The following is a 72,089-nucleotide window of genomic DNA, read 5'->3' on the forward strand; positions in this document are numbered from 1 at the left end:
AACATCTTTATATATAAAATATATGAAATCTTGCGTTCAGCATTAACTTATTCCAACACTACACTATAAGAACTAACGGCACAATTATATGCTAAACCTCATTATAGCACACAAGACATTAGAAAAACACTAACAATAATACTTTCCAATCCTCTCAAATTCCAAATTGCGGTTTATGTAATATTGTTACAGAATTAACTTTTATTAATAAGATCTTTTTGTAATCAAGATAGCAGTACATGATTGAAGAATACTTTATACCTATAGCGGAAAACTATAGTTATTTTTGCCTAATATGAATCATTCGGTATTTTAGTAAAATCCTACACTCGACCAACTTGGGTGAATAGTTCTAAAATTTAACTTCTAAACACATTTGACGAATTTCATAAATTCTTTATTTGGGTACAACAAAGCAATGTAACTAGGTATCGATTTTAGGAAAATCGTATAATCATCTTTGGGAACGCGAGAAACAAAGAAAAGAAAGAACAAAAAACTGTCCTGAAAGGTGTAATCAAATTTGACAAAAGTCCATTTTCGATTCGTAGGTTGAGTTGAGTTGATTTTAGTTTAGCGTCCCTTTCAGCAGCGAGGCTATATGAGACGTGGACCTACTGATTAACGTGGAATCCGAACCACATGAGCTCCCGCCGGGAATCGAACCCGGGACTCCCACGCCAAAGGCGCGTACGCTAACCGCTTAGCCACGAGGGAGCTCTCGATTCGTAGGAAATAACGGTTTAGCTAGATCACGATTTCATTTAGGACCGTCTATACAAAATATCTTTTCGGATACACCAAATTGTCAGGCGCATAATTTGCTGAAAACCCGTTTTTTAGTACACGAAAACAATTTAGCTATGTCTCAATTTCGGAATAGCTCATTTTGAGGTTTCAGTGATAAACAACATAATTCCGGGTACACCTCGATGTACTTTCAAAATCAGGAGTTAAAATTTTCTGTGGCTGGAAACTGTTACCAGACAAGCGTAAACTATCTTAAGATAAACTTTGGTACACCACTAATATATCCTAGAAGTATCCTAAATATATCTAATAAACAAAGCCTGTCATTAAAAAATATCTCATTCTACCTTTAAAAAAAAAAAAAATCTTTTCACTTACAGAAGAAGGACTACTGTAAACCTCAACTGTACTTCCCCTAATTATCCAACTGAAACTTTATCTAGTGCATTGTGTAGGGCAAAGACGAGGCTTTAAGATACTAGTACGTTTGTCTTGATGTAGCCAACAAGAGGGACGAAAGGGATTTTTCCCTAAAATAGGAAATTAAAATTTTCTATGGTTCGAAACATTGCTACCAGACAGAATCACACTACCTTAAAATAAATTTTGGTATACCACTAATACATCACAGAAGTATCATGTCGACGTCTAAGAAGTGAAACTTGTAATTAAAAAAATAGTTTATGGTACAAGAAAAGTGAAAAAAAATCAAGGTTTAGAACTTAAATTCGAATTTTCCGTACGCCCCCTAATTACCTACTTGTAACGATTTGTACTTGCTTTTGTTCAGTAAGGACTGATGTTTAACTGGTGTAAGTTGACTTGAGTTCGTACGTATAGGTACGAATTTATAAGCATAAATTTCGAAAATTTAGATTTTTTTTACCGAAAAATAGGAAGTTTTTAATTTCCTTAGTTGGCAACACTGATTTTGAATTCAAATTGATCTAAAAAAAAAAAAATAGGTATCCATATGGGGCATATACTTGACAAGTCCTACGTAGATCTCTAAAACGAAGAAAGATATACTGAGAAAACTAAAAAAAGAAAATTGGAAATTCGAAAATTCTCGAAGTTTTGACTTTTGCCTCAAATTTGAGAGGATAATTGGACATTCAGGAAGAAAATTACCATAAGGAGAAACTATGGTCCAACCATACTTGGCGTAGAAAAAGTCATCCCGTTATTTTAACACTCGCCCAGCGAAGATATTAGAAATAACGTATCCGACGAACATTGGATCATTTTTGACCCATCAATATATTAATTGTTCTTTAATTAGTGTTCACATAGGAAAGGATTAGGTAAGTGTCACCACCGTTGGTGACATTTTGGCCACTCGGTCTCGAAAGGGTTAATGAAATGTGATGGTAACCAGGTTTTGCATTCGAGAAGAAAGTTTTATTAGGTATCAATTAGAGGAAACCTAAAAGTACTTACTGAGGCGCCTAAATGTAGTCTTGAAAATGGCCTTTACGATTTTCATGACATTGGATGAAAGAATTATTCAAGCGATTTTTGAAAGTATATTAGGAAAATTTGTGAAAAAAAGTTTTCGAGGGTGCATAAACTACCATCTGCAACGATTTTGATGAAATCCAGTAAAAACCTGTTTTCGGATAGAAGACACGATTTAGTAACGCTTTGATTTTGGGTAAACTTATTTAGAGACATCTATGGAAAATTCGGGGCGCACACCGAGTTTACTTAAATATAAATTAACGTTGTTGGTTCTAGCCATGTGTTGAAAGTCAAAGTTTATTTATCTGAGTGACGCATCGTGACGTTTGAAGAAAAGCTGAGATTTATTTCGCTGACTATTCCTGTCAATATTGACGAACATGTTACTCTGGTATTATTTCTTGAATAAGCAACAATTCAACACCGAAGACTAGGATTTTCGGTGCCATGTAACCACTCACGCATACACGATCCGTTGTCTTTGCAAGTCAATACATAATACTTTCACACTAACCAGCTCTGGTTGCTCTCTGCTGTGAACCCGTATTGCTCCCTGGTGTTCGAAATCGTTACCGTGAATGTGAAATGACTTTCTGTAGTAGAAGGAATACAGTTGAAATACAAGGTATTCTTGTCTTTCCAACTGAAGATGTTAGTAATATAATTAAGGGAGTAGGCAGAGCATTGGGCACAAGTGCTAATTATATGCTACATGTATGCCACAAGCTCAAGAAATCTAGTCAACCAGAACAATATATTATAGTCAAATTTATTAGATCAGATAAGGATTAATTTATTGCAAAAAGAAAAGTTTGAAGAAATCCAGGACTCCTAGCTGTCCTGTTTTCCTATTTTTCCTATATTTTGGAAATTTGTGTATATTAGTCCTATATATGTTCTATATTTTAATCTTGTCCTTTATTTCCTATATTTTTCAGTGATTGAATTATCAAAAATACAAGCTAAGGGCGTTCCAGTGATGTAAACTGCTACATATTAGCAATGTGCTAAATGTGTCTTAGCATTTTTTCTGAGGGATTAGTCATTAATCTTCACTATTATTTATTTATTTATTTTGCTTTTTTCCTATCTTCCTATATCCACTCTTTTTTTTTCCTTTTATTCTTTCTTTGTTTCCTATGTGCTTATTCTCCAATGAAGCTTAAGCTGAGGAACCTTGCCATGCTCCAGTTTCTTATAACACAAGCTGTGTTAGCATTTTCTTTCAGCATTGTGTGCAGCAGTATTGGCTAAGCATTGAGGTGTGTTGTATTCACCAGCCTTACAATATTGCTGTACGTAATATGCAGGGTTATCACGCGTCCTGGAAACAGAAAAATGATGAAAATTGCTCTAGAATTGTCTCTCTGTGACAGGATATTTCTTTAATTTCCTTCCCGAGCAAAATCAAATTTCATTACAGTCAGAACACTACAAGAGAATCCGCCAGAACTTGAGATTTCCTGTTACACTTGCATACCTACATTTTCTTATTAGTGTAGGCACTTTATTTGATAAATTCCTTGTAATTATGCAAAAACAGGAACCACTTACCTACATTTTGCATGACGAATTAGTTGAGCTACTTGAAAGGATAATGGCAGAGTTTTAGTATTTGATCTGTACAATGAAAAAACTAGATCAGATCTTCTGAATATAAAAGTGAAAGATGAAATAATCTACTGCCAGGTAACAAAATTGATGTCGGTGAAGGCGCACCGTTCGCATCGAAAGAAGTCGGTAAAGTGCAACAACGGTTATTTACATTAAATGCAAAGGAATTCTTCATAATAGTAACAACTTTCAACAAAGGTTGCCGCTAAACAACCTGATTAAATCATAGCCAGATTTTGCATCCTGCTGTTAGACATGCAAAGGAAGAGCAAGATAAGATATTGTCATCTTAGAAACGATTAGCGTCTTGTGTACCTTAGGTGTTGACCAGTCAGGAAATTTGTCAAAGCCGTAGATGAGTAGCGAATTTATATGATTGATCAGAGCATACACGATGACTTTTTTTGTTGATTGTAGTGTTGACTGTATTGGAACAAAGTAATACTGCTGGAAAATAATACAAGGAAGCCAAAGTATCTAACAATTACTAAACTTGTGAAAGTATGAATGATTAAAGACGCAATGGGTAAAAATGTAAATGAAGTTAATATCACTAAAGAAATGTTAATGTACTACAAAGAAGCACATAAAAACTATCGTGAATATACGGACACAGGAAAAGAAAACTTAGAACAGCAAGAAAGTGAGCATAAGATCACAGCAAAAAAGACAAAATTGAGTGCCAAAAAAGAAGTGGAGGAAAAGATGTGTCTTGAAGTTCATGAAGCTGGAAAATTAATTTCAGAGGGAAACATTCGCCTTCAAAAAGCAATAAAGCATCAGCTCATGGATGGCGTGTCAGCTGCACAAGCCCTGATTGAGGCTCGAACCAAAAGACTTAAAAATGCCACAACAAAGAACAAAGATGTCACAAAAGTAACACGTGTACTAGTTCATTATTGTACCTTTAAAATGTAAAACTGTATAATAGTGGTGGATCGAGGGAAAGGCATGGGCAACTCGGACCACAAGATTATTTTCTTTTAATCAGTAAATCAAGTCATTTATTTCAATCAGTTTAAAAAAAAAAAAAAAAAAAAACAATATAGCAGGTCTACTAAGTTTAAAAAGTAAAAAAAAAAAAAAAAAAAAAAAAGGTTATATGAGCCGTCCAATTCCAAAACGTCTCTCGTCGATTTTTCTGGATTTTTTTTCGTGATATTTGCTTTGCTAATACCTAATTTCAGCTGATTTACGTCATTTAATGGTTCAGGTATTTATTTTAGAGTTTACAAAACGTATTTTACTCGTTCTCAGATGTACTCATTAAGATGATGATAAAGAAAAACAAGATTTCCCGAAAGGTATGTAAAATGGACAAGAGAGGTTTTGGAAACAAGCAACACTCTTATTCTGCATTAATCTAAATATTGTTTTCAGTTGCCTGTTGGGGTGAAGGGTGGCCTTTTCTTAATACATTTATATTTTTTCTGTACTTCAGAGCATAATATTCCATTGTATAAACCAATCTGTCCTATATTTTTCCAATGTCCTGCTGGGAGACCTGGAAATCTCAGTTGTAAGGATCTGGATTTATCAGTGGGTGGAACTATTTAGGTTAATCAGAGTATAACATTACACCGTAGTAAGTCTTTAGCGAGGCCAGGAAAATTGAGAGAAAAAATTTTTGCCTTCCTCTGGAATGTTATGCAGATAATCTCGAATTGAGAAAAAAAAAAAAAAAAAAAAAAAAAAAAAAAAAACATGATTTGGATATTATAGTTATCTAAGCATGTTTTCGAAGTAAAACCTTTAGAAAAAAAATTACCACTCCTTGTAAGTTCTGACGTTTGTGATACTATAACATCCTTAGTTTGCAACACTAAGTAAGAAATGTATGTTAAGTTTTCGTTTGACATGTTAATTTGAAATATGTAATAAGCTGACGTACTGCCATGTGAAAAAAAAAAAAAAACTTTATATTGGGTTGCTAAGACTTTGTTGGGTGTTTCTGTTTAATACGTGCGAAGATGTCCCCCCTCCTTATAGTTGCTTCGTGTGCTTCGTGCAAAGTTTCGCTTTTCTCCGTCATCAGAGTTGGACATTATAAATAATGCACCTTATATACTCCAATACGGGAAATTCTTACTTGCGTGTAAACTTTATAAAACTATCTAATCATTTTTATGAAACTTTTTTAAAGCCATATACAGAAATGAAAAAGCGATTTCAGTGGCGAATTAAGAAATAACTCAGGACAGCAACACTTACAAGAGAACTTTTTCTGGTGTCACACGAAATGTGGAACGAGACTATGGTCAATCGATTTGTGTTAGTGAATAAAAAAATCCATAAGCGGGAAAAACCCTCGATCGCAACCGTTCCGTACTTATGAAGGGGGAGTAGGGACACTGGCAACACAACACGTTGTGGATAATGAGATGAAATATGGAGCGAGTTCGATGAAAATATGCGTAGAAGCACAACATATACTACAATGTGACATTATATTCGACATTACTTTTACAAGTGAGGGCAGAGGCGTAGCACATAACGACAGAGGGGGCGGGTAAGCGCAAGTAAAAATGGTAATATAATTGAGGAAAACGGAGAAGCAAGACGTCAGGGAATGGTACAGTAATAATACATGGTCAAGTAATCAATCACCAACTATAGGCAGCCTGTGGACGACACCGTAAAGCAGAAATGGAAGAAAGAGAGGTGTGGAGGGGATTGTCCGTAGGGTCCGGACCCCTCTTCTCGTAACGTCCGATGTGTATAGACTGTTGTATACATGTAGACATTCATTTTCATATGTTTATGATAATGATGATGACATAAAAGTAAGACAAAAATATACGCCCCTGTGTGAATGCACTGCAAAGTCCAATACACCACTATACATTGAAAGATCAGTTCAGGGAGGTGGGGGCCGTTGCCTTCTTGCCTTTCTACTCTCCACCCATGTACTTGACCATGTCCATGATATATTACTATGCTATTCCCCTCAAGTCCGGCTCGTGCATGTCCATACCTTCTATGGAACTTTTCCCCTACGCTATACTCCACGCTACCCACCCTCCTCTATCGTTACATGCTACGCCTCTGCCCTCACCTATCAGAGTATTGTCGAATGTAATGTCACATTGTAGTATATGTTTAACTGCGCTTCTATGCATATTTTCATCGAACTCGCGCCATATTTGTTGGCAGTACCCTACTCTTCCCCCCATAAGTACGGAACGGTTGCGATTGAGGTTTTTTCCCGCCTAGGATTTTCTTGTTGACTAACACAAATCGATTGATCATAGTCTCGTTCCACATTTCGTGTGACACCAAAAAAAAGTTCCCTTGTTAGATCGAAAAAATTTCTAGAAAGAAAAAGTTATCCCTGCCAGGGATGAAAATTTTCTTTTCCAGGAGGAAATCCCTGGCTTCCCCCCCCCTCCCCCAAGTCAATTCGCACACTGCATTCAATGAATCAATCTATTCCTTGTGTAATAACACAAACACAATTGAAGGGTAAGGGAAAAAAAGGGAATGTCACAAAACTGCATTTTCGAGAAAACCGTGTTTTAATATTGAAAGGCTGTACAAAATGAATAGGGTTAGTCAAATATGTTGCCCCGTTTTACACGGACATTTCTACATCTACGCATGTATGCATATGCAGTCAAATAGTACCAAGAGTCACCAACAGATAGGACAAGGCACCCGATAAAGCACACATATGGACATTCCTTGCTTTTCCCCTTGCCCTTCAATTGTAATATGTAATAAAAAAGCAAAGTAAAGTCAGGTATATAAATAAAATTCAAAATACATATTAGTTTAGATTCTTTATTTACCCTTTACATAATACGAAAGTTACAAATTTTATCACGTAGTTATAGAAAAAAAAAATAACATGATCACAAAATCTTTCCTTAGTACATTATAAAAGTTGGTCCCACGTTTTATCTTATCTTACAAATTAATTCCAGTCACTTAATGCAGCTATTCTAAGCTAACCGAGTCTTTTAATTTTTCCTTAATTTGCATATAAAAGATTTTTCTTTCTTCAAGAGATGGATGGTATTGTATTACATAAAATTTTACTGCTGCATATGTGAAAAAACAAGCGGATCAACTTGTATTACTAATGTTTACAGTGTTCACAAATGGACTGTGTTGCTTATGCAAATATGCAGCTAGCTGTTACATTGTATATTGTATTTTTAAGAGGAATACAAAAAATGAACACAAAATTGGTGCGCAAAAGATGAGACAGCAACTAATATTTCTCGGATATAAAGGCACGATGATTTGTCAATAGAATTAATGATCCTTCAACACCACTGTTCGATATATGAGTATTTCTAGTTTAATGTATGGGTCAAGTATGACGTACTTCTTCCAATACTTCCGGTATTATTTGTTTTCAGCAGTTCCTAACGAAACATACAACATACAGAAGATTACAATGGTTATGTTATAACCATTATAGTGAAAGAGGAAACTGTAATGTTTGTTTAAATTTCCACAAGAAACTAAAGAATAAATGGATCAAAGATAATCAGAATAATAAATGTATCTACACGAGAAGAAATGTGGGAATATATGCAAGACGTTACTTTCTTTACCTAGCAGCCATGTCGTTTGAGCTGTATCGGAAGTCCCTCGTCCATACGACGAATGTACCATTCATATTTATTGTCCTGCCTTTTATCATCGTTTTGCAGTCACCTCTTTAAGAAATTGTCTCACAAGAACATTGGTCAATTCAGGAGCATCCTGTTGTATGAAATGGTTTGCACCTTTCACTATATCTGTTGACAAATTATCTACATATTTTCTTGACAGATAAAGTAAGGCATGGTGAAGAAAATCGTCCTTCTCTCCGAAGAGTAATAGCACTGGCACTTGGTTGCGAGTTCGAGGTTGTTTGTTGCTGCGTTTTGGTGGGGGACTTGTCAATGGCAGCGCTCTTAGGTAGTTTAGCGGTGGAGTAAAAGCACCTAAAGAAAAAAAAATGCAATCAGCCTCCCTGTGTATATCTATCTATCTATCTATCTATCTATCTATCTATCTATCTATCTATCTATCTATCTATCTATCTATCTATCTATCTATATATATATATATATATATATATATATATATATATATATATATATATAGAGAGAGAGAGAGAGAGAGAGAGAGAGAGAGAAAAGAGACAACGTAAATCCGGAATCCGGTGCCATAGGCCAACTTCGTTATGAGTAAAGATAAGAAAAAATGGTAACAGAGCAAAGTTGTTGGAAATGGGTGATTTTCAATTTAAAATGGTGGAATTTTTGAAATCGCTCCACATTGGTAAGCACCTCATATTAAATGAATAATAATATTAATAAAAACTGACAGTTCAGCAGGCTGCTCCTTTGGGCTTTCAATATACTAACAATACACCACTATTGAAAAAAGCATTCGAGGTGTTCCGGGTTGATTCACACAATAATGCACACGTTCCTCGTGTCACTTTTCCGAGCCCTAACATCCCGTTCGAACAGCTTGCTAAACTTACCTTACCAGTATGTGAAAAACGGCTGGTGCGACTGGAAAAAGATTGAAAATCATCTATTTCCAACGCTTTTCCTCTTTCCAGTTTTCCGTATCTGTACGCACAATGGAGTTGACTTACAACCCCCAGTTTTTGATACACCCGGTATATGTATATACAGGATGGATTATTTATCTTCATACACCTTGTAAGTTCATAGGACTAATACGCACAAAAAAAAAAAAAAAAAAAAAAAAAGCATGCAAATATCATTGTACTTTTCCCAATACAACTCAATCTGACATAAAGTTTTTTTTATTTTTATGACACATCATCACATTTGTTATTCGGTGTTGCAAACTAAGGATGCTACTGTACGACAAACATCTAACTTTCTACAACAATAATAACCCAGGTGAGACAGACGAGTCAATGCCCATATAAAGTACTTCAGTGTCTACAGAATTCTGTAATACTCTACTCTAATCATGATACGATGGATTTCGAATGAATAGGAACAAAGTTACAAGGAATTAAAAATTTGACTTTTCTCAAGAGCCTTTATTTAAAAAAAAAAAAAAAAAAAAAAAAAAAAAAAAAAAAAAAAAAAAAAAAAGATAAGTACGTCATCTAATCAAAGAAATAATGTTCCATATAAATAAAGATTATAATGCCGTTTATAGCAATTTGATATTTGAAACTGTTCTGAAGTTATAGTAAACACTTAAGGTTTGCAACACTGCTTCGAATTATGTAATTCCGATAGCTTGTTGCAATTACACCTGTCAAAAACTAATGTTGAGTTGTGTTATAGAAGCAAAGGAAAGCAACAACCTTTTTAAAAAGATTTCCCAAATACGCAATTTTAAGCAATACCAGTTTTACCAGTTTTTTCGTATCTTTGAAACGGTTTGAAGTACCAATTTGCCGTAAACAGCATTATGATCTTATGTCTACTCAAAATCACCTACGTAAATTGGATGCAATACTTTTTTCTTTCTTTCTTTCTTTCTTTTTTTTTTTTTAAAAAAAAGAAAGTTAAATTTTCAATTCCTTGTAACTTTGTTTCTACTTGTTCGAAATACGTTATATGATGGCTGTAATATTCAACCCTAAGGTCGTCTCACATACATTATTACTGTTTTAGAAGCCTCCAAAATTTGATTAGTTTTCGATGTTTGAGACACAGTACTGTCCTTAGTTTGTAACACTGCATAACAAGTGTAGTACTGTAAGTTTCGTTTAACATGAACATTTGAAAAACGTAATAACCTGATGTAGTTTGTCAACACTGTTAATCTGGTTGTATTGTAGTGTATGTCAATGTTCCGCTGCTGATATTTGCGTGATACGACATTTCAGTGTTTTGTATCTATAGCTAAATATTTTGGACCAAAAAAGAAATTTGATATAAAAAATAAATTATGTTGAAATACGAAATTTGTGAAAGGGCATATCTGGTTGAAATGATGTTAACAGTCTTTGCGGGAGATGGCTGAAATTCAGTTCAAATGTAGAAGAATCTATGTAGATTCTATGCTCCAAAAGCAAATTGTCCCTAAAATGGATGGAACATAGACGGCAATAACTTTTTGCTAAAAAAAACGTACTCTTTTAGATAATTTTGGGGTAACTTTTTAATAGCTAATAGTTTCGTTTTAGTTCAGTTCACTACAGTATTTCTTGATTCATTCTATTTATTTAAACTTATCAAGCGAGCGTATTTGATTCGGATCCTTCGTTAAACTGTAGATCCGTATTTCCTATAGCCGAGATGATGAAGAGAGACGCAAAATTCTAAACGAACACACAAATTTTCGAGGCCTCTCTTGGTCAAGTTGCACTTTTCCTCTAATCCTAGTTTACACTCTCTACAGTAACATACTATTTTCTTTCTTCTTTATCTTACAACCCTATTTCCATATGAATTTTGCACCTCGTTTTCCAGTCAATCATTCAGTAGGCGAAGAAAATTGAATGACAGTTTGGAATGCTCTATCTTTATTTCTAATTCTGGAAGATTTGAGAACGGCCTAGTTGAAAGAACAAATTACGTATTTAATACTTTGTTTACATGAACTCGAGTTAACCATACCATTAACTTATGTTTTATTTTTCACGTGACCGTTCAACTGCCAAAACCATCTTAAGACTGAAAGAAACATTAAATAAGGAAAATGAAGCATGTAATTACATAAAGGAGTATGAAAATATTCACGACTGTTATTCTGCTATATTAATAACTTCCAGATCTGATTCTTTCGTATTCTTAAATGTTACGTTTAAATCAAACACATAATAGTTATTAATTTGGGAAACATCAGAACATATAGTTCGTTGAATTTCTCACCTCACTGATCCCAAATCAACTAGTCGAACTTTCATTTTGTCATGAAAAAAAAAAAAAAAAAAAAAAAAAAACTCACGCTACAAACTGGAAATATCACTTTCAATTTTTTTTTTTTTACTTTTACGAGTAAGTCTCAGTATTATATATCCAATATACATGGTGAAAAAAATGTGAATTTTAATCATAGATGGATTAAAATTGGTGTAAGGCCATGGGAACAATCAATGTGTAACATAGCTTCCGCGACAAGAATAAAAAGTAATCAAATGATAAAAGATAATTTCATTATCCACTTGAACTAAGAGAGAAAAGTAGTTTGAACTCTACTTATGTTCATCATTTTTTATTCAAGCATTCATAACGACACCAGGAAAACAACAGAACATTCTGTATAAAAAAAAAAAAAAAAAAAAAAAAAAAAACCCGCAGCTTTTTACGTACCTTTTTGCCCAAACGTATATTTATACGCTTCAATATCTTCATCTGTCACTCTACTAGATGTTTTGTGCCGCCGTAGTACGATGTCAAAGATCTGATAATCATTGCACTTCAAAACCAGTTCAGGAAGATATGGCAGTCGTAGGAAAAACACGTACCTATCGGGAAAAGAATCTATAAGACTTGACCATTTGACAACAGTAAATTAACAAGACCCTTAGCATGAATAAATTAATGATTCCTATGATTATAAACTTAAGTTGAATACAGAAAATATTACTTGTCGTAAACAGTATATTAAAATTGGATTATGCGTTAACGTATTTCACAGCATTAATTATGCAAGCAAACATAACAGTTTTTACACAGTCCGTATATGTATGTATATACATCCGGACCATTTCATTTTCTGAACAGTAGAAAACCAATTTCAGCATTTACGAGTATCTCATATACAGTATACGTATCTGGTAAATGATATGTATTGCATACACTCGAAGAATTTTCAAATTGTATTAAATATAGGTTAACCAGATTTACTAATAATGTATCAACTAAAAATTACTCATATCCACCTTATAGTACTGGAAAATGTATGTAATTCATGCACGTTCAATTATAATTACAAGGATTCTTATCAGAAAGTTACTTGAAATACACTCTTTCTGTGGTTTAACTAACAATTCTGGACTTCCATGATGTAAGAAAATTTAGGTGAAATGATTCAAAGTCAGTAATATATTTCTATACGCTTACTTGCCAGGTTATGGTAGCAGAATCCCTCACACACATCTTGGAAGGTTTGAAGCATACATTTTTCAATCGAGCAAGTATGAGTTCGAGTGTCATGTTCTAAACCGCACTCTACGTTGCGTTGTTTTTGAATTACAGCCCTCTGAAGCTCATTTTTCCCACGCTTTCAGCACCTTATATCGCCGAAACTATCCCTCACTGACCAAAGTTCCAGAAGACTTGTTTTGTTTGTTTCGGTATCAGGAATTAGCTTCCGAAGTTTGTTCAAATAGTTTCTTACCACCCTGTTATATATATATATATATATATATATATATATATATATATATATATATATATATATATATATATATATATATATATATATATATATATATATATATATATATATATTCAATAGTAAATCGTTTTCCATAATAGTGAAAATATGTTGAACGTAATAATAATCACATATATATTGAAAATAAGTGTAAAAAATAATATAATTAACATTTTATGTTTTTCGTATCACATCCACTGAAAGAGTGCAACAACTCTGAAATCTTCTAAAATCTGTTCACTTATTCAGAACACTGTAACTAGTATTTAAAGCCATCTTCATCGGTATTTTTCTTAGTCGGCTGGTACCCTGAGTTGGAAAATTTTGAAAAATTTAAACGGATTAAAATTAAGAATTATAGATACGTAAAATAAATTTTAAAAAAATAATTTTTGAGTTCATACGCGAGGGGGGGGGGGGGTTGTACAGAGAATTAACCGTCATTACAAGGGGTTCGAGACATCGAAAAGATTGGAAAATACTGATTTATAAGATATTCAATCTATAATCTTACTCAAAATTCGTACTATGACGAATCTGATTAATAGCTAGCTAGTGAGAAAACTTATAGCTAAACTCTTTATATTCGATTCTGCTACTTTTACATTTCCATATTCACGTTCGTCTTCATTCAAGAAGCTTGCGAATTATTACTATTTAAAAAAAAGTACTCAGACTACAAAGAAATTAATAATAATAAAGGAAAATATTCTAACGGTGTTGAATACCTGTAGCATTTTTAGCCTATTTTTTTTTTTTTTTATTTGTGAAATTCTTTTTCTGTTTTCTTTGAAATGAACTGACATTTACTTTTTTGATTTCTCTTGATTTTTCTTCAAATCTATTTAAATGTCTCGCACTTTGTGAAAATTAGATTTTGTTACGAGTAATATTTAATAATCGAATTTAATTTAAGTAATATTAAATTTACATACGAGTTCTGTAAATAAAGTACTGGTAACATGATTAGTACAGACACGTTATGAATGAGTCAAGCATAACCTTTTCCCTCTAGCATTTCCAGCACCATTTGTTTCCGGTGAGTTCAAAAGACATCAGTCACATATGGGATTTGCAATGGTTATGTTTCGTGATGATCCAAATATTATAATGTAAGAGAGAATTACATTTTTTTGTGTAAATTTAAAGAGCAAATGGACCAAAACTAAGGAAGGTAAGGAAATGTGGAACACACACTGAGCTATGATTTCTTCACCTAGCACACCAATTGTTTGGAACCGAAAATGATACTTTTGGGATCTTGCACTTAGGTTTATTTGGAAGTGATGAAACTACTTGACTTGTCCAATGACTATACAATGACAATGACCTGCTTTCGATACAATTTTTTTCATTGTTCTACACTATTTTTTAAATCTGTGGTAGTTATCTTTGCCACTGGCAAAGGTGGATTTTATTGATCTCAATGATGGACTACCCTACAGTGTGTTACTGAGGATGGAATATCTAAAAACTTGTCTTGGAGATTTTTTTTTTTTTTTTTTTTTCAACTGTGGATATAGATCAAAATCGTATGTGTTCACATCTGGCAGGTTGGATATTCCAGTATCACTTGGTTAACAACAGGATTTCTGAAAAAAAAAAAAAAAAAAAAAAAAGGAATATTTGAATTTTACGTCTCACGTTTATGCCGGCTAGGTTAAAGGAGAGGGTAATGATGAGAAATGAATGAAACGGTGGAATGAAGAAAGTGGGAGAAAACAGGAAAACCCCGAAGAAACCCACGAACACGGTGGGTTTTTGTAGTCCAAGTGAAAACGAGCGTTGCCCTTTCTCCTTCAGGATATGCCACAAACTTTGAGACTAAATCTAGTTTCTGCGGATACCTCCCTGACAGTGCAATGACGCTTAATTTCAAGATGATCTCACATTAACTTCACCTGTTTCTCAGTAATGGACGGACGACCACTACGGATCCAATTTGCTGAATCCTCCCAGTCTTAACGAAACCAATTGACTCATTACACAGCCTTCTCATACGGAGGAGCATGGCCGCCACATGCTTCGGAACGCTTGCGTGCATCTTTGCTACAGATTACTTGTATTTTCCATCAAGTAAGCTCTTCAAATTTTATAATGCACTTTAGGGCACTTCACACAACATAGCCACTTGAACTACGACAGCACCACAGTCACTCGCTTTAACGATGCTATCTCTACAATGCTATCTCTACATCTCTACAATGGTACGAATAACCTATTTACAGGTACTTCGACCTTTCTTTTTGGTTTGGTTTAATTCGAATCTAACGTCCTCATCAGCATAAGACGTGGTCGTACAGCTTAATGTGGGACAATCCTAACCACATGAGCTTTCCCCGGAAATCGAACCCGGATCTTCTGCATCCAAGGCGCGTGCGCTGATTATACAGCCACAAGCGAGCTCTACTGGTCCTTCGTGCCTACAATCTTGTGATTGCTTGCCTTGCGACAATGTTGCCAGTACTTTATTTACAATCTTCATATAATGCAAATTTAGTCTGAAAAACTAAGGAACATTTAATTTGACTTAAACAAGAAACCAGTAAAATCGAGTGACTAAAATATTAGTTCATTTCAAAGAAAACGAAAATAATATCTCATTTAAATCAATCGGCTAAGAAAATAAAGATCGCTTAGGTAGATAACACCGTTAAACAATCATCCCAAGGCAAGAATTTAAGTCATCTTACCATGCTTTTAGAAACTGAATAAATGATGATGAAACCAGTTTCATATAAGCTTTAGGATATGGTGCTGCCATTACAACACACGATTCCACTAATTCTGGATATTTGCTTAATACTCGCCAACAAATTACTCCTCCCCAATCGTGGCCTAATAGAATACATCGATCACGACCTGAAAGAAACCAGAATGTCTACATATAGGATGATACAATGCAAGTAACAATATTGAACTGAAAATATTGCAATATTGGACGAAGAATGTCAACCTTTTAGCTTTTAACTCTTCGTACACCAAGGGAAAGTTAAGAAAAAGTCCACACTCCTTAGTATTGTGTCAGAACTCAGGTTTTGTGTCAAGAATATAGTAAATTTTATTTTCTGCCGTTCAATATTTTATTTCTTTAAAAATAACTTTTTTTTTACAAGGTTTTCGCAGTGGACATAAAGTGTCCCTTCCATGGTGTAACTTTTTTAAAAAATAACCTTTTTTTCTACTAGGTTTTCGCAGTATACATAACGTGTAAGTTTTTTAAAAGTAACTTTTTTTTTTTACAAGGTTTTTCGCAGTAGACTTAAAGTGTTTCTCGCATGGTATAACTTTTCATCATGATGTGCATAAAATTATTTCCATTTTAGTTGTGTATAGATGGTGGTGTTTGTCAATACAATACACTCGCCATTTTTAGTGGAAATAATGAGTGAATTAGATTGATTTGATTTTTGGCTTACTATTTCTTTCAGAAGCGAGGCTTACCGTGGGATCCGAACCACATAAGCTCCCGCCAGAAACCGAACCTGGGTCTCCCACACCAAAGGCACGTAAGTATAGGTGGTAAAACTAGTCGCGCATATTTAATGAGCCAGTTAGTCCTTTAATATAAAGAAAGCAATTAATAATAAAGAATGGAAAACACGGAACTATTTTTAGACGGTACCATCTGTTTATTATAAAACCGTTATCGAAAATGCGGTCAAACGGAACAGTGTAACATATTCACAAGGCATAACAGTAAGTATCGCCAGACAGAGAACAAAAGGATCAGGGGAAATGTAGGTTACGAGAATTGAATTAGATTCAGCTCTGTGGAATGGGGTATCACGTGATTGAATAAGCATATTTAAAAAGCCGATGTTTTAGTATAAGATGTATTAATGAGAAGATTGTATAGATTGATGATTGGATAGATTGAATGATTGTATAGATCGAGTTTAACACGGATTCAGCGAAACCTTTGAATGTTAGTACGAAAGGTGAAACTGATCTCACAGCGTCTTCATCTTTGCCGGGGACAGAGTTCTCACCATTGCCAGAGGTGAGCCCGCAATCTCCGCCAGATACTCCTGCCTATTGCATCAAATTTGACGACAGTTGAATCGAGGTCTGAGAGGTACTGCAGATGATATGTCAAATCATAATTAATAAAATTGAAACCAAAAAAGACAATTTGATATAGATATTGCATAGTATAAACAAAAGTGTGGAAAGTGAGGCAAGATATTAGTTTTGTTTGGTAAGTGTAGACATAGATAGATGGTCAATGTAGTAACAAAAAATTGAAAGAGAAAGTAGCTATCAAAATTTTGCAGTTCTTTATAGCTTGTTGATATGCTAACGTTTAAAACGCCAAAAATATCATACTTTTAAAAGTGCTTACGATGGTGTTGTATGCTTCATTGTTGCTCGTTGAAATAGTAACGACTAGCATTACATATAAGCTTCCTTTGTGATGTTATGGAACTTTACTGAACGTTTTCGAGATCTTGTGTGGGACTTTGAATATACACCGACGTTAGTAAAATATTACTGGAGAAAGACTATGGGAAATACGTGGACATGTGATGAATGAGTATTTTTTCATTTCAATTGACTGATTTCCGTTTATTATTATTAATCAAGTAGTAAGCATGTATTGTGATGAGAATTGTGGACAAAACATTAGTGAAGTTGTGTGTTAGATACAATAACTTTATATTTACGATCAAATGGAATAAGTGGTATGGAGCATAATCCTTGAACTTTCCTTGAAAAACACTTGTTGAGTGATAAGACTTTAATAGAACTCTTTGAAATCTTTCATGAACGGCATGATGAAATTTCAAATCACAAACTTTATATTAAAAACTGGTGAATGTTTAAAAAAATATTGAATTTATTGGACAACTTATTCAGTTGTCATGGAGCGTTAGTATGAAACTTCAGTTTGCCATAAAATGCACGAGGGCGAGTCAAAAATTATCTACACTTTTGTCGTAACTTTTCTTACATTGCCCACTCTGTCTTCTGTCCTCGCATATTTTATTGTTATACTGTTGTGGTAATGCTGTGAAAGTGTGATCTTAATTCCTACATTTTTCTTCCTTCTGTTGCAGATATATCATGGCTACTCTATTAGAAGTTTGCACCAAAGAGGAACAACGAGCAGTGATCCGATTCCTCTGGTCGGAGGGTGTCAAAGGGTCAGACATTCATCGCAGACTATCATCACAATATGGGAGAAATGCACTATCACGTAAAACTGTGTTTTTGTGGCTCGAGAAGTTTAAAAGTGGTCGAACAAGTATAACGCATGAACAGGGAGCAGGACGGCCATCAACCTCCACTACAGATGACAACATTCAGAAAGCTCGAGAGATTTGTTCTGGCGAATAGGCGAATCACTATCGATGAGGTAGCAGCTTCTTTGAACATCAGTCATGGCTCTGCCCATCAAATCATCCACGACGAGCTCGGTTTTCATAAAGTCTGTGCACGGTGGGTACCAAGAAAGCTTACTGCATAACAGAAGCTCACTCGTGTTAGAGTCTGTCAACGCTTACTCACTTGCTTCAACAACGAAGGTGGTGCATTTTTAAGCAGAATAGTCACCGGCGATGAAACATGGGTTCATCACTATGAGCCAGAATGAAACCAGAGTATGCAGTGGAAACACCCTGGATCTCCGACGAAGAAAAAAATCAAGACTGAGCCATCTGTAGGAAAGATTATGTTAACTGTGTTTTGGGACTCACAGGGGCTCATAATTGCAGAACTCATGGAAAACGGAAAGACGATCAACAGTGCGAGTTATAGTGAAATGTTAGAAAAGAACCTGAAGCCGGCAATTCGCAACAAACTTCGAGGTTTGTTGTTGAAGAAAGTTTTGTTGTTGCATGACAATGCACGGCCACACACGGCTCATCACACTATTGAAACCATCAACAACCTGAAATTTGACTTATTGGAACATCATTCCTACAGCCCAGATCTAGCTCCATCTGATTTTCACTTGTTTGGCCCACTCAAGGATTCTTTGCGTGGTCGCCGATTTGCCTCCGATTTAGACGTGCAAAATGTGGTGCAAAAGTGGCTTCACGACCAACCGAAAACCTTTTATTTGGAAGGAATACGTAAGCTCGTTGACCGTTGGGCCTAGTGCATTGATAAGGAGGGATATTACGTAGAAAAATGATGTGCATAGTATAACCCTAGCTTTATGTAAATAAACTGTAGAATGAAAAATGTAGATAATTTCTGATTTGCCCACGCATATTGTAGATTCAGGAATTTAAGATTTCCCCGAAAAAAAAAAACTTGTGATACGTGAATTTTATCTTACAGCGTGTGATGATACATAAGATTTCCATTGTTTAGTATAAGTACCACGTGAATTTAACGATTTACAAATAGGGTCAAAAACAAACTGGCTTACAAATCATTTGCATGGTTTATGGTCTAGTAAAACTGACTATCTCGTATCACATATTCGGAATATCATGTATGATTTCTGTGCAGCAGATGCAACCTTTTTCCGTAAAAGTGCGGAAGTATTCATTTGGATAAAGAAAACTTTGCACTAACAAATGTTGTGGATCTGGAAACAAAGGGTTGTCCACCATTAGCAGAATTACAAGGTACAGTTTGTAATGAAATCTGTTCATTTCATAAGCAAGTAGAATCAAAATCGGTATGTACCAAATTTCACAAAATTAAATCCCCACGTTAAGCGGGTTTGCATATCCACGCTCCTAACTATGAAAACATTTACGCTCACTCCAACCTCAATCATTTCACGAATTCAACCTGTTTTACGTATGTTATTAGGACATAATATCGATTGTGATTTCTTCTAAAAACACTTTTATACATTGCAAGAGCTGTAACGTCCAAATATTTACTGAAAACTCATAGTCGTATCGGAATAAACAAAAGCGAGTATGGAACAGTAAACTGCTTTCACAAAAGGCAAAAGAACATCTGCAAAGGCATACAAAACGGTCGAGTGGTTTGGGTCGATACACTATCAATCATATGTTTGTGTGTTCAAACCCGGTAGCAAGTTGTTTCTTTTTTAAGTGTCTTCCTATTTTCATCCGGAGGCTGAAAATATTTCTTTGAGTAACTCATTGAAAAATTCTTTTGTTTCAAATTCGATTAGAACGGAACATTATATGAATTGCAAATCATAAATCCATAGCTTAAAAAAAAAAAAAAAAAAAAAACGAAGTATACTCACTACTCCATTATCCTCTGATTTGTAACGAAAAACTATTTATAAACAATGGTGACTTCAGAAAACTATCCTCGGGGGGAATTTCAATATGCGGGTGGAGGGCAAACATTGGTAGTCCACATTGAGCACGATCGAATATATGGTCCTGAAGGCGGAAATTTCTTAGCTCGAGAGGGGTCTCAAATTCTCCCTCAGATCAAGTCCTGAAAGTATCATTGCTTAAAAGCTTTTCGTAGCAAATATAATATTACACTTGTTTCTCGTTCTACATTTAGAATTGGTAAAATCATAACTTACAGAGGATTATAATAAAAGCATAAAAATTACAATACCGATCATGTATAAATTATCCTATAAGTTACCAACTTTGGGTCAGATTAAAACTCAAATATTTGTTTTCGGATTGCACTTAGAAGTAAGTCCTCTCTATATAATCCTGATTGGAAAGCCATGTATAACTCTAATTAATTAATCAATATTTATACAAATATTTTTTTATTTTACTATTTTTACTATTCAATATTATATACACTTCATTTCCAAAATCAAAATCTCGAAAATGTATATTGTACGAGTGCAGATTCGGAAATAAATGATTATTTATCATATATATATATTGGTCTCTATTCGAAATTCTATTTAATCGAATCCGACAAGAACACAGACAGAAACATTGAGAACAGGTGAAAAAAGAGAGAAAAAGGTGCTGTACCCGGCGGAGACTCGAACTTAGTTCGAATGGTACTTTATAAGCCGAACGCCTTAGACCACTCGGCTATGGTAACAACTAGTGATTGTAGCAAAGGCTTCGAGTAGTAGTTCCTATTACAGAATAACGTTTTCTATTGCCTAAAATTTGAACCTAATTTACTTTGATATAATATATCTATTAATTTGTTTCATGAACACGTTTTCGTTACTTTGATGAATGATGTATGTTGTTGATATAGATTCTATTACACGTTCTCTCGTAAATATTATAGAAAGTATCAGTGTTATTTATGATATTTCATGGAAATTGACTGGCGCATGCGCAGTACACAGACAGTTCAATTGGAAGGCGAGGAAGGAAACGCTAACACACTGTTAGAATGTTTCATCGCTGTGAAGTATAAAGAACAGCTAAAATGAATTTTGCGCTTGTCATTGCGTAAAGAATCACTAGGTTAATGTTTGTCCAAGTTCTCACTGATCAACTGGACTCATGAAAAATAATTAATATTGTCATTACTGCACAATATGAAGAATAAAGAACGTAAATTACACCACATTGTTCTCGTATTCGAACCTAGCTAAGGAAGGGACAATAAACAAAATTTGATTTATTCATTCGAATTGAGATAATTCAATGAAACTAGAAATTACACAATCAAAAGGAAAAACATCGTTAAAAAGACAATAATACTTTTATCCGAGGTGTGAAATAAAGTTATTAATTAACTGAAATGAAAGTAATATTGGGCATGATATAGAGTAAGAAAAAAAAGTAAATGTATTCTTAGAAACGTTCAAAGTAAATTCACAAATACTTTTTGAAGATATACTACTCTTCCTTTACCTTTTAACGAACTAATAAGTAAACAAGCAAAGGAAAAGAATGAAGAACGAAAGTATTGCTCTTGAAAAAATATAATAAATAAATGAAACTTAAATAAATGTTTACACAAAAAATAACACACTAGTACTTCGTGTAATCACCTTCAGAGTCAATAACTTCTTGAAGTCTGGAGGGGATACTAGATACAAGTCTCGAGCAATACGACGGTGTGTCACGAAAATGTTGCCACAGTTCCATAACATGATTTTGAAGAAACGTTTGGTCTCTGTCTTCACGTCTCTCTTCCCATTCTTGCACCATGTAGGCCCAGAGATGTTCAATTGGGTTCAAATCTGGGGATAGAGGGGGCCACTCAATACAAATTAACTCTGGATGTTCACTTAGCCACTCTCTTGTTTGCCGGGAAGTGTGAACAGCACTGTTATCATGCAAAAATATATATTCTTCCTGTTCGGGGAAGTTTCTTTCTAAGGACGGTAACAAAGTATTTTCGAGGATATTAATGTAAACACTGCTGTTCATTCTCTCAGGCACCGCAACCAAATCTCCAGGACCAGCAGCCGTCATGTATCCCCAAAAGTGTGCTGATATTCGTCCTGAACAAGAAGTTTTGATAATATTTTGTTCAGCATACCTGGTTTCGCGCGGTCTATACAATATAAATCTGCCTTGTTGGTTAGACTTGAAAACCTTCTCGTCGGTCCAGATGACTAAGTCCCAATATGACTGAGGTTGGGTTATGTTATTCTGTGCCCATTCCATTCGTCTGGCCTTGTGAGTTTCAGTCAGGAGAGTCTTCCTAGCGGGTCTTGAACAGTGTAGACCAGCCCCCGATAATCTTCTTCTTATTGTTTCGTGAGAACAATTATATTCTCTGGCTTTGTCCAAGAGGATTGACGTGTGGCGTAGAGGTCTGTTGATTACTTCTGTAACTAAAGCTTGATCTTGAGCTGCAGTTGTCACTTTTGGCCTTCCACTTCTTGACCGAGACCTGAACAATTCACCACCTTCTTCATGTCGCTGAACCCATTTCTTGACCGTTTTCTTGTCACATCCCAGATCTCTAGCAATCTGAGGCACAGTTTGTCCCATTTTTGCTCGGCCTATGATTTCTCCTCTCAGAGCAACAGACAGTTCTCCACAACCTTTAGAGCGAGGCATTTTCAGAACCTGTTAGAAATTTGCGTTCTGGCGTGTATGACAAATGTCGGTAAAGTGTATCTTTCTGTTTCTACTGCGCATGCACCAGTCAGTTTTCATGAAAGATCATAAATAATCCTGACAATTGCTGTAATATTTATGAACGAATACGTAATAGAACCTATATTAACAACATCATTCGTCAAAGTAAAGAATACCGTAAACATAAAACAATTTCAACAGACTATTGCATCAGGCCAAAATAGGCTTAAACTTCAGAGAACACAAAATAAATTTCATACTGTAACAAAAGATTGAACACGAAACACGCTTACCATATTTTCAACTTGTGACATTAGCCGAGTGGACTAAGGCATTCGGCTAGAGATTCTGAGGCACCATTCAAGAGTAGTTCGAATCCCACCACAGTACAATTTGGTTTTACCTCTTCTTGACGTTTCTGTTTGTGATCCTGCCGGATTCTATTAATTATAATTTCGTAATACGCTAAAATATACGTAATATTTGAAATTCTTAACCTCCCATTTTTACATTTTTCAAGCTCAGTTGAGAAGAAAGAGGGAAAATGAAAGTACAAACATTTACAATAATTACATAGCATTTACTGTCATTGTAATTGTGGATATTTTATTTATGAAAATGTATAATGAACTAAAAATATATTTAGTAGGTCACATGTCTCCATTTTTCGATTCTAACTTGAAAGTTACAGTTTAGGCGGTGACATATCAAAGACCCCGGGGGGTTGTAACCCCTCCCATGGAAACTTTTATATTCTATTCAAATAAAAAGTGTTCCAGTTTATAATCTTGGAAAAGCAACAATCACTGTGTGTGGAGGACGATTTATTTATATTACGATTTATTACTTCCAAATGTGTAGAAGATGTGACTGTATATTGTGCATAATCATTCAAGAAATATAACACAACGAAGGGACTTCGTAAACCCTTCACGCCACCCCAGGAGGATGAAGCGCGTCCCGTCGTCCCTCGGTTGGGAACTACTGCTTGTGAGGGAAACATTCTAACAGTGTGTTTGCGTTTCCATCCTCGCCTTCCAATTGAACTCTCTGTGTACTGCGCATGTGCCAGTCAATTTCCATGAAAGATCATAAATAACACTGATACTTTCTATAATATTTACGAAAGAACGTGTAATAGAATCTATATCAACAACATACATCATTCATCAAAGTAACGAAAACGTGTTCATGAAACAAATTAATAGATATATTATATCAAAGTAAATTAGGTTTAAATTTTAGGCAATAGAAAACGTTATTCTGTAATAGGAACTACTACTCGAAGCCTTTGCTACAATCACTAGTTGTTACCATAGCCGAGTGGTCTAAGGCGTTCGGCTTATAAAGCACTATTCGAACTAAGTTCGAGTCTCCGCCGGGTACAGCACCTTTTTCTCTCTTTTTTTCACCTGTTCTCAATGTTTCTGTCTGCGTTCTGGTCGGATTCGATTAAATAGAATTTCGAATAGAGACCAATATATATATGATAAATAATCATTTATTTCCGAATCTGCACTCGTACAATATACATTTTCGAGATTTTGATTTTGGAAATGAAGTGTATATAATATTGAATAGTAAAAATAGTAAAATAAAAAAAATATTTGTATAAATATTGATTAATTAATTAGAGTTATACATGGCTTTCCAATCAGGATTATATAGAGAGGACTTACTTCTAAGTGCAATCCGAAAACAAATATTTGAGTTTTAATCTGACCCAAAGTTGGTAACTTATAGGATAATTTATACATGATTGGTATTGTAATTTTTATGTTTTTATTATAATCCTCTATAAGTTATGATTTTGCCAATTCTAAATGTAGAACGAGAAACAAGTGTAATATTATATTTGCTACGAAAAGCTTTTAAGCAATGATACTTTCAGGACGTGATTTGACGGAGAATTTGAGACCCCTCTCGAGCTAAGAAATTTCCGCCTTCAGGACCATATATTCGATCGTGCTCAATGTGGATTACCAATGTTTTTTCCCTCCACCCGCATATTGAAATTCCCCCCGAGGATAATTTTCTGAAGTCACCACTGTTTATAGATAGTTTTTCGTTACAAATCAGAGGATAATGGAGTAGTGAGTATACTTCATGTGTTTTTTTTTTTTTTTTTTTTTTTAAGCTATGGTTTTAAGATTCGCAATTCATATAATGTTCCGTTCTAATCGGATTTGAAACAAAAGAATTTTTCAATGAGTTACTCAAAGAAATATTTTCAGCCTCCGGATGAAAATAGGAAGACACTTAAAAAAGAAACAACTTGCTACCGGGCTTGAACACACAAACATATGATTGATAGTGTATCGACCCAAACCACTCGACCGTTTTGTATGCCTTTGCAGATGTTCTTTTGCCTTTTGTGAAAGCAGTTTACTGTTCCATACTCGCTTTTGTTTATTCCGATACGACTATGAGTTTTCAGTAAATATTTGGACGTTACAGCTCTTGCAATGTATAAAAGTGTTTTTAGAAGAAATCACAATCGATATTATGTCTAAATAACATACGTAAAACAGGTTGAATTCGTGAAATGATTGAGGTTGGAGTGAGCGTAAATGTTTTCATAGTTAGGAGCCTGGATATGCAAACCCGCTTAACGTGGGGATTTAATTTTGTGAAATTTGGTACACCCATGTCCAAAATTATTGTCGCATGTCTATAAATATGTTTTTGTAAAAATATAATTTAATAACGAATTCGCCCGGTATTTCTTACAATGTTAGTATGTGTATAATCAGCAAAGCCATGTATGTGGCAAATTTTATGTCAAAAGAGCAGTAAATAAGAACAATAAAAAGAAAATAAAATTTTCTTGTCCATTTAGCAACATTTTATTTTACTCATTATAAATTTCGTATTTATAATTATTTTCCTATGAAATTTATCACAAATATACATTTCCTGATTATACACATAGTATCAGTATTAAAAGTACCCTGCAAAATCATTATCAAATTATATTCTTACAAGAAGACAGTTATAGATATGCGACAATCATTTTGGACATGAGTGTACATATCGGAATGCACAGCAATTGAAATATGGGTGGAAAAATGAGCGATCCACAACCCTTACTAACGGCATAGCAAGTTTAATGTTTTCACTGTAACATTACAATTATTGAAGTTTTTTTTAATAGATATTTTATGGAGATAAAACATAAAATTTTAAAGTTATTTATTTTTAAAAAGTATTTTCTAAAAAAGTACAAACATCTACTTTTTTCTTTTTCATTTTGTTCTGTACATGTTTTTTTTGGCAAGCTAATCATTATCTTTTAATTTTTTTATGATTAAACATTGCAATACCAATTTTCAAATGAAACCACGTATCATATAGTACAGAAAATATAATACAAATACAAAATATCTACACATTACAAAATGATTATCTTGAACTTGTAACTTGTATTTACAAAATATTACAATTTCTTTCTGGAACTGTTGAAGTAGTTTAAGCACTGTTTAAGCACACTCTGTGCCAAAGAATCAAAATAGTATCCATGTTTATTTTTATCGATATAGATGGCGAGCCAATGGCTACAAGGTAAATCAGACTTAATAATAAATCCTACTGAGTGTTGAACAAGTATAGGTAAACGATCAATAGGATAAATTCCACTCACATTTGCACCAGTAATAGAGTCCTTTAGTAACATTTGTAATATTTGGTGATTACACATGTTAATTAGTCTGTTTCGTCCTTACTTTCTTCTTCTTATTATTATTATTTTTGATGAAACATATGCTGCACTACTGAAATTTAAGTATTCGGTATATAATAACGCTTCACGCACACAACACTTAAACTCTCCAAATTTGTGTTTTAGATAAGCATAAGAGTATATATGAAATCCCAGGGAAAGATTTGGGATCTGTTAAAATTTTCAAAAAATCCTTTGCCGTATCAACAAGTGTACACTGAGATATGTCTGTTCTTTGGCCCCACTTTCCGTACAGCGAATTTAGGAACAGGTTCGCTGTACTATGCAGGCCTGGATTGTCTTTATGTTGTCATAATTTGACTCTATCCCTCTGTGCCTAAAATATTTTTCGATGTACTTTTCCTGCACATTTTTTGTCATACCTTCAGCAGGAAAGCCTGAAGCAGCTTCATTGGTATAAAAAAGAACCAAACAATCCTTCGGAAACTTCTTTTTCCGGGACTAATAAATCAAATTCCAATATTCGTGAATTTCGATCTGCTCATACTCATTGTCTAATGGTTTGCGCAATTCGGAGGTACAAAACGTACCGGCAATGATATGTTCAATATCTATATGTGTACATTCGTCATCATTTTGTTCGTCCATGCACGATTTACATAATCCAAAAATCAACCTGCGTACGCTAGGATTGGATGATATAAATCGAAGGCAGAAAGAACACTACATTTTACAAGGCCATGAATGTTTCGTACATCGGAAAAGTTGGGGCCAGTGTGTACTTTTGGGACATTCACAGATATACCTCATTTACACATGACGCTCGGGTATAACGACGTAACACCGAGATACGAGACATATTCGTCTTGAGCACAATCTACGTATAATTTAAAATTTTCCATTTTATCTTCTTGATATGCATATTTTGGAACGTGCGAGGATATCTTGCATATGTTTGTTCCGCTTTACCATCGCATCCCATTCACATTCCCAGATTTCCACCAATTTATGCCCTAGTTTCTTCAAATAGTTGCAGCAGTGCACTGTTTGTTCGTATCTTTTCTCAAAAGTGTTGTACGCACCATTTTCTCTGCATAAAATGCTATTTCTAATATGTTCATAGCAAATTTTACAGGCATGCCAGTAACAGCCTATGAGCTGATAGATGGTATTTGTTTTTGCATCAAAACCATCGAATTTATGTCTACCAAACCGTTCCTCCAATGCGTTATTCGAACTGACACTGGACGTCTGTTACGGATTCCATATACTTCAACCATTTTAACATTTTAATACTCTGTTGACTAAGTTGGAACCCGTTCGGAGGAACAACCAGAATTATTTTCGATCAAATGATAACACCGGTATGTCAACCAACAATGCTTGACTGGCAATCGTTGTACCGGAAATAAAGCACTGTATTCCATTCGTTTTCTGTTCAATCATGGAGGTGAATTTAATTACTGCTTCTGTCAAACTACGTTTCGGCAGTACTCCAACAATTCTTTCTGAAAATTGAAAACATCACCACACTGTACTCGTTCTGCATGCCACTGCATAAGTCCTACCCAGTCTGCCGTACCACGCAAGTCGGGGTCATAGTAATGCAAAGCAGGCCATTCTCCAACATAACTTTGAAGTTCATCTACTTTAAACAGGCATGGGAAATCTCCCTTTCTCAATTTCACATTCAATCCTAACGTTTTCGGTAATTTGATAATATTACACTGAGATAAAGAAAAATGTTGCGAAAAAAAAAAAAAAAACGATTATTAATACAATTTGAAATATCTTCTGGTCATGTATGAGAACTTGTGTTATTTTTTCCTTCTCAATAAGTATCCGAACACAAAATAGACCGTCATATCTTGAATTATTGTGTGCTAGTGGCACAATCATCTGGTACTCAGGCCTTTCCATGAGTACATGTTCAACGAACGCCTTCCTTACTTGTAAAAGAAAAAGTATGGATTCCAGTTCTTTTATCTCTGCACCTATAACATGGAGTATCTACCCCAGTCTTTATACAGTGGAAACACACATTCAAACAATAACTCAAATTTACGGCATGCTCCCGTTTACCGTTATCATTTGGTGCTAAAAGCATTGTTTCCACATCAAATATACAAAAACTGTTCTGTTCGTTTCAGATTACACTATTGAACAAAACATCGATATCCAACAGTCACGTGGATTTTACAAGGACTACAAAAGTAGTTGTCACATAAATGAGCCGTTTTTCTTTTTCGCATATCGTAAATAACACCACATGAGTTACATAATTTCACGTAGTCACATGTGGATTTCTTTACCTTATTCAGTGTTATATGATTATTAAAGCAAGTCCCTTCAGCAATGTTCTTATTGCATTGTGTACGTTATATTCTCTAGCATGAAAATGTTCGCAGTAAGAACATCTCATCTGATGAGCACTCCTACTTGCTCTTAATCCTTCCAGGCACAACAAGCAAAAACTATTCTTATTCATAAATGAAATGATATTCTTAATGGACTGGAAATGCCCGACGGTATCATCCCTTTCGTACAATATCTTTTTCTCCGTCTTTATTCCTGGGTGTTCTTGAATCATCCAGTAGTTCATATACTACAATTTGATAATTCTGTTTCAATAGGTAATTTAGAAAAGCAACTATATCATCTAAGTCAAACCCGTTTCCATTCAATGTATATTTTCGCCTCCTTACATAATTTCTCCGCTTTATTCCGTCCCGTTTTTATCCTACGCAATGTCATATTATATAGTGCATGCTTACTTTCTTCGTGTTTTGTAATCCAATACATATGGATTTCGATAAACAGACAAAATCGTTAACATTTGTGCGCATCACATGATTGTTCACAAAACTAGTCATATCTGTATATTTTCTTACTGCTGTGGATTTTGATATCCCCTAACCGTGTAATCCCAGCACTATGTCGAAACGAAATTCTATTTGATTACCCAAAAGAAATGACTCATTGCTATTCAACATAAGGACCACGTAGATATTTAGGTCTCAGCGTTTCCGCCAAGAGACAAAGACTTCTTTATTCAAAAGATTCATATTGGAATTAATCCTTAACCCGACAAAATCGTATGGTCGTGTACCATGCAGAACGGTAGAGGGCGCGTAATCCATTATGGAAGTGATATAATCCGTGGGATTCGTTATGCAATGTTGCCCCGTTGATATCACATCCCCTTCATATTAAAACGCGGATACTCTCACATTTTTGCCTGCAATTTGAAACATATTAGAGTCTGTTTCATTCCCACCATGGCCTCGCAATGGTAGTTCATAAGAAGTTGTGGGTCGCATATTTTCTGAATAATGAGCATTATTCAGAAGATCTATACGCGCACTTTCTTCATCAATTTCCTGCAAATTCTGCCATAACATCTGTAAAATCCGTTTCGCTTGCTTCGGAATTTTAATTTCTAATGGTGATTCGTCTAAATTAATTTGATCTAATAGTACCCAATCAATATTTAATGTATCATACATTCTCTCATCACGGAAGAACCCGTCATTAAATAAATCGATGGTGTTCGCTGCTGAGCAGACACTATTTAGTACATGTTGATTGCTTTCAAACTCTAGGTAAAATAGCTTTAGTAGGTCACTGACAATTTCCGGAGATCCAGTGTACACTGCCACCTGGAGTTTAGGCACCTGCTTCCATGTATTTAGGACGCGGTCTGGGGTATTGAGTCCTACTATTGATCTCTGAAAAATTTCCTCGTTAAACCCCATTTCTGTAAAATACAAGAAGCGTAATCAATATATGTATATACCAATAACAAAGGTGTAAATATACAATGAAAAAAAAACTCACAATGAAACAGAAATTTTGAAGTAATAATAATAATAATAATAATAATAATAATAATAATAATAATAATAATAATAATAATAATAATAATAATAATAATAATAATAATAATAATGTTGAAATAGTTTATTGGCTTGACAGCCATAAATGCGCCAAGAATAATACAAAAACGAATGAATACATCATAGTTACAAAATAAAAAGTTCATAACAAAATCACAGTAATAAAAGAAACATGATACATACATCATTATAACAATAAAAAAAAGTATGTTGCATCTGTAAACTTTAAAAAAAAAACATGCATAAAGACTAGATGTGAAAAACTTACATGCATACATAGTAAAACTACACGCATAAACATAAAAAAAATCAAGGATATATAAGATAAGCATTAACAAAAATAAAATAAATATTTACGCATATTAAAGGCACCTATCCGAACAAACTTTTGAATAGCTTAAAGATTTCATGACGAACAGTTAGAAATTTAGACTAGAATAGATCTAAATTGGTATGGAATTTATTGACTATACAACTATACAGCTATAAATAATTTGGAAAATAGCGTAGTGCAAACAAAAGGAGTAAATTTCCTGGTTCTACAATAAGGAACTCTTAACGAAATGAAACCATCTAAATAAAACCTCCATGTAGCAGATTGTATGTAAGAATTTTAGATAAAAAAAGACTACGTCTATCACTAAGGGTTAATAAGACCAAATCCTCGTGTATAACACTTATGCTCATAGTATTATATTGCTTAAATTTCCGTTTTAACCACGCAAGAAAATTATTCTGATCAGATTCAATAGCGCTTGCAAAATATTTAGATTCACAACTCCAAATAACAGATAAAGAACCTTGCATCTATTGATTAAAATTTCTACACAACCACTTAATGAGTGCTAAGTTTCTCTGCGCTTAGGATGTTACAACCTGAAGATGTTTATGAAACAAAAGTTTGATGTCGAAAGTAATTCCTAAATCACTAACATAATTTACAAACTAAATGTGATTACCAATATTGTATCTATATATAGAGAATGTTTTCCTAGAGTAACATATCCTTTAAGTTTTAGACAAGTTCAAAGGTAGAGAATTTATTTCTGACCAATGTAGAAGAGTATTAATATTGTTTTGTACAACAAATAATTGCAAGTAATATTCTCAGACATATCATTAATAAATAAAAAAGTAAGGGCCCCAAATTTGATCCCTGAGGCACTCCAGAATTAATATTATAAATCGAAGAAGCATTTCCTTTATATCTTACCAAAAAAATCCTGTTTGATAAGTATGAAACAAGCCACTTAAATATACAACATGGTAGATCAAAGTTCATTAATTTACTTAATTATATGATGAGACTGTTTGACAAATGCCTTTGCAAAATCCAAATAAATCATATCCACTTGATCACCATTATGAATCACAGGAAGCAATTATGCATAAGACTTGATAAGTTAGTAACTATAGATTTACTATTCAGAAAACCGTGTTGGTTAATATCAATCTTGGAATGTAATCTATATATTTTCAAGAATTTTAGGTATAACATTCATTACGGAAATAGATCTGAAATCACTAATCCTATCTCCTGTTTTTGGAATTGATGTTACAGCAACAATCTTCCAACTATCAGGATATATATTAACAGTAAGGCTCCAATAAAGAAGCTAAAAAAGAGCAATGACCTCAGCTAATCCTTTGATTCTAAAAGCAGTAATACCATCAATGCCACAGACAGATTTAACTTTTAAAGATTTACTAGCGTCTAACACATGTTCAATAGTAATTACAGTGGTTTCCTGGCTGAAAAATGATTAGAAGACATTAGTACTTCTACATCTTTATCAGGAAATTTTTGAAAAACTGAAGCAAAATATTCAGCAACAGAATCAGCCAAAAATTTACAATCACTATTAAAACATTTAATAACACCAGATGTTACATTGATATTAACTCCATTTATATGTTTCCAGAATTTGTTAGGTAGATTTCCTAAATAATTTTCAATTTTCTGATAAATTCGCTTGTCTTCATTTAATTTGGCCTTAAAGGCTCTTCGACAGTTAGAAAATGTAACATAATCACGTTCTAAAGAAGTAATTTTATATTTCTTGTGATGAATTCTTTGCTCGTAACAAAGAGGGCTACTAAATTTATATCAGCTCCTGACAACACATTAGGCCAATCTGCTTCAGCAATTTGACGATAAAGAGCTAAGTAATCTTCTTTTACAAATTGATATCGTTCATGAATTTTATATAATTTCAAAGCATTTTGAAGGAAAACTTCAATTCCAAGAGAATTATAAGTCAGGTTTTCACCGTATTTTCGCAATGTTTGTTGGATACAGTACTGACATTAGATGTAACCAGGTCTAAATCTGAAATTAAAGAATCAACACCTAAATTCATGTTATCTGGAAAAGTTGAAAGAATTTGAAATTTAATTTTGGAGTAATGTACACCAGGAAATATTTCATTATTAATCCAATTAACTTTTGAAATATTGAAATCACCAATAATTAAAATATTGTAATTGTGAAGATTTATTTTACTCGAGATATAATTAAGGTAATCTTCAAACTCATGAGAAGGAAAACCAGGATGGAAATACACACATGCAATCAAAAAATCTTAGTTGATTTACATCTTAATTCAATCCAAACACATTCAATTATTCTTTCTAAGTCAGTTCTACAATGAACAGGAAAATGTTTTCAAATAGCTAATAAAGAGTCTCCACCATGTACATGTATAGTAGGGTGGAGCGAAAAAATCAGCTTTTCAAATATAGAATTCTAATAGGACTCAGCAGTTGCGTATTCGCGTGCTAATCAATGAGAAAATAACGAATAAGATTACACATTGAATCTTCAGTTCGCGCAAACGGACTAAAGTTTGAAAAAAAAATATAAAAAACACCAAAATTTACCTTTACGCAAGAAATATACAGATTCCTTTTTTTTTTTTTTTTTTTTACTTCTTTAGCGTCTAAATACTTTATTATAGTTGTGTAAGGTCACGTTTGTTAATAATTCGTTAATGTGAGTGATTTTATACATTTTCATAATGATTTTGCAGCTCTTCGCCCATTTCTCAACGTTCTTTTTCATGAAACGCCCCATAACTCACCACGAGAAGGTGACTGCAATTCAAGTCCCACCGACCCACCCACCTACATCCTGCCAATTAGGATGTGCTAAATTATGATGATTTAGTCAAGGATTTGGCCTTAAATTCAGATTTTTTAAATCAAATTTTAGCATTGTGAGTCTTAAGAGCAAAGTTGCTCTACTGTAGCCATCTCTGTTTTCTATCCACACACTTTTCCTGCAGACTCTGTGACAAGTTTGACACATCTTTTAACTATCTGAGAATGGCATGAAAAATTTAAGTCAAGATTGCAGATTTGTCATGCACAAGTGATAAGGTAGTTTATGTTGTCAAGCTTTCGAGTACTGGAGGAGATGAGAGCTTACATTTTCTCCAATTTATCAGCTCATTGCAGTCCGTGGCATCAAAATTTATTGAAGGTGCTATAAAAGTACAAATAGATGTCCTCTTCGGATCTTGATTTCTTCCCTCTAGCACTCTCCTGTAACCGAAGTCTCGTACGTGTTATCTCTCATCCACTGTCATAGCCAACAATATGTTCTCTGGATGACAGAAGAACTAGCTTCTATCAATCACAGGATCGATGATTCTTTTTATGTTGTTTGGCAAATGCCTCGTTGTTTGAACTACCTTCAAAATATGTTTACGTTCATATTTCACTGACTGATATCTCTTTATGTCAAACCAGACAGGAGTATGTGTCTTTATAATGTAGTTTACAAGCACCTTGAGTTCGTTAGTAGGATCTGTTTGAGAAACGTACAGCCGTAAGACCCGGTTTGCACATGTCAGCCATCGGGAGTATTTAGACACTATAGAAATAAAAAAAAGAAAAAAGTAATCTGTATATTTCTTGCGTCAAGGTAAATTTTGGTGATTTTTATATATATTTTTTTCAAACTTTAGTCCGTTTGCGCGACCTGAAGATCTAAAGTGTGATATTTTGCGTTATTTTTCATTGATTAGCACGCGAGTATGCAACTTTTGAGCTCTATTAGAATTTGATACTCGAAAATCTGATTTTTTCGCTTCACCCTAATATATAATCACTAATTTTTCTATCAGCTCTGAAGCATATATAGATGTTAGGAAAATAATCATAGTCATTGTGTATATTTGATAACCAGGTCTCTGTAACTGCAATAATATAGTAATTATAGTCAAAAACAGAAAAAAATTCACTACTTTTAGTTCAAAGTCCACGCACATCCTGATACCAAATATTGAGACTAATCAATTGAAGGATAAGAATCACTGTTATTCGTAGATTCTTCATGGTGACGTAAGCTTCCATAAAAAAGGCCAATAAGAGTTGCACCTTGGTCACACCGATGATTCGTTTATAATAAAAAAAACTGATTCATAATAATAATAATAATAATAATAATAATTTTACTTACGACTGATATTTTTTATCTCTAGATTACTTGTTAATACAGCTGGATGTTCGTCCGTCGTCCTTGTCTTAGTTCTTCTGTTGCTTCTATGGCTTCAAGTTTTCTTTCAACACCTAAAACGAACAGAAACTAATGAGGATTAGTTACTTGCAGTATTACGAAAAATATAAAGTATAATATTCTCTCTTCCAACTCGAGCTAGGACTAACGTTCTTCGACTATATATTTAATGCATTGGCTTTTTACGTGAGAGACCATCGGTTCGATTCCCGGAATGAGTGTAACAATCTTCGTTTTATATCTTTTGTTCTTACACAGTAATATTTATACAGTTTTATAGTTATATATAAGTAACAAAGTCCACCAAGCAAATGTTTAGCGCATAAGATTTCTACGTGGAAGGGCGTGGGTTCGTATCTTGCTGAGTCCCTGTTCAATATAAGTTTGTTATTACACAGTAAAGTTTATACCATTTATAGCTACATATAAGTATTCCGAGTTATATGGCTTTCGATGTCTGAAAATCCACGGTCGATTCCCAGTGACAATCACATTGTCCCGTTATACTCCCAATAATACATTACCACAATCAATGAAAAATACAGTACAATCCCACATGAACAAGTAAAGGAAATACTACAAATTTAGTACTTACCAATAATGTTCTCTTCGGGTGTTTTTTTCAGAATACTGTGTTATTCTTCGTAACCTTATTACTTTCTCTTGATGTTACGTGAACGCTATCCTATAAACTGTACAGATCATGCAAATGAGTCGGTATTTAGGTAACTCTGATAAACTTGAGAGCAATCTGGAAAAATCTGGAAACTTTTTTTCACCTAGTTAGCTCTTCGTTTAACCCTTTTGTTTTCCTTGTTTCGAAGAGCAGCATCCGATCTGCCACGCGATGGGAGATGCCGTGAATATAAATTATTATGTTACACAGTTCCGTTTGACCGCATTTTCGATAACGTATTTACAATAAACAGATGGTGTCGTCTGAAAACAGTTCCCTGATTACTATGCTTCATTATTAATCGCTTCCTTTATATTAAAACATTGTTTTCTCCAACGAGGAATCTAATTTTCTTTAACATCAATTAAAACAACACTTTTCTGTCCACATATTTCAGTTCTTAAAACATTCTTTTTTTAAATATTATAAATATTATATCGCAAAAAGAAAATAATTAATTCAAACTGTAATTCAAACTCATTAAATATGTGCGACTAGTTTCACCACCTCTACTCGCGTACGTTAAATGAGTGAATTAGAAATCACATGTTTTTGCTTTGTGTTCAAAGCAAATATGGCATTTTAATTATCTGAAAGTGTGCATTGATCAAGAACTCGAAAAGAATGTAACAAAAATAGTTGGATACTTGATACGTACTCTATTCATAGTCTCTAGTTATTTTTATTTCAGTTTAGTACAAAACATAGTAAAATATTATATCTTTCGGAAATAAAATAACAATTTAAGTTCTGAACATGTTTTAACCCTGCCTTGGTGTTTGGTATTACGCGCAGTCCCCTGGTGTACGGAGGGTAGTATCTTTTTCAGAACCGTGGCTAAATGTAAAATGTATCTACAATTTAACGTAGGATTCAAATCACATGAGCTTTTTCCGGAAATCGAGTCAGGGACTTCTACAATACACGTAGAAACGCTAACTATATAACCACAACAGAGTTTATTGGCTAACATTATTTAGGAACAGTTACAATTATTCAAGAATTTGGACGAGCACTTTAATTAAAATTTTAAAACATTATTTTCTTAATCGTTTTTCCGACAAAAGATTCTCAATTCGACCCTCTAAAGCGTTATGGTCGCTTATGAGCTTTTTCGCCCGTGCATCCTGACCCCGTATGTCTGTGTTTGAAAAACCTGGGTGGTTCTGAAAAAAATTCAACCCGCATGGGTCCATGTTTCTTCCGGGCATTTTCGACTTTAATAGGGTTTATTCGGATTCTCTCAAGTTTCTTTGAAGCAAAAACGTTAAAATGTGATTTATGTATGAAGATAACATCATTATTATCATTTAAAACTATTTTCTACTCACTGGCAAATAAATACTTCAAGATTTTCTGTTTTTCTTTTCTAGTGGTTGAAGTCCGTGCTTCCATGGTGTTCAGAATTATGTTCTTTATTGAAATTTAGTACCTCCTTTTAGTACTGAGGCTATATGAAACACGGGTTATACGGTGGATCCGAACCACCGTAATGCGTTCATATTTCAATGTGCTTTCTCCGGAAATCCAACCCGGGACTTTGTCTACCAAAGGCGTGCTATTCATTAGGTCAGCGAGGAGGAACCTTCAGGGTTTGAGTATATAGGGACATCAGTATATTAGTTTGAAAAAAAAATGTAAGTTTTATTGTACACCTTGTCACCTTGCACCAAACTCAGTAAATTTAAACTTTTCATTTCTGAACACTAAACTGTTCAGAAACTAGAAACAGTCATGCTGTTGTCGTTTATCAATGTAAAACGAAACCTGTTTACGTTGGCCACATTGGTTCCACTAAAAAGTGTCCAACTCAAAACAAATGTATTTTAAAGTAATAAGTAGCAGAGATAATAATATACACATTCCTAATGCAATAGTTACTTACTACCTGAATTTAAGTTTGAAGTTTGTATCTTATAATATCATTATATATCAAAGACGTTCTGAGTGAATGAATGACTGATTGATCAACACCCAGGTCACATCGCTTCCGCTAGAAACGTGAAATTTGGAAAGAGCATAGTAATTGTGACGTGAGATACCACTAAAGAAGGACATTTGAAAGTTCGATAGGTAAGGGGAGAAATAGGGGTATTATTGTATTAAAATGTACATATTTCCAAATTAATGAAGGTTTGAGACCTGAAACTGGATATATGGACTTCTCATTTAAAATAATAAAACATGTGTTTCAACATTTATATATATATATATATATATATATATATGCAATAAATTGATAAGATCAAAGACAGAACTTGTTTCTCAGATGCTGAATCCACATCAAAAAGGCATTACTCGCTATACTTTACTGTTTTTGTTCTATACCGGAAATCGTTAATTTGAATCACTTCCGGATTGAATAACAGAGAGTTAATAGAGAAGATGAATCCTATTCTTCGGAAGGAGAATCAATTACAAAAAGCCTCACCTTGATATCTCTTACCGTCTTTCCTTTATGGAAGTCAGTTTGAAACCGGAAGTAGTAGTACACACTTTCGGTTTTGGTAGAGTGTTTTTAGAACCTATTCTTGGGAAGCTGCATTGATTGAAAAAAAAAAAAAAAAAAACTGCGTCTCGATATCTCTGTAGTTAGACCCAAATCATCTAACTTCTCAAAATCTATCATATTTAAAGCAATTAAAATGTATAATAATGATATTCCAGCTTCGGTAAAAGACACAATTGAAAATAGGACATCTAAGAAAGTTATCCGAAAAATATTAAGAGGTTCATTTTACACTACATATGAATTCATTATCAGATTTGGAAAAGCTACATGAAACAACAACTTTGCTGTGTCTAGGTGTACTAATACAACCGAATAATAGTGAATATATATATATATATATTCTAAATAAAAGTTTATACGATGATTTTTGTATCTTTTGTTTGTAATCTCTCATAGCATGTACGTTGCGATGTATAAATAAGGACGAAGGAACGCAATAAATTAATGTAACTGAAGCGTTTGCTGATACTTTTGCCAATGAGATTTAAAATTTAATTTATAATATATTACTCACCTAAAGCTGTAATAAATTGAGCAATATCATCTGCCACTACTTGAGCTTTGTAAGAACTGACTCCTATAGGTTTCCCAGATTGTCCATAACCACGAAGATCTACTGCAACGACCCTGAAATCGTATTTAATTTAAATGAAAAGACCAGCTAATTCACTTATATTTTTGCCCAAGGATGTACACAAAAATTGCATATACAGTAGTGTGAAGTGATGAAAATGTAACTATTAAGAATATAGGTTACCGAGGATTGATATTTAATTTTACGTCCCACAGAATGTCTATAGGTAATCATAAATGATGATAAGTACAAACTGTAAAGTAGAAAAAAGGTACGCTGGGAAAATTTCTAAGTATGTTTTTTCTCCTCAGCGTTGCCAAAACGTTGACACAAAAAATTGGAGCCATAATACTTCCGATATAATTGACATAAAGTACTTCCTTTTTACGGTTTTTAACAATGTATAAAAATTAAAAATTCACACAAGAAAATCTAACACCCACTTCACTCTAACTCGACTCTATTGCTTATCAGCTTGCTATCAGTAACGCTGTATTATTTGTATTATCTCTCAACTGAAAATACTGAAGGTTGGAATTAACCTCCGTTATGGGCAAGAGGAAAAGAAAACAAAGCAAAATTTTATAGGAATGCTACGCTGTATACTTACCCACGTCCTTGTTGCTTGCGCTGATTAAAATTAAAAACAAAATAACTTCTAACTAATAGTTCTTGATTGCAGGACAAGTTATTTGGAGTATCGCAGTACAAAAGTGCTGGATAAATTTATAAGTCAGTTGCCAAATCTTCATATATATAAGTCAATTAAAAAATTGATTTTTTGTGGCTATCTTGGGAGGCAATCTCCTACATTTAATGACTTTTCTCCTAAATTGGCAACACTGGTCCTTTTGCACTACTACATGATGAAACCTCGTGTGACCTTGATCATGTCACATGCGCTCTTCTGAGGTTTCAGCCTACTACTTTCAAGAAACTGCATCAAGGATCTGGCTTCTTGATACTATGGGAGGTCAGAGAACCTTATATTGGATGAATATTAATTTACGCGTTGAAGTGAATAGTTGCTTACTAGTCTAGTTTAACTATACTAATACAATGGGCTAAACAGTTCTAACTATATTTATGCGAGTCGTCCGTGCATTTAAGACATCTACACATAGCAGGCAGGTTTTAATACTTTTCTGTTGGCTACTTTATTTTCCTCTGGCAATTTTTCTGCACAGGCGCGGCAAATTTCTCCGATCACATCGCAGATCGCGGCAAGTTCTGCTATTGGGCTCACGCTCCTTGAATGTAATTTAATATTTTCTTCTTTGAAGGTAATATCTACCACCAAATCGAATCCATTACCACATTTGCAGCTAATTTGGTAGTTCATTCCATTGAAAGTAAGATTCTGGAAAAAACACATACTGGGTACGATACACTATTATAGATATGTAGACGCCGTACTTTTCTGGTACAAAAAAAAAAAAAAAAAAAAAAAAAAAAAAAAAAAAAAAAAAAATCACAATTTGATTTTTTACTGAATAAATTAAATGGTATGTAAAGTAATTTGAGATCTATAGTTGAGAGAAACAAGTAGACTTACTTATTTAGATCTCAATATAAGAAGATACAACAGTAAGTTCATTACTAGTGTCCACCACAAGCCTACCAGCCGGCACACAGTACATATATTATAAATCTGCTCATTCTGTACCAAAGCAAATATTTGGAAGAATTTCTTTTTACGCGAAATCCGAGTTACCTCTCTGGAAACAGACTTTCAGATAGAGTTTGATTATTTATTGAAGCTAGGTAATATGAATGGGTATTCTGTCCCATTATTAATTAATTGGTATAATCAAGTTAAAAGAGATTTGCGTATCGATAAATCTGAAACCGACATGAAATGGGTGAGACTGCCTGTTTTTTCCAGGCTGATAACTGCATTGAATAAGATCTATACGCCATGTTTTCCGTACTGCTTTGAAACCCCAAAAATCTTATAAAATACCATTACCCAATTTAAGAGTTATTACACGGATTCCAATGAAAAATTGTGTATTTATTATATAAAATGCAGTTGGCATGAAAGTTGCATAGGCAAAACAAAAAGAAATCTAAAGGTTAGTATCAAGGAGCATATTAAAGATTAAAGATTCAAAAGCGGAAAGCTTGGTGTCAGATCTATAGAAACATCTAAAAGAAACTCAACACAAGATGGAAAATTCAAAAATTTTGTTGGGAGCCAAAAATGAAGTAGAGGACTCGTACTTGAAAATTTATTTATTCATTTACGAAAACCAAAATTAATTTTAGGCACGGGATGGTTAAGTGATGGATGGGAAGCAGTAATTACGAAATTCGCACAGCACTGGCATAACAAAAAAACCAACACGAGCTGGCATTTCTTTTTTACTAAAGAACAAAAGTGCGCACAAAACGACTCCACCATAACTATTCTTAATACAATATGTACGGAGAATATTCAAATCCTTGAAATATTTAACTAACCATTCAGCTGATTTGCACGTAAAATAACGTTACGAGAAATCCCATCTTCTCAATCGACATTATATCTGACCTACTGAGTCATGTATCTCGTGATCTTTACTCCTGTCACACAGCCTCGGGATTAATTTGTTGTTTACTTACCTCTGACTTCCAAAATTTTTACTCCCAAACTCCGAAAGTTTGTTCTATATTTCTCCTTATACTTTTTTTGACTTATCAGACCTGTAGCGACCAAGCATCATTTTTCCACTATAAAATAAATTAATTTTGCAGTCAATTAATTAGCGAATGTTCAACACTCTCATATAACTTGAAACAAAATTTAACGGGCTATGTAAAAACGAAACGTTTGCACCACATTGCCTTAATTTGGTTTACAATTACTAAATGAGAAGCATTATCCCAATTCCCTCGACTATGTGTCCAACTTACTATGTTCTATAAATATTTTATTATTCTTACCAATAATCTCTAGAGAATTCCTGTAGTTGATGCCTCCATGAATACCAGAATTCAGGGAAACCATGCAGCATGATCATCAACGGATTTTGTTTATTGCCATTTTCCACATAATGTAATTTAACGTCCTGAAATTAATTAATAAAAATTGACAACTGTGTATAAACTATTTACTTCTAGCTTATTGAAGGATAAGAGCATAAATAAATAAATTATTAAATTATAAATAAATTACTAAATTATAAATAAATTATTAAATTTACGATTTGTTATAACATATACTATAGACGGAAAGAAGCTCTATATCTCCGTACACCTTCTCTTTTATGCGCAAACGGATCGCAAGTACAACATTAAACCACTACTTACTGAAGCATTCAAAATAGTATGAGAATAATGCCTGATTAGCCCTAAATCGTTATTTCTAAAGACAAAATAAAATATTCACAAGTAACAAAAAGATAGCACAGGTTACAAAAAAGGAATATTAAGAACAGGGTGTGAAATTTCCAGTCGCCAGGTCGCCATTGGTGACAAAATATTTGTTTGGAGATAAGCACTTGGCCTTTTTTGCGATCTGTGTGAGAAAAAAATAACGTCCAATTACTACTGGATTCAGACCTGAAATTTCGTGTCTTCTTAATTTATTATTTTAGAAACTATAATCATTCTACAGTGGAAAAGAGTTTATCAATAATGTAGTTCTTGAAGTAGCGTATACTTTTAATGGATATGCATTAAAGATGGCGATAAATAATCACTGAATCCTCTGCGTTTAGGAATGTTATTCTGGATGCTTAGTTAACTGCTAATCTTTAGTTATTACTTGATATACACTATATCAATTCATTAATTATAATCATAGACAATATAAAAATGTTGAAAAGAATTTATTGGTAGGTTGTAAGTTCCACTTAACTTCTTTTACTTGATTTTATAGTATGGTATTACGATAGAATCAAAATGTACATGCACTTAATCTTTAGATTAGATATTATAAAGTATATATGCTTCTATTTTCCTGACAGCATATGCAAAATCTCCATGACTAATTGGCAAATTAAGTTTATGTACAGAATCGGAAAATAAAGGTGGAATCACTTTTCTTCTATTTTTTCCCTTCTACCCATTATTTCCATTTAATTCAATTCAAGCCTTTAGTGTAAGTTTTTTTTTTTTATTACTGCTTTTGCTGTTTCATCTTCTATATGTGACGTTACAAAGGAAGATAGATTAAAATACGTAGTAAACTTCGAAATAATCGTACACACTTTAAAAGGTTACTGTTCCCATTCTACAACGTCAACTTGCAATGTTATAACGATGTCGAAATAAAAATTTGGGATGATGCGAGAATTCGGCTAAATTTTTACCCACTGAAGAAGATGGAAGTAACCGTTGAAACAGTTTAGAATTAAGTTCAATAAAACGCATTTCGGATAAGTAATTTTAATTATCCTTTATTCTTCATTCGGAAATGTTGCGAGAAATTTCAGGTTTATGGGTGCTGAATTCTCACCTTGACTATTTTGAATAGTTCCTGGTATCTAGTAATTCGATTAAATTCTCGTGTCGCAGAAACTAGAGTAGGGGAGCAAACCGCTAGTTAATTATAACAACTTCAGGTAGAACCAGGGTTGTCAAAAACCACGTTTTTTATTGAAAAAAAACAAAAAAGCAGGTTTTTTGGTTTAAACCCGTTTTTTTTCGGTTTAAACCAGGTTTTTTTTTTGGTTTAAATAATTTGCTCTATGTATTTATATCACGTATGGACAGAAATAAGTTTGTCTCGCCTTGGTGTTATTCTGCAACAACCGGGTTATGTTGGAACGGGTCACATAACGCTTAAAGCGGAATCCAACCGCTTGTCGGCTTACATCCGAGGGAAATTGTCCTTGATTTGGACTCGAAACCGGGACTTATTGGCCACAACTGCGATACGTCCCCCGACTCACTCAGGAAAGACTCCTGATAAAAATACGTTGTACTGACCTTTACATAATTGTTAAATTGTCAAGAGTCATTTCAGAAGGACAAAAAGATAAATAGTTAAACAAGTAAAACCATTATACAGGTTTACATATGGACAATCTCAAAATACTGCAGAGTACAGAAAAACTAATTTAGTCCAAGTTAATTCACTACGACTTTTATTAGTCCAAGTTAAAGAAATACAACGACTTAATTTGCGTATCAGTACGAAAAGTGAATAAAGATACAAATTATTTGAGTCCACTTTGACCCATTTATACATAAATAGATATCAAAGATACTTCTGATTTCAATAAATGCCTCTAGTGGGGTTTATATGACCCCCCTCCCAAAAAAAGTACGGCATTTCGATGTATTTTATCAATAGTAAACATTATTAGAACGAAACAATATTTAGAATTTTTCTTTGATTGCAACTGCATATAATAATAATAAACTATTAAAAAATCACATAAAAACATTCATAAACTTATGCAAAAAAACAAAAGTTGCTTTCGTAGTATAATTCCTTTGAGTTGAGTATAATAACTTTGAGTCGTAGTATAATTGAGTACAACGTATTTGAGTATAAATCCTCAAATAATTTGTATCTTTATTCACTTTTCGTACTGAATGGGGAATTTATGTCTGAATATAATACGAATAATATACGGGAGTGAAATGTGATAACTCACAAATGTGTGTCCATCAAGATTTTACGAACACTTACATTTTTACGAACATTTTTCACTTTTTGGTTTAAACCAGTTGGTTTTTTTTGAAAAAACCAGCTGGTTTAAACCAGCCAACCCTGAGTAGAACCACGTGCTATGGAATATTATGTTGATGGGAGTTTGTTCCTTTACGTAGTTTTCTCGCTTAATATACATTTAGTCTATTTCTTGTTTTTATCATCATTTATAATTTGTTTATAAGATTACTTGTGTTGTTGTTATTGGTTTACAGTAAGTAAAGGTGGGCACAAAAAAAAAAAAGAAAAAAAAAAGAGTTTCTAAAAACTTTCAAAAAAACTAGGAAAACTGTTTAGGGTTTTAAGTTCCGTTCGTGTTTCTAAACACTTTTTGCTTCTTCGTTAACTTGTTTGGAAATCGGGGAGAATCGATATCGACTTCGGTAAAAATCATACTGATTTCAGTTAAAACCCAAAACTATTGGAGAAAAGCGAAACCTGTTTCGGTGAAAAAATCATCCGATTTTGGAGAAAGCCGAAATGTTGGTTCTTTGTTTTTCTACAAACCAGTTTTGCCTAGTTTAGAGAGATTCTTGGATTGTATTTGGGGTATTCTCTATATTTTAAAATAAATAAATAAATAAATAATAATAAAATAATAAATAAAAGAATTCGGCTACAGTAACACGCACAGGGTCTCCACGTTTTTTTTTAATTGTACTTCTAATTTTGAGTATTCCGTAGAGATTTCTCTCCTAAGGAATTCTAGAAGTGTTTTATTTTTTCTTCGAAGTTTAAAAGGAAATGTTATTCCTTTTTTCTAAAGTTATTTCTGCACTTGTGTGTTTTTTTTTTTTTTTTTTTTTTTAACCTTTGTGTTGTTCTTTAATTGTAATTCATTTCGTATCCCTGCCTTTGATGCTAAGGCTAGAGGTAGTCTTTTCAATCGATTTTTTTTTATTTGATGTTACACACATTGTTCAATTGCTTGTTAAGTAATGTTTTAATAGAGGTTGTGTGGGATGATTCTACTTAAAGAAATTTAGGTTATGGTTTGAAATATAGATTTTTCAAGCAGGCGATCACTACGTTTTTCATAAGTTACATGAGGAAAGGTTAACTTCAGTTCACTTTTACCTGATGGAGTTTCAGCGTTTTCTACAAGTAGTTTTCTCGCATACCAGGAAATATTTAAAATATGTCTCTATGAATATGTTCAATTAGTAAATTTATTGGGCTTTAGTGAATTAGTTTTGGGAAGTATAATTCGGCTTGGTATTAGCCTTTTAGAGCCAACAATAAGAATAGACTTACGACGTATATAATATAGCTGAACGTGCATCATAGCCAAACGTTCGAGGAGCTTGAGCATCACCTTAATAGTCCATATGGACTTGTTAAATGATTCAATGCAAAAAATTATATTTAAACATTAACAAACAGCTATAGGCTGACTACTAGTGAATGTGGAGTTTTCGCCCTTGTGCAACACTGAGCTTATGAAGGACTGAATTTATTATTAACATGGACTTCAAACCACGACTGGGATTTGTATCTGACGCAACTGGCAGATGCACATAAGATCATGCATGATCGACCTTCACAATATAGATCGTTCCCCATCCAGTGGCGGACTTACTTATGGCGGCGCCTCTAGGCACGATTCGGCCGGTCGCCCCTTTGTGTTCACGTAAGAAACGTCTCAACGTAATAGGCGATTTTTAATTTTCCGTCATTGGCACGCTTTTATCCATGGTTCTGTCCAAGAAAGGCATAGTGAAATAAATTGTTTTGGATTTTTATTAATACGCTTTGAGATGAAAAATATTTTGTCACTTAGGCGAGAGTGAATATGAATAAATTAATCACTGGACGCAATACCATTCTTGGCAAAATTCGATTAAAATTTGTCCAAGAAAGGCATAGTGAAATAAATTGTTTTGGATTTTTATTAATACGCTTTGAGATGAAAAATATTTTGTCACTTAGGCGAGAGTGAATATGAATAAATTAATCACTGGACGCAATACCATTCTTGGCAAAATTCGATTAAAATTTGTCCAAGAAAGGCATAGTGAAATAAATTGTTTTGGATTTTTATTAATACGCTTTGAGATGAAAAATATTTTGTCACTTAGGCGAGAGTGAATATGAATAAATTAATCACTGGACGCAATACCATTCTTGGCAAAATTCGATTAAAATTTGTCCAAGAAAGGCATAGTGAAATAAATTGTTTTGGATTTTTATTAATACGCTTTGAGATGAAAAATATTTTGTCACTTAGGCGAGAGTGAATATGAATAAATTAATCACTGGACGCAATACCATTCTTGGCAAAATTCGATTAAAATTTGTATAAGAGAAAATTTGCTTAGAAGTAACAGGCCTACTTTCATTAAACGCAAAGAGAAGAAATCCACTTAAATTCATATTTTTCCCTTTTGATATAATAGTTTATAATGATAAAAGTAGTGTAAAAATTATTATTAATATTCTTTGTATGTCGAACATATAGTGCTGTTTAATAGTTACTACTAAAACAAAACTGTTAAGCTATTATAAAAATCAATTGCTACATTAAATGTTTACGCCTTGCTTTCATAACAGAAAATTCTATTAATTGCTTAAATTTAAATTCTTCGCCATTGAGGATCTCGGCTTCAGTATTAAGAATTGCAAGAGAATTGTATTTTTCTTCCTTCAGGGTAGAACGTAGATATGACTTAATTCTCTTTAATAACAAAAATGATCTTTCTGTTGCTAACTGCAGTACACAAATACATTCTCAAACCTGTATCTACTTTAGGAAATAGGCCTATACCCTGCAAGTTCTCTTGTCTGAGGAACTTGCTCATAGAAAGAGGTGTGCATTTGATATTATTATACTTCATTGATTTTGAAAAAATCACGCATTTACTTCCAAATGATGACTCTAGATCAGTATTATAAAGGTTTCGGAATTCTGCTGCATGTTCTAAAATTACTGATGGCTGCGTGTTTGAACGGTCAGAAAAGGCTGAAAATCTATCAGCTACTATAGAATATGCTTCTTTTCCTTTTAGTAGTTCACTTTTAATTCTGTCAATAATAATTTAAAAGGTTTCCACTTTAAAACTTTTCTGTCCCTGTAAGGACGACTTCACTCTCTTCATCTAGAGAACGTTTTCTCTGCTGCAAGGGTTTAAACTAAGTGTCATAATCACTATCACAACATTTACATCGATGATCGATCCACTGCCTTCTTCTCGTATACGTCAAACATATCATCAAGGAAGTCCATGTATTCTACAAGAGAATTTATTTTAATTTCCCTACATTTCACGCTCCTATAATTTTGCAACAATATGTTTCAAAGAAATAAAATCGTAAAATAATCACAAAAACATCAAAACCTGTGCAGAAAGACTGATAAATATTACAACTTTATTGTGCTTTCTGCAGTCTCATAGCAGATAACAACTACTAGGCAGTAAGACAATCGGAATACCTACGTCACAAAATGCGACGTTATTCACTTCGTGGCTAGCAACTATATAGAAAGCTATGCTATATCTCATTGAAGGCTGGCATGGAATATTTCATTACTGATTTTTTTTAAAAATAAACTCTTCCAATGAAATTAAATTGAAGGTCACATTGCCAACTGTAAGTACCAATATTACTATTATTTACCGGCAAATAATAATAAAAACGGGCTAAGTTCCAAATTGGGCGTTCGTTTCCATGAAAATTTTTAAAATTTACAGGAAAGGTATGGATAATTTAATCGTTTGTGTGCTTGATAATATATAAAGATCTCGAAAAATATGTTTATTTGTTATATATAAGCGGTTATAAACATGGGACTATACGGCGAGCGGAGGGAACTACTTGGCGCAAGGTAACCGAACAGTTGCATTGTGGGAAAGTAACGAGCATTTATGTTATCAACATGGTGAATGTACAAGGGCAATGAAGTAACAGTTTTAACATTTGTGAAGCAATACGTTGATAACGAGCAAAATCTTTTAAAAGTTTGTGAAGAGCACGGATTAATGAACCTAATAACAAATTGCAGAAAATGTGGAAGGGAGATAATAGCGAAAAAACGTGGCGAAAGCAGACGCCCAACTTCGGACTAAATGCCCAAAAAAACTTCCGACTGCCACCCCACAAAGGCTGCGTCCTTAAGCACCTGAAGGTGTGTACCTAAAGGTAAGTCCGCCACTGTCCCCATTCCACTCTCTCTCAAGATAGCTTGGATTGAGTATAGCCCGCTCCCCCCAGTGATTTTTAACGAATCATAGTGATTCTAACGATTCATACTAGTTCATAATGAACCGGAATCGCATGTTACAAAGATTTAAGAGTAAATCTTGTGGTAAGGAAGCTTTAGTATAAGTAATAGCAGTAGTAGTAGCGGTAGTAGCAATAGTAGTAGTAGTAGTAGCAGTTAGTATCAGGAGTAGTAGTAGTAGTCAGTAGCAGCAGTAGTAGTAGTAGTAGTAGAAACGGGTTAGAAGCCCCGCAGGGGTTGGTTGGGTTCTGTTCTCAATAGTAGTAGTAGTAGTAGTATAGTAGTAGTAGTAGTAGTAGTAGTAGTAGTAGTAGTAGCAGCAGTAGTAGTAGTAGTTGTAGTAGTAGCAGCAGTAGCAGTAGTAGTGACTCTTCCAGTTCCAGTGACAAAGAACTGGGGGGAGCGGGCTATACACAAGCCGATAGCTTGATTACATGACCACACTATTGACCCACGATTATAAAGTATACAAACGAGCAAATTATTCATTTTTTCTGGTAAATTTTCATAATTTTGTTAGAAACGAAAGACCAACTTTGGAACTTAATCCGGTAAATGTGTATCCTGCAGTCGTTCACTTGAGACGATGACGGTGAAACCCGGGGAACAGAAATATTTTCAACCTCATTAGAAATAGATCAATACCTTTAGACGGATAAAACGATGCTGGCCAAAAGTGTCGTCTGATAAGCATTTGGGTGGTTCTTTACGTTTTCTCACTTTCCAAATAGAAAATGGATGAAATAAAAATTGCACAAATACGTAACAGCAAACAACTATTCCCCAGAAGAAAGCAATAGTATAAACAAATAAAACAGCCAACAGCGTTTGCTGGAATGTCATCTTACTATAGCTACTTTAACCACCAAAGCTATTTACAAGTGAGAATGCGGAGCGTTGCATGTTACTGTTTTGATCAATCAGATGTTTGCAGTGTTGCCTGTCAACTGCACGCAAAACTTTCTATCAATTGTTTATTTTTCTTTCTAAGTACGCATTTTTCGTACCGTCACATTCGTATCGGCTTGCTTCAATAAGCACATAATTTGAGATTTAGTTAGCGATAAATGGGCAGAGCACTAAAGAATATTTGCGTTGCATTGCTGTAAGAAGAATTTTGCGAAAGACTGGTGTGCAATGATCCCCTTAGATGTTGGATTGCAGTTTAGCTAGCGTCCCTTAAAGTATCGAGACTATATGATGTGTAGAGCTACAGTTTAACATGGAATCCGATATATATATATATATATATATATATATATATATATATATATATATATATATATATATATATATATATATATATATATATATATATATATATATATATATATATATATATATATATATATATATATATATATATATATATATATATACAGTGTGCGAATTAGATAACCTACATTGGGGGGGGGGATAAAATTAGGCCAAAGGACATAGTCTGAAGGTTCAAATTTCAAAATGAGACAATAAATGCTTTACTCCCCATATATATATATATATATATATATATATATATATATATATATATATATATATATATATGTGTGTGTGTGTGTGTGTGTGTGTGGCATGTGTAATAAATAAGAGATTTATTAATTTAATAAATCTACCGACAATAACTATGCACATATATATTGTGTGACATACACACACCCCACTAAACCTTTCTGAACGTGTTTTAATGTTGTACTCACTCTTGTCCCCATAGCTCTCTAAGGTTTATTTAGTTAATAATTCGGCTCGAGCGATAGCCATGATCACAAGTATATGTTAATTTTTCCACTCATATTGAAAGCTTCCACTTTGCATTAATACATACAGGTTGCGAAAAGAAACCTACTTCAGTCTTGTGAAAACCACTAAAATTATCAGTTAAACCGGACATTTTTTTTTTTAAAAGAAAATCTAGATATTAGCCTATCAAATAAGAAATGGATTGTTGCTGGTCCCGATTTCTCACATCAAGGTCAAATCGAAGGCCAAATATTTAAAATCTCTCAATTCAAATTTCGAGCTTGTGCTTCTACTTCCCGCTAAAGCTGTGCTCATCACGACTTTTTTTCTCCAAATATCGATTCCGTGATGGGCACGGAAAGTCAACACTTAAAAATTACTTTACTGTTAGGTTGAAGATGAGTTGATTCACTATGGGCTACGTTATTCAAATAAAGTAAAACATTACACTGAAGTTTTTCAGACAACATTAATTGCGTGGACAGCAAACTGTACAGCGAAAAGATGGAAAAATGAAGGGTTAACTTAAAAAAAACCCGCTCCAGTTGAAATGCTTATACAGACACGGACAATGACACGGAGAACCAGTCGTATTAACAAATGCTGAAACAAATCTTGAATTATTCGCTTATTCACCTAAAAATCACCTTCATTAACATGTCTGCTCACTAGGAGCGTATCCCCCAGCGTGTACGTTAACATATACTTACGAGAGAATACCTATATCTCAGATTTTGAGTACAGTTTCAAAAGTTCATTTCCGTAAACTGTAAAAGCAGTGATTACTATGCTAATTATCACAAATTTAATGCAACTTTTGAGTTGCATACACACAACCTACTAGGGAATGAAGACCATGTGCTAACAAAGAGTACACTGGAAAATGAAATAACATGTTATAACAAAAATTAAAATAAGACGATAATCGATACAAATATAGAGGATGAATATGATGCCCGAACTTCGCCAAGTATGGTAGAAGAAGCTATTTGTTTACTTCTTGGCCAACCGCTAAGAACATTTATAAATCTATATGTGGCTTTGTTATACGCAATTAGTACATTCAAATTCACAAACGATGACAAACTGAAGGGTACGAAGGTACAGTTGCAAGTAACAACCGTAGTCATAATAATATAGTTCTACTAAACAACGTTGAAAATAGTGGGTAATTAGGTGGTAAGTAGAAATGACCAAAACTGAACAGTTTACATCGATCATTTCGAAATACAGCTAGAAGATTAAATTTACAAGAAATAACAAAAATCAGTGAAATTTGGAGTTATACTAAGCATAGTTTGAGGGGGAAAGCGAGCATCCCCGGTGGAGATACTTCAGCTGACTTCTTAGGGGGGGAACAAAATGTGATTGAGGGGGAAAATCCCCCTCATCCCCCCCGGTAATTCGCACCCTGTATATATATATATATATATAAGTTTCCACCGGGAATCGAATTCAGAGTCTTTATTCCGTACAAACCTTCGCAAATATCGCGGAGCGTAACGAAGTGCAAAACTTACTAAAATCAAGTATCCTGATAATCCTAAGCTAAAATACAGTTATTGTGTTGAGGTAAATTGTTACGGAAAAAGGCCTTGGGTCACCTGCGTCGCACACCAGGCTCGAAACCAGCCATAGAGGTTTTGGGGGGCATGAATATATTAGGGGGGCAAGTCATTAAAAATTCTCTTACACATATCTAAATTGTGTTTTTTGTATTGAGGTCTAGAGGGGCCACGAAAAGTTCACGGGGGACAAGGCCTCCCTAGCCCCCCTCTGGTTGAAGGTTTGTCGCACACGTGCACTAAGCATGTAGCCACAAGGGATGGGATATTAGTATTTTATCATTCTGGCCCTCCTATGTCAGATCAACAATACACTGCGTAATGCTAAGTAGCATAGACTGCATATATGTCCTAAATGTGTTGCCAACCCCTAAAATAAAAATTATCTGTTTTTGTACTATTTTATTAAAATTTGACTAATTTTATCCTATTTTATGGTACAAATTATGGTGATTTTATGCAATTTATGGTGATTTTATGATAATATTATACTGTTTTTGGTGATTTTTATCATATTTTTGCCATATTTATAGTGATTTTCAGTGTTGCCATACAACAAAAAATTATTGTAAAATATTTTTGATAATATACTTTGATATCTAAGTTGGTAACCCTTGATGGAAACACAAATGGTTGAGAATACAAAGTTAACTTCCTAAGCCTCTAAAGAAACTTGTTCCTTCCCTTTCTTGTCCTTCCCTCAAGCGGTGAAGAGCAGGTGAATGAACTTGAAACTACCTGGAAAGGGAGGGAGGAAGGAGACACAGGTGCATGAAAGAATGCTAGGAATTTCTTTGTTCACGGAGTAGTGGTGGGACGTACATAGCGTCCTTTGTTATGCAAATTAGGATAGATTTGACAATAGGTCTTTGTTTACAGGAATGTGGTTTATCCTTGAGGGTTCACGTACGCAGGTGGGAACAATGGATACCGCAGATGTGTGTATATGTAATAAATGAGGGTCATTGACATGCCGGCTTCCTTTATCCTTTGTGACAGGAATGGCGTTGGAGTGCGTACGTGACTGGATGCATGTACACAGGAGAAACTTGTTTAGGGAGCGCAGCTGTATGTTAATTTTTTATTCAGGACAGGAATGTCGTTGGAAGGACTACGTGACTGGATGCACGTACGCAAGGGTTGATTGTTTTGATAGATGACATTTTTGATAATAGGATGGAAAGGTAAAATATTTCAATCATTGTAGGTTGTGTGGGATTGCCTCTTAACAGATAGTTGAAAGAACAAAGTGTCCTTGTTGTGTAGTAGTATTGGTATTTTTATTGATAGGTAGATAAAATATTTATATTATGTCTAGAGACCATATTGATTGAATAGAGGATGAAAATCTAATCAAGTATGTTAATTTGTATTAATTTATGTTTAAATTTGCATGAATTATAAGCAGTTTTTGGTTCTTAGGAGATAGGAGAATATAGCCTGGTAAGAGGTAGTTCTTTCTGTTCTAACTTGTTTGAGCTTCGAGGCAGGAGGTGGAGCTTGTTAACTTGTATAGAAAGACTCCAGCAAATGGAAAACCAGACTTGGAGAATAGATTTACAACTTTTTATTCCAACCCAAAACTTGTAGAAACCAATAATAAAAGGAAAGAGGAGGGACTAGGCAAGAACGAAGAACGAATGATAATTTGATTTCCATTGCTTGAAGGAGGTCCTTTGCGGCTTAAAGATCCCTTTTCAATTGGCCTGTCCCCTGTCAACCAGCTTGTTTTATGATCCTGACACTCGAGGATAAGGAAGATCGTCCCTTCTTTACCTGAGTTTATTTTTATTGCAGGGTGCAATAAACCTGTTACCTGCCTTTAGGTTTATGAGGGGTACAATAAAATCTTTACCTGACCAGAGTCTTCTTTCCTTCTTTGCAACCAAACAAGATTTCTTTAAAATATTTTTGCATAAATTAGGTTAATTAATTAATTATTCATGAATATTAATTAGTTGGTAATGAAAGGGTTAGAAAGAATGATTTTTTCGTATTTAGCGTTTATTTAGCGGTATATTATGATATGTATCGTATAGATTAGTATATATTGTATACACATACTCAGATATTGTGGGAGGAAACGGAGACAACTCTAAGAAAAGTATCTTATGCACTTATACGGTCTTTTTACTGAATGATATGGGATTTTATTGATCTTTTAATGATGTTTGGGTGTACGAAACACAGTTGAATCACAAATGACGTATGTATATAAGTACTTTTTGGTAATGGTCGTATGTATACGTGTTTTGCCTGATATGTGGACAGGAATATATGTGCATGCATATTATGTTTTGTACTCATGTAAGTGTTTCATAGTCACCTTTAACGTAATGTAGGGTTGCATAACTTCTTTGGTGACATGCTTGGTGATTGCAAACACCTGAAGTGTTTGTATTGTATTAATATTGGACTGCATTGTAGACATGTATATAGTGACTCTTTATGCATGTAACTTTTCTTCAACGTAATGTAGGGTTCTTTGGGGCATGCTAGCTGAAGGCAAACACCTGAAGTGTTTGTATTGTATTAATATTGATTTGTATTGTAGACTTATATATAGTGACTCTTTATGCATGTGCATTATCTTCAATGTAATGTTGGGTTCCTATTGGTATAACGGTGGACGCATAGCTTCTACCTTATCGATTGTACTGTAGACATATATTTTGCCTTATTATACATGTAACCTTGCCTTGACTGAATTGTTAGGACCTCTTATGATGATTCTAATGATGGCTTGCATAACCTTATCCTTTGTTTGTTTTGTATGATTATATATTGTGGTGCTTGACGTATGTAACTGATTTAACCATGTTTTAAATGTATTGTTGAGATATATTTTGACTTTTTACGTATGTAAGTGGTTGTTAGTTATGTCCTGGTTGTATTTCAACCACATATGATATTAATGTTTAATTGAAGTTTTAACTGAAGTCTAGTTTTGCAAATAATTTATTTGTACGTCCTTGTAGAAGGCATTATGACGTCATCAGGGTTTGCAGTACATACTGATTTATTGTATGCTGTCACATAAATAACCTTATATGCACCATATCTATTCTTTTCCTTTATCTTATATAGAATACCATATTTATTTATAAGATATCAATATTTTGTATAAAGGTTTGAACGTCAAATAAAGTATTATTAAACCATGTAAAACTGATCGGTAATTACTTGATATGACACAGTATATGTATTCTTCCTTTATCTTATATAGAATACACATACTTCTTAATATGATACCTATTATTGGGTGTATAAAATAAAACATGAATTTGAAATTTGTGTTATTTGTTTATTAGCATTAATTCTTGTTCTACAGCAGCAGGCTGTTATTGATTAGAGATATTATTTACATATATTTAGGTGTTTGATATATTTATAAGTATTCAATATAATAAATAATTATGTATTTGCAATATTGATATTTTGAATTGTATATTTCAGTATTTACAATATTGATATTTTAATTGTATATTTCCAATATTGATGTTTTCATTTATATATTTGAATATTTACATATTTACATATTTACAATATACTATTTACATATTTATAATATTTACAATATTTACATTATTTACAATATGCTATTTACATATTTATAATATTTACAATATTTACATTATTTACATTATTTACAATAACAATATACTATTTACGTATACACATATATACACGTAGGGAAGTGCCAATTGACGAGTGCTGTGAAAATATTTATGAAATTTGTTTCTGTCCGAGATTATTATGATTATGTCACTATGTTAGGACACATTTAACATAACATATATACAAATATTTATCGAACACTTATACCAATAATATCAATTATTCGACGCACATATTACTTTGATACCCGTACGGTAATGTTCTAAACTCGGTCATACTGTGAGGATCAAGTCGACGTCTTTTATTTTCAACTTTTGATGTGTTTTAGTTTCAGGCCTGGATACAATGACAAACCCCGGCTTTCGAACAATCCTCCCTGGATTGTTTAACTGTTTACTGTCAACTTTATCGTGAATTAGATTATAAAAATGATAAAAATTAATTTCCTGGCGCGTACGATGATTTAAAGTTATACCCCTAATTTTAAATACATAATCTACCTTGTCCGTACCAACCTCTTTTAAACGGTACGCATAATTCTTTGGCCCTATTCCTATAAATGCATTAATTTCCCACCCTTCAGGAACTTCGTTAGTTAGTTCACCCAGGTAGGAACCCAAAGAAAGCGGAGGTTTTTCATTACGTGGCTGTACAAACATAATACTATCGGTGTCGCAGTACAACACACGGTCAGGCCCTACTTAATAATTCATAAAGTTTTAGACGCGCCCATGAGGTGATGAACGCGGCAAGGACAACATTTGGGAACTTCCATGGTTTGTTTTTGTTCTCAATGTTTTTATACGTTACAATGAGATGCCGCTCTCCAATAGGTAATACAGTTTGCACCTCGTATTGTGGCGCCCATAGATAAGTCAAAAATTTTTCCGGAGTATCGACAATTACCGATTGCGATAAATCCGTTCGCTGTCCCCATTTTCCATATAGTGAATTGAGGAATATTTTAGAAATATACCTCAATCCTGGGTTTTTCCTTATATTATCATAATTTAATTTAATGCCTTCATGAGCATAATAGTCTGTAATATATTTTTGCTGGTCTTCTTCGGTTTTGCAAGAAGCAGGATATCCCGAAGACTCCTGTTTCATTTGAAGAAAGGAATTCACATAGTCTTCAAACAGACCATTTGAATTATCCTCCTCGCCGCCAACCAGGTTAAATTCCCAGATTTCAATTACTTGCAGAATTTTGTATCCCAGCTGTAAAGCTACATGGAGTTCAGGGGTACAGTATGTGCCCGTTAAGGTTCGCTCGGAATCGCTATGCACGCAATTGTCAATACTTTTTTCTATACACGTACGGCACAACCCAAACAAAAGACGCCCATTACATGCATATGGTAACACCGGAAAATACAAATCATTAGGGGGTAAAACAGTGCATTTTACTAACCCATGAATACTTTCCACGTTTGGAAAGTCTGGCCCCTTGTATATTTTTGGCTTACCTACAGGCATTGGTTTACGTGCCATCACCCAAGGGTATAACGATGTTACATCATAATATGCCACGGTTTCCTCGCTGGTACATTCGTACAAAGCATTAAAGCATTCTGTACGACCACCATGGAAACTATCTTTTGGTATTAGATGATCAACAAGATCCTTACAGTGAGTTTGAATAAACTCCTGCATGGACTTATCAGTCTTCACCCAATGATCCCATTCGCATTCCCACATTTGAACAACATTAAGATTTAATTTTTTCAGGAATGCTATTTTCGTGGTGGTTCTTTCATATCGGTCTTGTAAGGATGTACCTTGCTTAGAGGTGGAATCCAAAGACACGTGTCGAAGTGTAGGATAGCAGGTTAAACACCCGTGGAAGAAACATCCATGAAATTCGAAAACTGTATTCGTTCGAGGTTCAAACCCATCAACCTTATACCTCCCAAATCGTTTTTCCAATCCATTCCCGGAATGTTGGATTTTATTACCCCTGGTACGTTCTAAATACCGTAACCAGTACATTGCCTTAAGGCTTTGTCGGTCACGATGGTCGAACCCATAGGGTGGAATAATTGGAATAACTTCTTTAGGCAAATATAAGGTATGATAGGTCAGTATGGCCAAACTAGCAATAGTAGGCGCGACGATAAAACATTGAATGCCATTCGTTTTTTCCTCAATTAAGTTTGAAAATTTAATTACAGCCTCTGCTAAAATTTTGACGTCATTTCGACAATACGCTACCATCTCATTTTGAAGATTATACTCCTCGCCACTAGCAGCACGTTCTTCGTGCCAGGCGATTAGTTGCTGTCTTTCTTCCGTGGTTCGCGAGTCAGGATCAAAATATTCAATAGCGGGAACCGGACCTACATAATTTTGATTTTCCAAAGTGTTAAATAAATATGGGAAATCTCCCTTTTTCAAATTTCCAGATAGGCCTAACGTTTTCGGGAGTTTTGATAATTTAACTCCCATATACAAATACGTGTCACGGAAGTAAGTCTTTTGTCCTAAACGCATTTCAACAATTTTTTGCCCTGACATTATTACTTCAGGTGTATGATGATGACTCGTTATCAAAGTTTTAGCACAGAACTGCATATCATAATTACTCCCATTATGGGAAAGTACAATGATTTTTTTAAACATTGGTCGAGTTATTAATACATGATTAATAAATCCATCAATGTCTTGGAAATCAAAAGAACGGATACCATTTTTATCTCCGCATACAAAGCAAAGATCATCCAGCTTTGTGTCCTTACACTTGTAACAGGCATGAATACAATTTACGAAATTCACGTAATGTTCTTTTTCTCCCTGTTCATTTTTAGGAAGTAACATCGTTTCTACATGAAAGACGATGTATAAAAAGGCCTCTACATGTTGCAAAGTAGCAGCCTGAACAAAACAAATGTGGTCATCGTTCACATACGTATAACACGTTTTACAATAACGTTCACCGCATTCGTGTTCAGACTTACGACCTCGCATGTCAACCATATCACCACATTGGACGCAAATTCTTTTTGTTTCGCATAAAGTTTTTCCGCGAACAATCACCGTTTTATGATTGGCAAAACATTCTTCTGAAGAAAACAGTCTGCGACAATCACTACATTCGCGTTTAATATCATTATTAGCATTAGAAACATCGTGATACTTCTCGCACATCCTACATTTGAAGTTACACTTATGATCTTCTGTATGATAATATCCTTCCAAACAATACTGACAATACTCATTTTTGTTCAATAGAGTTCTAATGTTTGTAATTAATTCATAGTGTCCTTCAGTATACAAAATGAAAATTTTCTTTGATGCATGTATTCCAGGATAAATTACAGTGTAGTCTCGAGTCGATCGGTTCTTTTCGTAAATAACAATTTGGTAATGAGGCATTAGCTTATTTTGGAACTTTTTCGCATCATCAATAGTACATCCATCACGAATTTCAATGTCAACTTTAGCATTGACACACAAATCCTTTGCCTGATTTAACAATCGTTTAGGATGATTTTTTAACTTGTAAACTTGGATATGACGATGATCAGCCCTAGCCATCCCAAGGACAATACTCTAGGGAAGACAATACACATCCTTTTCCATTGGGATAGTACACTGTTCCAGGTGTGTTACAAGACTGCTATATTTTGCTGAACCCATAGATCGACCCCTACCTTTACGTGAATCAACAATATGAATTTTGAAAGTTACTTTGTCCCCAAATAAATAATTTTCATTACTATTTAAAACATTTTCAATACTCTGAAACAAAACCTCGTGACTTAATTCTGACTTTTGACGCCATGATATGTATATTGGCTTTTTGATCGTGGAAGCAGAACTTTCTATTGTCATGCCAACGTACATGTGTTCGTCGACCTCGTTTAACGTGTGCTCCTTTACAAATTCAAATAATGAATGAATGTACTTTTCTGGATCATAAATCCCATTAGTGCGCATACGTTCAGTGGTAACTTCCTTTCCTGTTAGTCCAAAATAAGTATAATGTTTGGTTGTATTATTAACAATACGAAAATATTCATCCGTTCCAGCACCATACATTACAGGTTCTGGTGCAGAATTATTGCTACGCTCAGGAAGAATACCGAGGAACTCATTGGACTCATCTGCAATTAAACCGGATGTTTTCCCTGAAGACACAAGTTCCATAAACTTTTCACGAGCTAAATTCCTCGTATTATCTTGGCGAAAGAAGCCTACATGATATAAATCAATAATATATTTTGCAGACTTACATTTTTCCAAAACAACATGAGGATTACAGCCAAAATGCATGAACAATGCAATAGCTTGGAATAAGCTTCATTGCTTACCCTTGCACCCGTAGCATGGCATTGCGTCAACACTTCCCATGTAAATAAAACGTCGTTTGGATTTTCATATCCACGCGCTTCTTGTGCTGCCAGCATGGTACAAATCACATTACGGCCATCCATTGTATCACTGTTTAAGTAAAATACTCACGTTTTAGTTTTCAATTACTATTGTTAGAACACTATAATTACTTCTTATTTATCAAAGGTGCACTTAAAAGTTTTTTGAAATTACAATGTCACCAAAGGTTTAACTCCTCTTGAAAATGATAATGTCCCGCAACTTTTACAGTATAACGACGATTCAGCTGAAAGTTTATCGGCAATTGCATTAATACTTTCCGATAACTATACTGATAAAATTCCCGTAACTTTTTCAATTTAGCGTAGATGTTATTCTAAGTTTATTGGTAAATCCTTAACTACTTTCCAGTAATTGTAATTTATAATCTAGTGTATAAATATTCTTCAAGTTAATTGTTTCAAGTTACGTAAAACCAGGGAACGTCTTCAGCATACAACTTCTTCCTTTATACTAATTTGTGATGCAGCTGTTATATACATGCAGACTATTTGTTATATTCCACTACGTTTTTTTTTCTCGAAAATGACAAACTCTTGTACCTTTTTCAGTATAGAGATGATGCAGTTAAAAGTTTATTGACAAATCTTCCGATAACTGTAAATGTCAATGTCCCGTAATTTTTATCTAGCTGTTGTGTGTTTACAATTGCAACTCGCAGTGTTCAATCAGAAACGTCTTCGCTGCAGCAGTACTTCTTCTAAAGTGAAGCAGCGTCGATTTCGCACGCCTTATATAGATGCAAAACGTACTCTCGTCACCAGACGCATTCAGTTTGTAATCTCGCATCCAGGTGCATTTAGTTTGTAATCTTGTACCCAGGCTCATTTATTTTATAGTTTCGTACACAGATACTTTGAAATGTACGTGATTTTTTTCTAAATTAGTATTAGTAATATTACGGACAGTGTTAATTATATTACATTATAACAAACACAAAATCATTTCATGATCATTACATAACTTATAAATATCTTGCAACATTTTCACAATTTTAATCGGCCCGCTTCATATTGAAACTCTAAACAATCTTTGAATGTGATCTTATAAATGGTATTTTGACGGAACGCTTCATATCTTTTCCGTAACGTTTTCTAATAGAAACTAGTTGTTAATTATTTATTGATGCGCACCTTTTTATCTTCTCATAAAGAGAAAATTGTTTCGAAAATATTAACATGTATGATCCTACTAAAGAGTTGGTTGTTAAAAATAGTTCTGATCTGTTATCTTATTTCATTATATGAAATTTAATATTACGAATGTAAGTTTATAAAACTAAAAAATACGAAAAAGTAAAATATAAAAAAATACAAGTTAAGAAACAATAACGTAAAACTCAAAATGAAAATGCAGAAAGAAAAAATTTAAAACACAATGTTGCAAACTAAAATACAAAAGTAAAATGTAAAAGCACAACTTAAAAAGTGCAAAACTAAAAATGAAAATACAAAAAGAAAAAAATTAAAACAGTGTTGCAACTGAGATACATAAAGTAAATATGTAAAAGTACAAGTTAAGAAATAATAATGTAAAACGAAAAATGAAATTGCAGAAAGTAAAAATTTTAAAAAACGTTGCAAACTAAAATACAGAAAGTAAAATATAAAAAGTGCAAATTAAGAAACAAATTGTAAAACTGAAAATGTAATTGCAGAAAGTAATAATTTAAAACACAATGTTGCAAACTAAAATACAAAAAGTAAAATGTAAAAGTACAAGTTAAACAAAAACGATGTGAAACTGAAAATGAAAATGGTGAAAAAATTAAAACAGTGTTGCAACTGAAATACAAAAGTAAAATGTAAGAGCATAAGTTAAGAAACAAATTCTAACACTGAAAATGCAAAATGGTGAAAGAAAAAATTAAAACACTGTATGCATTTCTTTTATTTTTATTAATGCTTATCTTATATATCCTTGATTTTTTTATGTTTATGCGTGTAGTTTTACTATGTATGCATATAAGTTTTTCAAATCTAATCTTTATGCATGTTTTTTTAAAGTTTACAGATGCAACATACTTGTTTTTTTATTGTTATAATGATGTATGTATCATGTTTCTTTTATTACTGTGATTTTGTTATGAACTTTTTATTTTGTAACTATGATGTATTCATTCGTTTTTGTATTATTCTTGGCGCATTTATGGCTGTCAAGCCAATAAACTATTTCAACCTTATTATTATTATTATTATTACTTCAAAATTTCTGTTTCATTGTGAGTTTTTTCATTGTATATTTACACCTTTGTTATTGGTGTATACATATATTGATTACGCTTCTTGTATTTTACAGAAATGGGGTTTAACGAGGAAATTAACCCCAAGGACGAGGAAATTTTTCAGAGATCAATAATAGGACTCAATACCCCAGACCGCGTCCTAAATACATGGAAGCAGGTGCCTAAACTCCAGGTGGCAGTGTACACTCCAGGTGGCGTTCGATTCAGTTGAATTGACGTCACTTTCAACTTAATCGACCGTGTAAACGAGACTTCAACTTAATCGCTTGTTGATCGAAGGCGACTAATCGACTGGCAACTGAATTAAAAGACGTTCTATTCTTTGTGGTTGAAATACTTGAACACATCCATCAATCCGATTCGGCCTAGTTGCTTCGATTTAGTGGCAAATGTAGCGAGTCGATTTAGTCGTGCGACTAAATCGACTAAGTGTAAACGCCCCATTAGATCGATGGATGTGTTCAATTGTTTCAACCACAGAAAATAGAACGTCTTCCAATTCAGTTGCCAATCGATTAGTCGCCTTCGATCAACAAGCGATTAAGTTGAAGTCTCGTTTACACGGTCGATTAAGTTGAAAGTGACGTCAATTCAACTGAATCGAACGCAAATCGACTAAGTGTAAACGCCCCATAAGTAGCACTCAAGGTTGATTTTTCGTTTTGCAAAAGTTTAAGGGTATAGCACATTTTAGTGCGTCTTTGGAGCCAATTGGCCAACGCGCATTATTGTTAGTGTGGTAATGAGTTCGCTCCTTGGTGGATTGATTACCTTGGATACAAGCCCGATTAGTAGTTCAGATTAATCGGCAATCGGTCCCAGCTCATATATAGCCTCGGTGCTGGAAAGAAAGATGAAAGTCCAAACAAAAGACGCTTGTTTGATTCATATTTCTAGGTGCGTATTATTTTATTCATCAGATAAGCTTCATTTGATCAACACATATTGTGTTTATTTAATACACTTTTCCTTGCATCGTTTCTTCGTTGTATCTTGATTAACTGTAGTTCTTAGAGCGAATTCGACACTAAACCTTACAGAGCTCCCACTTGGCTATATGGTTCAGTGAGGAAGACTTTGGTTTGATCACCGATGGGAGTTGATGTGGTTCGGATCCCACGTTAAGCTATTGGTCCTCCTCTGTAGTCTCGTTGCTCAAATTGACTCTAAATTCCAAATCAACCAATAATAACCTTTACATAACAAAGCTTAAACTGCCGCACATTGATGTGTCCGATCTTCGTTTTATATTCTTTCTTTTTGTAATATCAAGTGAGTGTATAAATCATGTATTAAATATACTGATCATTAACAATGATCACTATATTATAAAGATTTATTCCTCTCCACAGACTAGACTATATGTATTCTAGTCTGTGTTCCTCTCTGTAACCATACACTGAACTTATGATGGCCTTATTTACACTTTGCGCAATCTGTCATTAACCTGGCTACACAGGGCCTAAAATTCAACGAAATCACAGCTCTACACTGGTAAAAATTTTATATAGTATAGAAAAACTAGTTTAGTCAGCATTTGTTTAGACATATAATCAGTGTTCTGTCCAGTACATCATGTTTACCTGCGACGAAAAATTATTATTATTATTATTATTGTTATTATTATTATTATTGTTATTATTATTATTATTAAGGAAAATTTTGGCATCCAGAGCAAACAAAATTAAAGGCACATTAGGATACATATTTAATTGTATTGCATTAAACCATAAAATACAGGAAACAAACCGGTAAGAAAAATAGTCACACTGGAAGAAAAAAGTCACTTTTTCTTACATAAGAATTTCACTGTCATTTTTCCGTGATCATCACGCTGTCTCAGCCTGTTTTCTGCCGAGGCAAATACACCATTATACCAGGGCTGTTCTTTGACTTCCTACCAACTTCAAAATGCCCTTCTTTTCTGGCCAGCCATTTCATAACAGCATGGGTTGGGCTAAAATCTTCCAACAGACCCATATTTATATTAACGTGAAGGTAATTTTTCACAGTAGTGCGAGCTAAAGACAGCCTGTTATCTGTTTTCAATATGTTGTGGTCACTTATAAGTCTTTCAACATCGGAAGAAGATGGTTTCGAAGCAACAACTCGGGCTAGACATGTTGACAGAGCATGAAATGACTGATTTCCACAGATTTTCATGAGAAAGCTTTTAGCATCCAGACCTTTCAACATACTGCACGATGATGCCTCTCTATATTGCATTGCGAACTGCGGAAGATCTGTATCAAGACAAATAACTTTGTGGCATTCTCTTAGGGCATCATCAGTTACTTATTCTTGCAAAACACGCAAAGGCTCCAAAGCAACAATAGTGTCTTCATACAGCAAACGCTGACCATCAAAGTTAATTATGGAATCCAGGACTTCGTAGCGTACTACAGTAAAATTTCTTTTCTCACTGACATATTTGTTATGGGATTTATTGCGACGTGTGTTACGATGAAGTTGAATGCAATGTAATGAGTACTGTATTTCTCCGTTGACGTTCTCTTGCACACGTTCGTTTAAAAACTTTTTTTTTCACCCGTCTAACACAGGTTTCTCTTTCATACTCTCCAACTGTGCTACAGTTCTATTTTTATTTGTTATTATGTCCAAAAGAAACATTTCATCACTCTCAAACTTGTGCTGGCAGTTCTTGAAAACATATAGAGCATCTGTCACAAGACACAGAAGATGAAGGCGATCTACTTCTATCCATTTACGCAGATGACCATTGGCTTCATTACATCCATGGCTTTCCGTTTACAAGTAAAGGCAACTTGGATATAAATTTTTTAGGAGAGTAGTGAGCATACTGAATGAAAATTCTGTCCGCCTGAATTCAAAATATTCTGGGTAGTGCAAAACTTGAAGTTATTTTCTGAAGCTACCATCGTTAAACCTTTCGTTCGCTGTCCAGAAGAGTGATGGAAAGCACACAGTCCAGATGCTGCTTGTATGAGAGATGAAACTTCTTGGATATTCTTGGTGACATATTTCAATGCTAAATTAATGCGATGGGCAGCACACCAAAATTTTCAACAGAGGCAACGTTTCACCTGAAGCAGCTCTTTCATGAGTTAACAATTTCCACATTCCTTTGTGTTCTGTATTCATGTTTTCACTATCAGTAACTATCGAAGTCATTCTGGGAAACATTACTCTTTCTACTGATTTTCGTAACACTGTGCTTCGGTTAAATTTTTGGCGGTTATTGATGTATGTTATCTCTGGTAGTACATATTTCTATAACGGGTTGTAAGGATCGTGAATTTTTATCTACAAAACAACACATTTCATTATATCGGAAAAGTGTAATGTCCTATTGAAACAACAGATAAACGTGCAGGTAGTTGCATATTTTAAAACTATATGAATACAACCGAAAACGTTTGAAAACTAAATATAGGTAAAAAGTTCCTTCACCTCAAAATTGGCAATGGTTTTTCCTGTCATCTAGGAGACACCTATACGTATTAACTCTGGCTTAATGTCATATACTGGCAGTTATATGGAACTGAGTAACCCATTGCATAATGAATGTATTGAATCAGTAAGACTTAGTTTGACACACTAAACGCGTTTAAATGCATAATCCGAGAAAAGTAATTTACTCACATTAATACCACTCCACACTTTAAGAATTATAGTTCCACACTCCTTTCCTACAGTTCCACAAAGTGTGGAGTACTCCACTCAATTTTAGGCCCTGTGGCTACAGGTCATTAATCTTTGGAAGATAAATGTAAACTGTTTCTTTTTTTTTAGACCAGTGATGATCAAATGGCAACCCGTGGGCCGGCGCTAGTATATTTCATCCGGTTTGCGAATAAAAATTAATAATGTATAATTTGTTCCGTTTTTAAGAACTTCAGGCATAACAAGAAATGTGTAGCTGACCATCGTAATATACCTGGATCGAAACTAGATTTTTAACTGTGAAGATATTCTCTTAACTTTTTAGTTACCAAGCCTATTCTGCAAAGTAAAGCCATTGGTATCGGACCACGTTTTAGAAAAGGGTTAATTTCATACAGTTCGTACCTTAATGTTATGATTTGTTAGCAACGTTGTGTGCTTTGCTTGCTTGCAGTGGTGAGTGTAGGAGCCTAAAAATTCTTTGTTCCAGACCGTTCCTATCGAGAAGGAGGTTCGAAGCCGAATCATCTCACATGAAGTCCAATTCAAGCGCCATGGATGGCATCAATGTATAACATTAAGTAAAGAGACATCTAGTGCCATCATTCAATGTTATTTGCACAAAATTATGAAAATCATCTTTAATCATGCAGTTAATATGCTGAACGAAAAGAAGGCAATTTAGAATTATCTTATTGCAAATTCTTCATTTTTATCCTGAAATTTTAAAGAAAAATCTCGCGACACCTTTCATGCTACCATGCGACACCGCAAGGTACCCCTACACTCACTTCGGATAGCTCTGCATACAGTATGAAGGCCGAAATACACTACCCCATCACAGCGTTAGCAATGTGCTGTAAGTGAATTGGTTGATAAGAAAGCAGCTTTCAAGGTCAAACATCCAAACACCTGCCGCGCAATAGATCAGATTTGCCTCTGACCAAATCCATAATTCAGTTGAACGAATTTACGTTAAAGAATTGATTCACTTTATTTGATTTGTTATATTTAGTAAATTTGTGCAGATTAGCGAACTAGCAGATTAACTGCTTCTAGCACCCGAACCAAATACATTTCCAATTATATGTTTAGTTGGTAGTAATTTCTATCACACAGCGTATATCTTACTTTTATGAATCCACATAAAATAAAGTTTTTTTATATATATATATAAAAAAGTCCTTATGCAGCACAGAAATTATAAAAGAACATGATATACTTTCAACGTGGGTTCTGAACCATGAGCAGCGCTTGAATCCGCGCAGTTAGCGGGTAAACAGGCCATCATGTAAGAGCAACATTCACAGCGTGAGTCGTTTCTCACCAAACCAAGGTACTCACGCAACATTTTTTTAGGAGCAGTTTGGCTCCGAGCATATAATTTGAAGTACTCACCAACTACCTCTATAAAAAGCGTTGCGGAAGTACCGCAGGATTCTGAAACATGGATATTTAGATAGGGCACATACTAGTTCCTAACTAGGGATGATTCCATTTCGGGACCAAGTACCTGGGGAAAACCTATATATCGTCTGAAAGCTCTTACCAAGAGAAGTACGAAACCGTTTTCAAATCACGGGCAAACCACAACCTGATCCTATAAGGGGCTAGTTTTTTGGTATTTCTGACCCTATGTATAGCATATTCGACGGAAGTAAAAATAAATGTTACGATGCATCACGCGTAAGCGCCTGAGCCCATCATGTTTCTTTCTTGGCTCATTGCTAGAACGTAAGGGTTTGATAATATCGCTTGGCACCCAGACGTACCCATTTGGTCAGTGTTGCCAACCAATTGTAAATACAATGTGGCAGATGGTTTCTGTACCACTGGATGTACATCCATGAAACGTGGCATAAACATCATTCGTCACTAGAAAAAATATACTGTGGACGTACTCCTCTTCCAAGAAGCCCAGTTTGTCGGTGTTGCCAACCAACTGTAAAAATGAGAAGGTATAAAGCAAGTTTCATACGATGAGACGTTTATGCACCAAGATTGGCAGAAACATCACACGACATTATAGCAAAAAGACGTTGAGTGTGACCATATTCCAAATATTCTAGGTTGTCAGTGTTGACAACCAAATGTAAACATCACAATGTTGCAAATAGGGTGCGTGCCATTGAACGAATATAGAATAAATATGACAGAAGCAGCATTGGACAATGGAAAACATAGTGTGAGTGCTCAAGCACCCCAATTTAGCAGTGTTGCCAACCATTCTAAAATATATTTTCTCGAAAGGTTGCCTGAGTATTGCATGCATAGAGACAAAACTTGGCACAAACATCATTCGACACAAAGCAAATATTCTGTGGTTGTTATCATTCCCCAAGCACCCCAGTCTGTCAGTATTGCTAACGTTTTCAAAATTGAAGTTCTTGAAATAGTACTATACTAGCTTCGTTGTATTTTTATATTGTCTAATGGTATGTATATTATTTCGTATGATGTTTCTGTCGATCTTGGTGCATAAACGTCTCATCGTACGAAATCTGCTTTACACGTTCTCATTTTTACAATTGGTTCGCAACACTGACAAACTGGGCTCCTTGGAAGAGGAATACGTCCACAGTATATTTTTCCAGTGGCGAATGATGTTTATGCCACGTTTTATGGATATACATCCAGTGGTACAGAAACCATCTGCCACATTGTATTTACAATTGGTTGGCAACACTGACCAAATAGGTACGTCTGGGTGCAAGGCGATATTATCAAACGCTTGCCCGAGTTACGTTCTAGCAATGAGCGAAAAAGGAACGTGATGAACCTAGGCGCTTACGCGTGATGCATCGTAACATTCATTTTTTACTTCTGTCGAATATGCAATACATAGGGTCAAAAACACCCAAAAAACTGCCCCTTATAGGGTCAGGTTGCGGGTTTGCCCATGATTTGAAAACGGTTTCGTACTTCTCTTGACAAGAGCTTTCAGACGATATATAGGTTTTCCCCAGGTACTTGGTCCCGGAATGGAATCATCCCTAGTAAGTAAAGTCTTGACTCAACTACGGTAGGTCCCATAGTTTTGGAGCTATTTACCTTTGAAGTTCATTTTTTTCATGTTTTCGGCAGCCTATAACTCCAAAAGGAAGCATTTGTGCACCCAGGCTGATCTATACTTTTAGTCTTATCTTGGTATCGGTATCAGGAATCACCTCCCAAACATTGTCGGTGTTGATTTGAAACACCCTGTAGATCTACTACAACCAATTTCAGCATTGAATTCGTATAGATTACAATGTGAAACGAAACTCACTTGTTTAATAAAAGTACTTCCACTCCAAAAACACAATATTTGATACAAGAATATTGATAAACTATACATATTGTAATATCTGCTTGGTTGATTTTACAATACCCAACACGTGCTTCTATTTACAAAATCAACCATGTGCTTTTCACCATGGATTACTATGGCTGCAGGCGAAAGAGACACTACTGGTCACATGACGACAAGTGAACAGCAGCGCCTTACCTGGAGTACCTATATAACCGAGAGAATTCCGAGGAAAGACATCAATCTTTGCGACTGGTCATTCCTCCTTTAGTTTGCTCTGGAGCTGTTGGAGATACCTATCCCGAAACCTCTAGTTTGCTTCGGAACTGTAGGTTTCCCATCTGCCCTCTTAGCTCGTTCAGAGCTCTGTTGGGTATCCTAATCTCAGTCACCTAGCTTGCTTCGGAGCTCTGTGAGTCTCAACCTTCTCTCTGCTTGCGTGGGGCATTGGGAAACCTAAAATACATTCCACCTAGCTTGCATCGTAGCTCTGTAGAGATCCTCCCCTAGACTGCTTGAGCCTTGGGTCACCTCTCTTTACCCAATATTAGAGAATTTACATTATATTAATACTTTTGTAATATACTGTTTATAGTGGATTTTGTAATAAAAATCGGTAGGGAGGAAAACGATTCCAGACTGTAATTTTACTCCACCTATGCTCTAACAACACCTGCACAATCAGAACTTTAAAATATAATTTTCCCTCTCATTACCGCAACACATCTTTTACTCCAAATGGACTTTGTGATAAACAAACACTTTTTTTTCTTTCTTTACGTTGGTCTACTTACCTTGATTTAGGACTTTCAAATTTCATCCTTTTTCCAGAGAAAAGTATCGATAATTCGACAAGGAAATAATTATACTATGATAATTTAATTAAAATTCATCGCAATAAGGTCAATAACAAACAGCAGTGTGGTAATTAAAGGGGAAGAAGGAGGGAAATCCTCATTCACCTCTGAACACTTCCCCGAAACCTCGTTCCCTTTTGCTTTCTAGGGGGGAAGAGGAACTTGGTAATGACACCAAACCTTCATGTGTAATTACAAAAATTAAATTTATAAATAAATAAGAAATTATCAGTTTATCAGGCTTTAATTGATAATTTATGCACAAGATTCCCTATCGAAGGTGTGGTAAATGAAGTTTTTGTTCTCCATGAGTCGACATTACCAACTGATATGGTCGATATGGAAAAGATGTTGTATGGCGATAAAGAGGTGATACTTCTTGCTGAGTATTTAAAAACTGACCGAGAAAAATTATCAGACTTAAGTCTAAGAAGCAGATTATCGATGAGGAGTTGCAGAAATTTTTACGTCGGGTAGAAGTATTATCAATTTCCACGACAGAGTCCGAACGGGACTCTAACTTGTTGTTCTTTAACTCTGTTGTTGTGTAACTTGTTGTTGTGTGAGACCAACAGGAAATAAACCCGATTTCAGATTTGTTTTAAGTTGGCAAGTTACGAGTTACGGAAAATGTATACTTGTACTACTATTGGCTTATTTGTGTTATTCAACTGTGTATCTAATTTTTAATAAATCTCTTCTTTGCTTTTTATATATTACAAGGTAAACTACTTTGAATGAATATTCATAATAATTGCAATTATGCATATTTGTAACTTAAATTTAATGTGGTTTTAGTGATTACATAAATTACAATTGTGAGCATACTTTATGGAGATGCTCTCACAGAGTGTACCCGAGCACCTTTATATGAAAAACTGATTTCTCAAGTCTTTTGTGAGAAAAATACTGTGAACTGAGAAATCAGAACCTTTTCCATATTGTAGTGGTATTTTCCTGCGAATAGAAGTTTCTTTTGGAATACGTTGAGAAATTAGCACTTGCAAGAACACTCTCTTAGTACAAGTATATTTTAGGCACGCTAATTTTCCCCACCTAGAAGTGCTTCAATTTTCTCCCTGACATACACTTTAAAAGTTTATATCGTAAAGGTCAGATCCACCGTTATTTTGTGACATAGTGGTGCTTGAGCGATTGACCGTAGAAATTCGAACACCGATTAGTGACAATTTCACAGTCTTGTTTCATTACAAGAGTAAACTCTTCAGTCAGTAGAGAAGAGGTCGTGAATCATGTGTCCAGTTAATGACAATGGATTTTGGTCAGAGTAGGTCACAGTGGATGAGAATGGTTCATGGTGGGTGGTTGGTCAGAGTGAGTCACGCTGGGTGGTGGGTCAGAGTAGGTGGTGGGTCAGAGTGGGTAGTGGGTCAGAGTGGGTCATGGTGGGTAGTGGGTCACGATGGGTGGTGGTTAGTGGGTCGAGGATCAAGTTTTCATTGACCCACGCCAACTCTGCATAGAACAATCTGCAAATAGTTCGTCTCTAGACAACATAAGTTGGCTATCTATAACACTTTACCAAAACCGAAATTGGTTCAAAGTTACTATTATTTCCGGCTTTAAAGTTTACCATCATACACTAAAAATGGTAACATATTGCGACAATCAAGTTTCCAGTTTCAAAGTTTATCTCCACGTTACAGAGATGATAATTGATAGCAAGAAGCGTTGTTTTGTAAATGATTCGGTGTCTCAAGACAACTTACTATAACTATCCCGAACACTACCAAAACCAGGCGTGGTTCAAATTTAATATTCTTTCGGTTTACAAAAACTGTAAGAGATATCGAGATGGAGTTTTCTGCAATCGATTCAGAGTCCAAATCCAAGAATAGATTTAATCTTATTAACTCTCTATTTTAATTAACCATTTCCGGTTTCAACACTTATTGCCATTGGATAAAAATGATAATAGATAGCGGCAAGTGG

General features: G+C 34.3%; 1 protein-coding gene across 1 annotated transcript; it reads right to left on the reverse strand.

Moving 5' to 3' along the window:
- Positions 1 to 7,585: 7,585 nt before the first annotated feature.
- LOC145687423 (epoxide hydrolase 4-like) lies at positions 7,586 to 49,724 on the reverse strand. Its single transcript, XM_081760879.1, has 6 exons — positions 49,431 to 49,724; positions 41,848 to 41,972; positions 38,863 to 38,975; positions 15,840 to 16,008; positions 12,078 to 12,232; positions 7,586 to 8,762 (listed from the first exon to the last, which is right to left on the reverse strand). The coding sequence occupies exons 1-6, from the start codon at positions 49,626 to 49,628 to the stop codon at positions 8,473 to 8,475; spliced, it is 1,050 nt and encodes a 349-aa protein (XP_081617005.1). The 5' UTR covers positions 49,629 to 49,724; the 3' UTR covers positions 7,586 to 8,472.
- Positions 49,725 to 72,089: the final 22,365 nt, after the last annotated feature.

This window comes from Thermobia domestica, chromosome 1 (genome assembly GCF_964235325.1).
Source record: "Thermobia domestica chromosome 1, izTheDome1.hap1.1, whole genome shotgun sequence".
In the NCBI taxonomy this organism is placed as follows: Eukaryota; Metazoa; Arthropoda; class Insecta; order Zygentoma; family Lepismatidae; genus Thermobia; species Thermobia domestica.

What these genes read in the sequence shown, in the direction of transcription:
- LOC145687423 (XM_081760879.1), bottom strand. Translation starts at nt 49,628, where the DNA reads ATGACATTCCAGCAAACGCTGTTGGCTGTTTTATTTGTTTATACTATT. An exon ending in ATCGTTTTATCCGTCTAAAG is followed by an intron (nt 41,973 to 49,430) that starts GTATTGATCTAT and finishes AATTAATTTCAG; the next exon opens with GACGTTAAATTACATTATGT. An exon ending in TCAATTTATTACAGCTTTAG is followed by an intron (nt 16,009 to 38,862) that starts GTGAGTAATATA and finishes GGTTTCTTTCAG; the next exon opens with GTCGTGATCGATGTATTCTA.